Source organism: Callospermophilus lateralis, chromosome 6 (assembly GCF_048772815.1).
Source record: "Callospermophilus lateralis isolate mCalLat2 chromosome 6, mCalLat2.hap1, whole genome shotgun sequence".
In the NCBI taxonomy this organism is placed as follows: Eukaryota; Metazoa; Chordata; class Mammalia; order Rodentia; family Sciuridae; genus Callospermophilus; species Callospermophilus lateralis.
Window position 1 is genome coordinate 152,378,007 of NC_135310.1, and position 70,253 is coordinate 152,448,259.

Consider the following 70,253-nt stretch of genomic DNA (forward strand, 5'->3'; position numbering starts at 1 on the left):
CTGTAAAGTGGAGGCCCCTCGGCCCTGGGTGCGATGGTGTATAGAGCTCCCCCACACACCCATGTTAGAAGGGGACCTCTCCTCTGGAGGGGGGAGTCCCCTCGAACCTAGGTGCACCCAGGTTAGAGGGGGATGTCCTCCCGGGAGGGGGTAGTCCACTGGGCCCTGGATTGGGTGGGGAGCCCACCTCCGGCACCCAGGTTAGAGGGGGACCCTCGCCCCCCCCCTATGAAGGAGTCCCCTTGACCCTGGGTGTGGTGGGGATCTCACCTCCCGGCACCCAGGTTAGTGGGGGACTTCCCCCCTGGATGGGGGAGGTCCCCTCGACCCTGGGGGCGATGGTATACTGACTCCCCAAGACACTCAGGTTAGGGGGTTCTCCCCGCTGGAGGGGTGAGGCCCCTCTTCCATAAGTGTGGTGGGGAGCTTCCCCCGACACCCAGTGTAGAGCGGTCCCCCCCCTGGAGGGGGGTCCCTGTACCCTGGGTGCGGTGGTATACAGAGCTCCCCCAAACTGAGATTGAGGTGTCTTTCCTCCTGCAGGCGGGGGAGTCCCTGGACCCTGGGTGTGATGGTATAGGGAACCATCCAGCGTTCTCCCCTTCCTGCAAGCTGGACGAGGGGTCTCGCCCCTACAAGGGGGAGGCTACTCAACCCTGGGTTCGATGGTATAAGGAGCTCCCCACGACACCCAGGATCGGGGGATCTGCCCTCCTGGAGGTGTGGAGGCCCCTCGAGCCCGGCTGCAGTGGGCAGCTTCCCCTGACACCCAGGTTAGAAGGGTCTCCCCCCATGCAGGGGTGTAGTCCCCTTGATCCCTGGTGCTATGGGGAGCTCTCCCTGACACCCAGGTTAGAAGGGTCTCCTCGACCCTGCATGCGGTTTGTGCTCCCCCCAGGTCAGAGGGGCCCCCCAGAGTTTAGGAGTCCCCTAGACACCGAGTGCTGTGAGGAGTTCCCCTTTGCACCCAGGTTAGAGGGGTCTCCACCCCTCAAGGCGTGGGTTCCTCTCTATCCCAGGTGCTTTGGGGAGCTCCCCCCTGACAACCAGGGTCAATGTATCTCACCCCCTGCAGGCAGGGAGCCCCCTCGACCCTGGGTGCTATGGTATAAGGAGCTCCCCCTGACGCCCAGGGTTGAGGGGTCTCCCCCCTTGCTGGCGGGGAGGACCCTAGACCCTGGGTGCCATGGTATATGGAGTTCCCCTCTACACCCAGGTTAGAGGGGTCTGCCCCCTGGAGGGGCAAAGTCTCCTCTACCCTTGGTGCTGTGGGGAGCTCCCCTGGCACACAGGTTTGAGCTGTCTTCACCCCTTAAAGAGGGGAGTCCTTCGAAGCTGCGTGTGGTTGAAGCTCCCCCTGGCACCCAGGTTCAATGGGTCTCTCCCCCTAGGGGTTGAGTCCCTGCTTGGCCTGGTGCAGGGAATCCCAACTCCCGCTGACACCCAGGCTTTTGTGGTCTTGCTCCCTGTAGCGGGGGAGTCCCCTTGGGCCCGGTATGGGGGATTTGAGCTTCCCCAGACACCCACATTCTAGCTGTCTCCCCACCCTGTATGGGGGAATTCCCTTCTGAGCCAGATGCAGGGGATCCCAGCATTTTCCGACACCCAGTTTCAAGGGGTTTCCCCTCCCCTTAGGGCGGGTCCCCTCTGGGCCGGGTGCGGTGCATCCCAGCTTCCCCCAACACCCACGTTCTAGGGGTCCCCCCCATAGAAGGGAAGTTTCCTCTGGGCCGGGTGCAGGGGATCCCATCTCCCCCCGGAACCCAGGTTCGAGGGGTCTGCCCCCTGCACTGGTGAGTCCCCCCTAAGCTGGGTGCCAGGGGTGTTCTCCCCGACACCCAGGTCAGAGGGGTCTCCCCTCTGGTGGGAGGAGGCCCCTCTAAACTGGGTGATGCATCCAGGCTCCCCCAGACACCCAGGGTAGAGGGGTATACCTCGACAGGGGGAGGCTCCTCTATTATGGGTGTGGTTTGAGCTCCCCCTGACATCCAGGGTAGAGGGGTCTCCGTTCTGTGGGGGGTAGGCCCCTCTACTGTGCATGCTGTAGAGTTTCCCCTGAATCCCAGGGTGTGACTAGCTCCCTCTACCCTGGGTGCGATGTGTAAGTGCCCCCCTTGACACCCAGGGGAGGGGGTCTCCCCGCTGTAGGGGGGAGTCCCCCTCCCCGCTGGGTGCTATGGGAGCTCCCCTTGACACCCAGGGAAGAGGGGTCTTTCCCCCTGTAGTGGAGGAGTCCCCTTCTTTCTGGGGTACCATGGGAGCTCCCCTCAACACTTAGGGGAAGGATTCTCCATCCTTTATGTGGTGAGTCCCCCTAAACCCTGAGGGCAAATGGAGCTCCCCTCTACACCCAGGGGAGAGGGGTGTCCCCCACCATGTAGGGGGGAGTATTCCTCACGTCTGAGGGTGATGGGAGCTGGAGGTCTGTGTGCCCCTCGCCACCCAGGGGAGAGTGGGCTCCCCCATCTAGTGTGGAGGCCCCTCACCTTTGGGTGCAGTGGGTCTGAGCACCCCTTGGCACTTAGGGGAGAGGGGACTCCACCCTCTAGGGGGGAGGCCCCTCACCCCTGGGGGGAATGGTCTCAGTTCTTGTCACCCAGGGGGGCATTGGGGGGGACTTCCCCTCCAGGGGAATTGCCCCCTTCCACCCCACCCCTGGGAGTGATGGGTCCCAGCCCACCCAGGGGGAGGGGCCTCCTTCTTGATGGGGAGGCTCCTCTTCTGTGGGGGCAACAGGCCCCGACCCACCTTGCCACTTAGAGGGTGGGGGCTCCCCCTCATCTGTAGCATGTGGTCCCCCTCTCAGGTTGACAGACCTCGAGAGAGAGGGGGCCTGCACCCTGTCTCCTTGAGTGGTGAAGTCAACTTCTTGGGGGTGGCTCTTCTATATATGGTTTTGCCTCAAATTTTGAAGGATGTGGGGCCCACTCATGGGGTGACCCTCCTCAAGTATGGGTCATGCGTTCCCAACTTTCTAGAGATACATTTCTTCTCTTAAGGTGTGTCCATTCTTTAGGGCATGGGTTACCCCTTCTTAAAAGATTGGGTCACCTTCTCAAGTGGTGCCCCTTTACTTCTGGTTGGGGTTCTCAATCAATAGGGATGGTGTCACTTTTCCAAATATGTGGCTTCCCTACGGGATAGGGACACTGTTCCTCCATGAAGATTGGGGTGTGCCCCTCATTTAGAAATGCTTACCCTCTCTGGAGGAGGTTGCTCCTCTCGTGCAGAATTGGGGTTCAATCTTCTGGTAACAATTGGAACCTTGTGTCATGAAGTGCCAACCCTCTAAGGGATCGGGTGTTCCTTCACCAGGGAGTGGGTCCCCCTAAGAGATGGACCCCTCCTCTATGGACTGATTTCTCATATAGAGGGGTGCCCCTTTCTAAGAAAAGAGGTACCCCTCAACTAGAAATTAGGTTCTCATCTCAAAGGGTGCCCCTCCTGTAAAAAAGGGGGGCTTCCCCTCTCAGGGGGGTGGCCCCTCCTCTAGGTGGATGTGCCCTCCCAAATCTAAAAATAAAACTCACTTGTGTTTCTTCTGTGCCTTCCACATGTAGCCTGGAGGTAATTTTACACAATATTTTTTTTGGTTCATCTGGAATTTGACTGTGACCTGTGGCATGAGGTCAGGTGTGGAATTTTTTACATGTAGCATCATGTTGGTGACCCCAGAATTTCAGGTTTTGGAGGATTTTAGATTTTCAGATTAGAGATGCTCAACATGCAACATTATTTACAAATTGGAATGTTCAGGTGTGTTTTAGTTTGTGTTTGTGTGTGTGTGAGGAGGGTGGAGAGAGAGAGAGAGAGAGAGAGAGAGAGAGAGAGAGAGAGATTGTGTCATGTGGGAGGTCATAGGATGTGTAAGGGTGAAAAGAGACAGTCAGACACTAATGATTCTCCTCTCATTATACCCTAAGACTTTGGAATTTATATTCACCCCTCCTCTATTTCTTCTTGGCCACAAATCCACACCCCCTGAGAGGCCACACTCATGAATTGTATTTGGAAATGTAGGGTTGGATGGACCTAATGCCTGGACCCTGTAAGTGAGAGTCAGTGACCCCCTCTTTTACCTGCTGCTTGCCCCCGCCCCCTCCCAGATCACAGTTGTGACACCAATTTCCAAAGCTCTTCAGAAAGGCCACACCCTCCTGTGGCCCAAAGCTTGGTCCTTGTCCCCATGCTAATCCAATAACGAGGACAAGGTTTTGAGAACAAGAAAAAAGACAATTTATTGCTTCGCTAGCAAAGGAGAAACACAGGGGCCGCCAGTCTCAAAGGCTGTGACTCTGCCCATCAGCAGGAACAGGGAGGGGTTGAAAGAGGTGATTCAGAGAAAATGAGATTAGGGAGGAGAGACCAGGAAGGAGAAGATGAGGGAGGAGAAGAAGTTTGGGAAAAAGAAAAAAAAAATGTAAGTTTCAAAGTGACAAGGGATCTAGTTAAAGCATCAGGCGAACCCCTGTTACACTCCCACCCAGAATCTTGGCTCAAGAAACCCTGCAGGACTGCCACACAGTATGATCCCCCTGTAGGTAGAACCTTCTTCCCTTGAGTGAGGAGAAAAGGCTCTCCTGAGTACTCCGTAACTTCAGCTGCATGGTGGGAGGGAGCCAGGCATCTGGGTGTAGAACTGAAGGAGATTCGGGTATTGTCATTCAACCAGAAATAGGAATGGGTGCAGGTTCACACCAGGACACAGATGACTTTACAAGAGTGAAAGAAGCCAGTCACAAGAGGCCACGACTGTATGATTCTGCTCCCATGAAATGGCCAGAATAGGGAAATCCACAGGATAGAGTGTAGCCTGGAGGTTGCTTATGGGGCTTGGCTGAGCCTCAGTGCCAGAGTGCTTGCATGGCAAGTGTGAGGCCCTGGTTCGATCGTCAGCACCACATAAAAATAAATAAAATAAAGGTATGGTGTCCACCTACAACTAAAAAAAAATATTTTATAAACAAGACTTAAGTGGGGGCTGAAAGAAGGGTCGCACATGGGAATGTCTACTGAGGGAACACGGGCTTTCTTTCCAGGGTGATAAAAAAGTTCCAAAATTGTGACGGTGTAACAGGGCCCACTTGATGCTTTGAGAATAGCCCTTGCTGCTCTGCCACTGCAACTTACTTTTAAATAGACTTTTTTTCTTTCTCTTCCTCTCTCCCTGCTCCTCTCCAATCTCTCCCCTTTCTAACCTCAGGGAAACAGGGTTACCTTTCTTCTCCATCCTAGGCCAACTCTTCTGTCCTTGAGCACACACCCACCACAGGAATGAAGTAACCCAGAAGAGCTCAGAAATGACTATCTCCCAACTGAATTGCAGCTCCAACAGAGAACATGTGGAATGTAGCCTTTGAGTCACCTTTTTAAAAGCCCCCTGTTCCTGTCGATGGGCAGAATCACAGCCTTTGGGACAGGAGTCCCGAGTTTCTCCTTTGCTAGCCAAGCAATAAACCTTCTTTTTTTCTTTTTCTCAAAACTGTGACCTTGTTATTGGGTGGGCATCTGGGACCAGGACTGAGCTTTCAGCAGCAGCTGAAAAGTTCTGGAAGTTCCCCCAAAGGCTCATGTGTTGAAGATTTGGTCCCCAGTGCAGAGTGTTCAGAGGTGGGGCTTTTGGGAAGTGACAGGAATCCAGAGCTCTGACCTCATCGTGGGTTAATACATAGAGGGATTCATATTTGATGGAGGAATCAGGATGCCGTGGAAAATGTAGGCAGGGAGGCAGAGTTGGAGGAAGACCATCACTGAGAGCAGGTTCTTGGGATTTATACCTGGTCCCCTCTTCCCTTTCTCTCTGTTCCTGGTTGCTGTAAATGGAGTAGCTTTCCTCCACCACACCCTCTGCCATGATGCTCTGCCCCACCTCAGACCTAGAGCAATGGAGCCAGCTCACCAGGGATGGAGCCAAAGTAAACCTTTCCTCCTGGAGTTGCTCATGAAGGTATCACAGCAACAAAAACCTGGCTGTGACAGCACAGGCTGTGGTGTCACATGGTGGGGTAGTGTGTTTGGAGGAGGTGAAGCCAGAGCTGATCCACCCCAGTTAATTATATGACTTGGAAAAATTTGATGAGCCTCAGTTTCCTCACCTGCACAGATGACATAGTGATAGGGACTGTGTCATCCTGTACTGTGAGGATGAGGCGAGGAAGCATGCATCAAACACTTAGCACAGCGTGGCACAGGAGAGTCATGTTAAACAAGAGATTCTGGGATCTCTGGGTGAAGTTTTGGTTCACAAAAGCATCCATGTGGGCATCCCAAGTGGGTTTTTTAAAAATTACTATTCACTTTTAGGCAATGTTCACTTTTAAAAACTTGTTTCTTGCAAGGATATGGGGGAAAGGCACACTCATACATTGCTGATGGAACTGCAAATAGGTGCAGCCAGTCTGGAAAGCAGTATGGAAAAAGTCTTGGAAAACTGGGAATGGAACCACCATTTGACCCAGCTATCCCACTCCTTGATCTATACCCAAAGGACAGCATACTACAGGGACACAGCCACATCAATGTTTATAGCAGCACAATTCACAATAGCTAAACTGTGGATGAAAGGAAAGCAAGGATCGAGAGACGGGTAAGCGAGAAATGAAAGACGGAGACAGGCAGAGATACACACGAGAGTTTGTCAGAGCGGACACATTAAAGGCCATCTCTCTAGAGCAGAGAGAGGCAACACAGGCTTGAGTTCCAGGACTTTTATGAGGGAGACTCAGGAATCAGAGACAGGCAGGTCCTAATGTGGGCGGTTAGGGGTTGGGTTGGTATGAGGGGGTGGTGAGCCTTTCTCAGAAAGGCCCTTGGGCGGGAAAGCAAAACTTTTTTCTTAAAATGGTGGCTGTCACTTAACATGGCCATCCAGATGCTAAGCAAAAACCTTATTTTCCCCCTTTTTTGCTTTTATTGGGCCACTTAAGGAACAGGGACTTAGGTCAATCTTCTATGACTGCTTCCTTCTGGGAAAGGGCAGCGTTTGAACCCCTCATTAGGGGTTTGGGATGTCATTGAATCAATGATGGAGGTATTGAGTGGTGGTGGAACGCTCTCCCAGGTGGCCCCGTTTTGGTGAGGGATTGGTATTCCTCCAGCAGAGAAGAGCTTTTGTTTCTGATGTTCAAGGTCCTATTGGAGTTGTTTTAACTGGTCCTTTACTACACCAGATTGATTGACATAAAAATAGCATTCCTCCTGTAGGCACAGGCAAAGTCCACCTTTTTCAGCCATAAGAAGATCAAGGCCCCTTCGATTCTGCAGAACCACAGCAGCTAAAGAATCAAGCTGGGATTGTATAGTTAGCATGGTTTGAGCAAGTTGCTGTGAGTCTCCTAGAAATTGGAATGATAATTCCTGGTAGCAGTATCCCTGGGAGTGGAGTGCAGAATGAGGGAGGAGGGCAAAAGTGAAAAAGGGAAGGGTGGTACTCATGTTTCTGCGTGTCCTCGTGGCCTTCAGAGGCTGAAGGAAGATTGAGGGTTCTGGCCTGGGAGAAATGCAGCTTGAGAGGGCCTGTGGGTCTCATTGTATAAAAGGACAGAGAAGACTTTTTTTTTTTTCCTTTTATTTGCATTTATTTTTTGTTGAATTTATTCCCGTGCCATAAGTTTTTGTTTCTTTAGCTTCTTCTGGGATATCTTTTTCTTCTGTGCAACCTCCTCTTCTGGTTTAGGAACAATTTGTTCCTTTTCAGTGAGGATCATCTCAATGTGGCAGGGGGAACTCATGTATGGGTTAATCCGACCATGAGCTCTGTAAGTACGACGACGCATCTTGGGTGCTTTGTTCACCTGGATATGTTCAATGACCAGAGAATCTACGTCTAAACCCTTAAGTTCAGCATTACTCTCTGCATTTTTAAGCATGTGCAGCAAAAATTAAGCACTCTTTTTGGGCCACCGGCCCTGTGTCCAGCCCCACTGTTTGGCCTGGGCACACCTCCCAACGCCACCATTGTGGCACACATTGCTTCTTTAATGTGACATCTTTCAGGTACTTGGTGACTTTTCGGATATGCATACCCTTGATGGCTTGGGCAGTTTCACGGGTGTTCTTAAAGTGAACACGAAGATTTGAGCCTCTTGATTTGCATGATTTTGTGGGGTTTTCGGGGTCAAGAGAGTAGCGGACCATTTTCACAGATCACCTCAGGCCGCTTACAGGAAGAGCGACAGAGAAGACTTTTAAAATAGGAGTTATGAACCCACTATAGGATGCCCTCAAGGTGGGCCACCAAGGGAGTGGTAAGAATAACCTGATAGGGCCCAGTTCATTTTGCAGTGAATTGAGAGGAGGAGGGGGCCTGTTCAGGGGTCTAAAAATACCAGGTCACCAAGAGACAGAGTGGAGAAGGGGAAGAGGCAGAACTAGGCTTTACCAGAACAGCATCACTGTATTGCCAAAGAAGGTTCCTAGTGTATGCTAGAGGGGGCCAGAAAAGATGAGGAGCAATCAGGGTGGTGAGCTGGGCAGGGAGATAAGCCATCCATATAGAACCTCAAAAGGGGAGATGTTGCGTGGCTTCTCTGGGTAGACCCATAATCTAAGAAAAGCCAAAGGAAGGAATTTAGTCCAGTCTAAATGTAATTCAAGGGATAGCAGACATTGAGGGAGGCTCCCTTTGCATGAAGGCTCTGATGAGGGCACCAGGCTCAGCTGCTGATTGGATGTATCACTGGGGAGGGAAGCTGCTTCCACAACCAAGGTTAGAGCGACTAGAGCGAACCCTGCCCACGAAATCCCTCCTGAAGGAAGGAGGAGCCAACTGTGAACCATGTGCATGTTGTCTGGAGCAAGGGGCCTTCTGTATATGGGAGGGATGTGGAAGAAGCTCCTCCAGAGTTTCAGACCATGAGTGGGTAAGAGGAGGAGGGGTGGAAGGGTCCTGAGGAGCGGGGAGGAGAGGAGCAGGGTTTAAAGACGAGCTCGTGTGGGAAGTAAGACTGGGATCTTCCACCAGGGAAACCTGTAGAGATAAAGGTAACAGGGGACAAGGAATGTAAGCCCTTGTAGGTGAGGAGCTCCTTTAGGTGATGAGGAGCCAGGATGGTGAGTGGGGCCCCAAAGGTGAGTTTCTTTAACTCATTATTAATGAGAGGCCGCAGCCAACGTTGGCAGGCAAGGACCCATCCCCAAACAGTAGGGTCAAGACCCTTTGATAGATAAGACACAGGGCAAAGGTTGGCCCCGGCATGTGTCCAAGACCCCCTAGAGCAAATCCCTGCTTTCCAGCCACTGAAAGGTGAAATGGGCATGTGAGATGAGGGAGATGAAGAGAAAGTTTTCAAGTCATTCTTCTGTGTTGTAGCCAAGGGTAAAGTTAATTTGACACTTTTTTTTTTAATAGTCTTAGGCCTCTTATCAAGCCTGTTGAGTCTGTCCTTTGTATTTCAATGTTACCTTCAGTGTGCCTTTGGCCAGAGAGATTGTGCCCAGGGATTTGCAATGTACTATGCCAATAGGAAAAGGGAGGAGGGTTCAGGGTCCCTTGTTTGTCTAGAAGTAGGGTCTCTGGAGGAATCCAGAGCTTTAGTGTCAAGCAGAAGCTGGGCTAGGGAACAAGAGGAGCCAAAGGAAGGCTTAGAGCAGAGAAAGGAGAAAGCCTGCACATAAGAGATTTCCTTCCATTTTCCCGAGTGCTTGCAAAAGTTATGAAGATTCCATAAAATATTGGGATCAAATGTGCCATTAGGGGGCCAATGTCCAAATCACAGAAGGGCCATGACTGAGTGGAAAGTTGAATTAGTCAGGATCCAAACGGAGTGGGGCTGAGTGGGCAAGGGGGCAGCCGAGAGGTGAGTCAGATGGGAGTCTGAACGGGGAGCTCCCTACGGTGAGTTGGAGTGCTGGAGTGGCTAGAGGGAGGTGTCCCCTGGCGCTAGGCCAAACCGGAGTGAGACAGGGGACAGCAGCGAAAGGGGCTGATGACCACACAATTCACTGGCCCCGGAGCCTTTCTGGGACTGAGAAAAGGGTGTCATCACCGGCTTCTTCCCTAGTCTGGCTTTGCTGGTAGAGAGTCTTGGTGGCCTGGCCAGGGCTTTTGTGAGCTCAGCTGAGGAGCTGAGAACCAAGACCCGGGAGAGAACTTGCCAGGGGAAGGGAGGGGAACATTGAGAATCCTGGTGCTGGGCCAGGGTCCAAGTTAATCTTTGCCGCTAGAGAGGAGACTTGTCCCTGCTTGTCTCTAGGACGAGGAGGGGAGGGGAGGGCAAAGTCACTCACCCAAATGAGGCTGGTGAGTGGATGAGGAAGAAGAGCGCTGGGGGAATGGAAGAAGGTGTGTGGTCAGTGTCCTGGGCCCTCAGGCCAGGGTCCCAAAGCAGCTCAAATCCCCGGAGGGGAGAGCGCAGCTGACGGGAGAATGTGATCCAGGCTGCTCCACAGAAAGAGGGGGACAGCAGCAGCAAGGGGGGACAGCAGGTGTTGTGACTGGGCCAGAAAAGGGGGGGGTGGTCTCTGAGATATGAATGGGCTCCTGGTGTGAGGTGATCGAAGGACTTGAAGCATCCCAGACAGTAGGGTCCACCTCAGAAGGGGGTAATGGGAAGGCCCTGGCAGATGGTATAGGGGTTGGTCCTAAGGTCAGGGTGAGGGTCAGCAGAGTGGCAGGTGAGTCTGGATGGAAGCATAAATGAGGGGAGAAAGAAAGCGTAGCCCCCAGCTTTGTGAGGATGACCCTTCCCAGAAGGGGAACAGGGCACCACGAAATGACCAAAAAGGAGTGGGTAAAAATTAGAGAGCCAAAAGTGCAAACAAGGCTAGGTGTCTGTAATGGTTGGTAAGGTTCACCCTCTACCCCGACAATAGAGGTCATAGAAATAATAGGCCCCCAGAACCCCTTGAGGACTGAATACGTAGCCTCAGTGTCTAGGAGGAAGGAGACAGACCGACCCGAAATGCACAGAGTTACCCTGGGCTCCCGTGGAGGGATGGTAGTGGTCAGGTGATGCAGGCCTGGGCCTCATCAGTCCCCTGCAGCCAGTCCTAAGGGTTGGAAAAGGGAACAAGAAGGGCTGTAGGGCCAGGGGGCCACTATGGGCTTGGGGACAGTCAACAGCCCAGTGTCCTTCCTGATGGCAATTAGGACAAGGGCCCGGAGGCTTACGAGGCTTGGGACATGTATAAACCCAGTGACCCATGACCACATTTAAAACAGGGTTAGGGCAGTCCTAATGGACTCTTCAGTGGGCCAGTGGAACCAGGCTCAGATGCTGAGGCCGAACGGTGACTTGAGATACACATGATATTACTCCTTCCAGGCCTTCTCAGTATACACCTTAAAGGCCACTCCCAGAACCCCAGCTTGGGGAGTGAGCGACCCCCCTCTCCAGGTGCCTTAGTTTGCGTTAATATCAGGGAAACTCTGGGAGAAAAGTAGGTCATTAGTAGTTGTCTCCCATTTTGAGCCTCAGAGTTCAGATTAGTATATTGTAATAAAGCCCTGGTCAGGCATCTAAAAATGCTAAAGGGTTTTCATTCTTATCTTGGAAGATTTCATGGAGCTTTTCATAATTGATTCCTTTATGGGCTGCCTTTCTAAGTCCTGCCATGAGTCGAGTCATAAATTGGTTTCTACTCCTCCAGGTGAATTCCAATTGGAATCCTGATCAGCGCCTCAGTGCCAATCCACTGGGCAAGAGAGGTCTGATGTACCTCATCAGCATAACTTCTAGCTTGCTCCCAAACTCGCCTGTACTCCTCGGGCAGGAGGGTGTTAGACAAGATCCCATGGACACTGTGGAAGGTCAAATCATATGATTGGGTCAGATATTGAAATTCTTTGATATATGTGGTGGGACTTGAAGTATAGGACCCAAGCCGATTTTCTGTTGTGAAAGATCTGACAAAGAGAAAGGACAGGAATCCAGATTACGCCATCTACCCAGCCACCTGGAGCAGAGGACACAGAGATGCAGGCTGAGCAGCAGCAGACCATGAACGTGTGGCAGGAGGAGAGAAGGGCGGAGGGGCTGAGGGGACAGTTGCTGCAGAAGCTTCATTAGGAAGAAAATTGTGGTATGGTGGGGGCTCATCCTCTGGGTAGGGGAGGTGAGAGCTAAGAGGACTTGTGTGGGAGAGCAAGAGTTGCAGAGAGAGGCCAAAGCCTGAATTTATGATATCTCTTTCCATTTTCCTGAACACTCACAATAGTTGAAAAGATCCCTGATAATATTGGGATCTAGAGTGCCATTAAGTGGCCATTTAGAGTTGTTATCCAAAGGGTATTGAGGCCAGGTCTGATGACTGCATAGTGGATATGTTTGGGGGAGGGTTAAGTCTGGGGTGAGAGAGAGCTCAAAACTCAGGACTCAAAGAGAAGACCACCTATAGACTCATTTGACAATAAAGATCAGCCAAGACAGGGGTCTTACCTGAAATGTCCAGTGGTGGGTGCAGAGAGGGCGTTTGGCAGAATGAAGGGCCTGGTCCCACAATTGAATCAGGATCTGGGTCTGGGGACACTCAGTGCCCCTCAAAGGGGGGAGCAGGCACACTGGGAAACCCGATCCTGGGTCTCAGCATTAAAATGAAGGGAAAGCGAGGAATGAGAGATGAGTAAGCAGGAGATGAAAGATGGATACCAGGCAGAGATACACATGAGAGTTACCTGTCAGAGCTGACAAATAAAGGCCATCTCTCTATAGGAGAGAGCGGCAACACACAGGCTTGGGTTGCAGAACTTTTATGGGGCAGGTTCAGAAATCAGAGCTGGGCTGGTCCTAATGTGGGTGGTTAAGGATTGGGTTGGTATAAGGGAGTGGTGAGCCTTTCTCAGAAAGGTTCTTGGGCTGAAAAGCAAGACTTTTTCCTTTAAATGGTGGCTGTCACTTACGATGGCCATCCAGATGCTAAGCAAGGACCTTATAGTGGAACCAACTTAGATGCTCTTTGGTACATAAAGAAACTGTGGTATATAAATACAATGGAATATTACTCAATATTAAAAGAGAATAAAATCATGGCATTTGCTGGTAAAGGAATGGAGTTGGAGAATATAATTGTAAGTGAAGTAAGCCAGTCCCCCCCAAAAACACAATTGCCAAATGTTTTCTCTGGTTTAAGGATGCTGATTCATAATGTGGTGGTGGTGGGGAGGGCATGGGAGGATTAGATGAACTCTAGTTAAGGCAAAGGGGAGGGAGGAGATGGGAGGGGGCAGGGGGTAAAAAAGATGGTGGAATGAGATGGGCATCATTACCCTCAGTACCTTATGAAGACACGATGATGTGACTCTAGTTTGTGTACAACCAGAGATATGAAAATTGAGCTCTATATGTGAATATGAATTGTAATGCCTTCTGCTTTCATACATAACAAATTAAAAAGTTTTTTTTAAAAAAAACTTGTTTATTTGCTTAGACATTTTCTTTACTTAAAAATTCTATTTAGTAAATTGTAGCAAATGCCTTGAAAAGGCTTTTGGATAATGCAAGGTCACATTTACAAACTTAAATACTTTCAAGTATTTTAAGCTGCATTAAAAAAAAATGGAAGGAACAAGATTTCCTTTTGAAATATGCTAATAGTCTAACTTCCTGTTACTCAGTGCCAGTCCCCAGAACCAGCTTCGTCCAGACACTTGTCAGAAATGAAAAGCCTTGGGCCCCACCCAGAACCTCTGAAGGAGCATTTGCATTTTCATCAGATTCCCAGCAATCATCATGCATGACAAAACAGCAGACTCACCAGCTAGGGGAACTTTCCAGCATAATTTATTTGCTTTTATAAATACTTTAAGTGAAATTTATGTTCTCTTTAAAATGTTCCTGAATACATTTCACCTTATCCTCATGTTCAACTCACTTACTCAAACATTTTTTATCACTGGAGATTGAACCCAGGGGTGCTTCATCACTGAGCCATATCCCCTGACCTTTTTTTTTAAAAAAAAAAAATTATTTTGAGACAGGGCCAGGCTAAATTGCTGAGGTTGACCTTAAACTTGTGATCCTCCTGCCTCAGCCTCTAGAGCTGCTGGGATTATAATCCAAAGCTTGTTCCTTGAGGTCAATCCAATAACAAAGACAAAGTCTTGAGAAAAAGGTTTATTGCTTTGTTAGCAAAGGAGAAACCCAGGGACTCCTGTGATTCTGTCCATCAGCAGGAACAGGGGGGTTTATAGAGGTGATTCAGAGAAATGAGGTTAGGGAGGAGAGATCAGGAAGGAGAAGATCGGGGAAAAGATCGGGGAGGAAAAGAAGATCAGGGAGAAATTTAGGGAAAAGAAGATTGAGAAAAAGGAAAAAATATGTAAGTTTCAAAGCCACAAGGAATATAGTCAAAGCATCAAGTGAACCTCTGTAAATAGGATTACAGGTGTACCCAAACGTTCATTGTGAATTGGTATTAGGAGATTGTTTTCTTACTCTAATGGGACAAATTTTGTCAAGAATGCAAAACACCACAAAACATTAAATATGAGTAAAATCTTTCTTATTCCCATTATACTAAATACTGTGATTTTGAACTATTTTAAGGATTTTAATTACTATTCAATTATAATTATTTTAGGGTTTTGAGATATTTGTCTATCAAAAAACAATTTTCTTATCCTTCATAATTATAGATCACTGATTGATCCTATGAAATACTTAGAGAACGAATCCCAACCCTTTACAAGCTCTTTGAGAAAATAAATCAAGAAACATTTCCCAGTTCTTACAATGTTTAGTACAAGGGTTTGAACATAGGTGCTCTTGACCACTGTGTCACATCCCCTGCTATAAGGCGGGGCTTAGCATCTGGATGGCCATCTTAAGTGACAGCTGCCATTTTAAGGAAAAAGTTTCACTTTCCCACCCAAAGGCCCCTCTGAGAAAGGCTCACCACTCCCTCCTACCAACCCCACCCCTAACCGCCCACATTAGGACCTGCCAGGCTCTGATTCCTGAGCCTGTCCCATGAAAGTTCCAGAACTCAAGCCTGTGTTGCCTCTCTCTCCTTTATTTGTCAGCTCTGAAAAATAAACTCCCATGGGTATCTCTGCCTGGTCTCCATCTTTCATTTCTCACTTACCCTTCACCCACCCCTTTTTACTTTTTATTTGAGACAGGATCTCACTAAGTCTTTGGGGCCTTGCCAAGTTGCTCAGGCTGGCCTCAATCTTGTGACCCTCATACCTCAGCCCCTGAGTGGCTGGTGTTACAGGTGTGCCCCACCACGCCCCACTCCAAATTCATTTTATGAGGCCATTATAATCCTGCTAAAGACATGAAAACTACAGACTCATGTTCCCCATGTGTTTAGATGTAAAAATCCTTAACAAAATATCAGCAAACTGAATCCATGAATATATAAAAGAAGAGTCACCATGTGGAATTTTTCCCACATAATTTTAGAGGTTATCTTCTCAGGTAATTTTTGGAATCACCCTACCCTTAGTTAAGATAATGTTCTCAGGTTGGATTCTGGATATATCTTATGGCTTCGTCTAGTCAAAATTTCTTCGTAAAATCATTGTTTCAATAGAAATTTTCACTGTCATTATTTGTGAGATGAGGAGCTGAAATCTATACACAGTGCCTAAAGGATTTTGTTAGTCAGCTTCCCATCGCTGTAACAAAATACCTGGGGTAATCAATGTATAAGGAGGAAAGGTTTGTTTTGGTTCACAGACTCAGAGGTTTCAGTGGACGGCTGTTTAACCCCATTGCCTTTGGGCTTCTGGTGGAGGTTGTACATCATGGTGGGGAGCACCTGGCAGAAGTAGATGCCCACCTCACGATAGTTAGGAAACAAGGAGGAAGGGGTAGGACCAATGTCCCAATAGTCCCTCCAAGGACATGCTCCCTATAATACAACTTCCTCCGACTAGGCTCCTCCTCCTTAAGGCTCCACCTGCTCCTATCAGTGCCAAGCCTTCAACACATGGGCCTTTGGGGCACAGATCACAGGATAGTAGAATCTCTGTTGGTGTAAGAGAATCAGGGACTCCTAGTGATTCACCAAGGAACATGACTTTGTGTCTGAAGATATGGTTATGATGGAATATTTCAATAGGAGGAGGAATGGAATGTATAAACTGAACTTCTGTCTCTTCCAATAGAGGAGGGTGGGCAGTAAACCAAGAGAAGAGATACCACCCGGAGTATGAGGCCAGGGCCAGAGAAGGAGGCTCTTCCCGTAAGGCAGTGTGTGTGTGCCCTTGAGTATAAAGCCCTCCACCACCTCTGCACTTCTTCACTCTAAGCCGATGCTTCATAAGCTTGGTTTCTCTTCCCTTTTTGAAGAATAATTACCTTGTCATATAGTAATTATATTACTATCTGACATGGTAATATTTGACTTTTATTTAGTCATTAATTAAGGAACTGAGATCCCCACTATTTGTAAGTGTCACATCTGGCCAGCTTTCAACGATGTGATAAGGGTGGGTCATAAATAATTTGTTGGCTGGACTAATTGTGGTTATCTTCCCGCTCTCTGATAACTCTCACTTCCTTCCATGAAACTTTTCAAAATTCCTGTGAGGCAAAGATAGTCATGTCACCAAGTGGAATGGCTGAAGACTTTTGTCACTGGCAGTCATTTGTGTTAAAATGAACATTGTGCTATGTCTTTATGGTCAGCCACAGGGTTCACTGAGAACCGTTAGAGCCTTTTGAGAACTGAAAGAAAATGAAAGTGATTCCTGGCTTTGTGCAGTTAGCAATGTAGTCTGAGATTATAAAACACAATGCACATAAGTTAACATGTGACCCCAAATAAGTACCATTATTATTGAGCAACTACAATGGAACTTACATTCTGCATACACACACACACACACACACACACACACACACACAATTTAATTCACACAAAAAACCTGGGAGAGGGTAGTTTTTAAGTCCTTCTTTAACCTATGAGACAAAGAGTCAGAGAAATTAGCTCCCTCAAGGTTACCCAGCTAGAAAGTAGTGGAACCGGGTTTTCCATCCACACAGTAAAGAGGTCCCCAGGGTAAAAAAAGCAGCTATTTTTTCCAGGACAGAGAGGACTTATATTTTACTTTTTGGGGGCTTTGGACAAGGTATTTCATTTGCATGAACTTCACTTTCCTTATCTGCAAAATAGCTCCGGTGGATGTGCTGTTTTGAGGGTGGATGAGCAGGTGCAGGAAAAGTCCTTAAGCGCATTCCAAGCTACAGCAGAGGTTCAGTAAGCTCAACAAGTGAATAAAAACGAACTGGAGTCACTGGTAACCCTGGAGAGGATTCAGGTCCCTCAAATCCCAGGATCTGCGCTGACTATAGACCTCGCTATTGTTGTTTTAAATAAAAATCAGCAAAACCCCCCTGAAATCTAAAGGGTATCCAAAAATGGCCCAAACCACCCACTCCACGGTGATGGAACCCTGGGCCTCAGGTTCGCACAGGGCCGGCCCGGTTTCCTGTATTTCCGTCCAGCCTCCCAAGGGTCTCTCCCTCTTTGGCATGTGAGAGGCCAGCACTTGGTGCACGCTGGACTTGAAATTGGAGAAATGAGAAGTCAAACCTCTCAAGGATTGGCCTTTACCCTTGGATAAGGCGGTAATGCGCCAGGTCCCCTCTCCAAGGGGATCCTCGGTAATAGCCTAGATGGTGCACAGGTGCACAATTTGGCGGTAGCAATGAGCAGGACTGTACGCCGTGCGGATTGGGAGATGCCCACGGCCCTTTCGCCTCTCCACCCGGCTCCTGGCTCTCTCGGGGCGCGGCCAAGGAGCGCGGGGGCGTGGCCACCGGGCGCGGGGCGGGGCGAACCAGCGCGGCCGGGGGCGCGGGGCGGGCGCGCTGAAGAGCCGGCTTGCGCGCGGGCCCGCGGGAGCCCGGGCCGCGGCACAGCAGCCCCGGCGGCCGTGCCACGCACGCGCCCCGCACCGCCCTTGCCCCTCGCAGGCGGTGGCACTGTCGCTACCTCCGCCGCAGGAAGGAGCCGGCCGCCCTGCCGCGCCGGCACCATGCCCCGCATAGACGCGGACCTCAAGCTCGACTTCAAGGATGTCCTGCTCCGACCTAAGCGGAGCAGCCTCAAGAGCCGATCGGAGGTGGGGTCCGTTTGAAACCTGACCCGGGGCTGAGAATTTGTTTTCTGGGTGCCGCGGGGGAGGTAGTGGAAGGGGTGGCTGCTTCTCTGTGTCGGCGGCTGGGTGCTGCCCACCTTTCCCCCGGGAAAGAGGAGGGCCAGTCGGCGCCCTGCCAGGACTTGGGCTATCTGTAAGGACAGGGAGAAAGGGGCCCGGTTCGGGCCTAAAATTCTAAATCAGTCCGGTTGGATGGGCAAGGGGAAGTTTACACTGAAACTGGACCACAGAGGAGCAAAGATCAAGTGGCCAATAGACCTAGAATGGAGGTAGGGAGGCGCACTCCCGGAGAAAAGGAAACGGTGGAGCCCGGTGGAAAGCCAGAGCAAAACAACCGCAGATCCTTGCGATTTTTGGCAGCGTCTCCGCGTGCCGGGAACCGCTGCTGCTGCTTGGTGGACTTTAACAGAGCTGAAAAGCCGGGAGCCCCCGGAAGCAAGTTCACGGTTGACTTTCCGAGTTAGGGTGGCCTTGCCGAGAGCGGAGCTTGGGGACCCGTTCTTGGTGGCGCCGCGCGGTACTGGACAGCCCCTAGTCCTAGCCCAGCCCCAGCGAGAAGCAGAAAGCGCTGGGCTGAGGGTGGTAGGGCGAACTGGAAGCCTGGAGCCTTTTGCTTGTTTTGCCTTAATGAGATCAAAGCTTACATGAGCAGGTGGAGTCGGACCTGGAAATAGCCAGGGACTGGGGAAAAGGGAGGTCAGACCCTGAAGGACAAAGTAGTTTGAGGGGAAGGCAGAGTCCACAGGAGTAGTTATGGGCCAGGGACCTTGACTTTGCCTGGTCTTCTGGGAGCTGAGAAACGGGAAACCACAGGGTCTGGAAGGCTGGGTCCGAAAGGGTAAAGTGGAGGACGCTGAGCCAGCAGGCCCAGTTTCCTTTCACCAGCTCCGCCAACAAGACCATAAATAAATCCCCTCGGAGAAGAAGAACTCCACTCCAGTGCCCAGGCCTGACTGCAGTGTCGGGTGCTGCCAGCTGAGGGCCTGTTGGGATCTGGACAGCCTCTCGCAGTTCACTTTCCCCAAGTGGAAGCATTGGCCCGCTGGAGCCAGGACAGGACAGGAAGAGGTGGGGGAGAACTGACCTGGGCCCTTATCACCCCAGATTAGATGCCCCTGTGCCTGTCCTTCATCTTGTTCTTTTCAGAGGCACGAAAGAACTGGGCAAACTCTTGGAACAAAAATAAAGTTTGGAAAACAGCCCTGGGCTCCAGAAGTAGGAGCTGTAGGCAGTACCTGAGGCCAGACAAGATAAAAGTGGGCATTCTGGGCGGAGTAATGATTTAGCAACCTCTGTAAGTATTCCAAGTTAATTTAGAAGAGAAACTATTTCTAAGAAAAAATACCTTCAAAACAGGGATATATGTGTTCTCTGAACCAGAAAAACACTTTATGAAGGTAAAACATTTCCAAATTTATATAACGGAATGAATTCTTCCAGAGAACAATACGATATGGCATGCAACCCTTGGTTTTGTAATTTGGACTGATTGCTGCTATTAATATACAGTGGCACCTGCAGTGAGAAGTCGGTGCCCTTCAGGACTGTTTTCCACGTTTCCAACTTTGTAGGAATTTGCCAGCTACCTGCCCGGAAGCTGCAGTTAACTGGTGTTGCCTTTCTGATTGGTTCTTCTAATGGTTTAGCTTCCTGGGGCAGGAGTTTGCTGCCTGGCTGGCCATTCCCCATGGTCTGACTTTACTTGCCTGAGTGGTGTTGAGGGATTTAATTAGGCCTTTCTAATTCCCTCTTAGTGATTCTCAATTTGCTTGTTGGTGCCTGAAGTTTCACGTGCCAGATACAAACTTTAATTGCACAGTCAGAAGCTTACAATGTATGCACCCTGGTGGAAGTAATACTGTATACAAATTCGAAACTAAATAGCAGATGAAGGATTTTGAGCAGAGAGCAGGTTTGAGGGGATCCCAGAGAGAAAACCTACCTGGTAACAGTATCTGGCTGGGAAAAGAGTATTTTGGCAGTTACCGAGTTTGATCACTGGGGCAGGGAATGAGCAGGAAGCAGAGAGGGAACCATAGAAGTTCAGTACTCCTGCCCAAGACTCACAATGATTTGGGGTCAGCTCTCAGAAGCAACAGGACAGGTAGCCTTCATGTAGGTGCTACAGCTAGACAGTCATCTGCCAACCGTCCAACTTTGTTTCAGAGGAAGGAAGTGCCACAGTTTATGTGGAGACATTTTGGATAATCTTTTCAAAGGGGATGACTTTGTTAAGTCAAGATTTTGCCCTTTCCTGGTACACTGGGGAGTTCACATCCTGTGGCTCCAGAGTATTTTCTTCCTTGGGACCCATTCCTGGCTTCGACATCAACCCTGATCTTCAAGTTCAGTAAGAAAAAAATTTAACGATCAAATGCAACTCTAACTTTGAAAGTGTGGCGTTGAAGAGAGTTGGTACAGAAAATCATCCCTTTACCTTAAAGGTGGAGAAGATGCCACTGACATTCATTCTGCTTAAAACTCAGTGGTTAAGTGTCACCAGCAGTCCAGTGAGAAGCTGTTACCTTCTGTCACTGGTTGGCCCAGGACAATGCGAGCAAGGCCGAGTGGAGAGGCACTGGGTTGGGAGAGGGTTTTGGTCTAAGCTCTGTCCCTGTTACCTTTGTATTGGTTTCCTGGGGCTTTTGCACCAAAATACCACAAACTGGGTGGCTCAATACAAAAAAAATTTATTGTCCCCTGGTTCGGGAGGCTCAGAGGGAGAGTGAGTTCCATCCTCTCCTCACCTTCTTATGTGTTTGACTGGCAGCTTTGGGCATTTCTTGCCATGCAAATGCATCATGCCAACCTCTGCCCTCACCTCATCTCTACAATAAGTGTTGTGTGCCCAGGTTCAAATTTCCCTGTTTGTAAGAACATCAATCATACTACACTAGGGACCTCGCTAAGTTACCTCATTCAAATTTGACCAGTTGTAAAGACCCTTTCTCTGAGTCAGGTCACATATACAGGTACTGGAGATTAGGACATCAGCCTCTTTTTTGGGGAGACACAATTCAGCCTGCAACATCCTCCATATAATTAGAAGGCTCCACGACTTGCTGTTAGTCACAAATGCCTCCGAATCACCTAGGGAGACACTCCAACATATACACACTGTCTCCAACACAAAGGTTTTGATTTATGACGTTTAGGGTGGCCTGGACATGTTCTCAGAAATCATCCTAAAAGGATTCTGCTGTGCACATGGTTGCTGCTGATGCCCTTTCTATTTGTGGAACCTGTGCTGGCTGGTGATGTGGCAGCTGTGGGAGGGTCTCTGAGGCCTGAGGGCTCACATCCAGAGGACTGGGCTGGGATCACCAAGCACTGTCTTGCAAAAGGCTGGGGCCGAACCACAGGATCACTCTTAGCCCTGAACTGTACCCTACTCTAGAAGACTAGAAGTGAAGGGAAACATGCGTTATTTCGTGTCTGTCCAGCCACTAGGCCTACAAAGATGAAAGGCAAGCTCCCTGTGCCCAGGTGAGACAGATAATGAACAGTCTAGATAATGAAAGAACAGCTTATCTCACTATCATCCCTAGATTTCGGAGAAGTGTCTTCCGCCCTGGTCCCTACTTGTCCTCTGATGACACTCCTCACTGGGCAGGGCCTGTGGGCTCTGGGGTTTCTTCTAGGGCTAGGCTCCAAGTTCTCAGACTCCTGGGTATCCCTCCCCAGATGGTATGAGCTCGTCCTAAGGCCTGCATGGCCACCCCTCCCAGGTGTGCTTTCCCAAGGGCCAACCGCTGCAGGGGTGTGTCCCTCCCACCCAGAGTGGCTGAGTGACAGTGTGCGCATGTGCACAAAACTTCACCTGCAGAGGTGTCTACACGTGCACATTAAGACTTGAGAAGGGACAGGGTTGTGGGCTGGATGCCCACTCTACTGTGACCTTCCTGGCCCACAGATGTCACTGATTGTGTCAGGGTAAGAGGATTGAGCATATTGTATGCAGCAAATTGTTAGCTTGACCCATGACATTGGATTATTTGGAATGTGATTTGTGGCTCTCTATTTGAACTTTTGAGCCACCAAAAACCAACTCAATAAAGTTGTGTTTAGAAGAGCAGTAGAAACATGTTTCTCAGGTGAAAGGGGGGGGGGGATCTGTTATTTTCTGTTCCCTTTCAGATGGGGTTTACAGAGAGGGAATTTACAGGTGCTATATTTGGTACATTGGCCAGCTGTGGCAGATTAAATGCCAAGTTTTGTTCCTGGGAGGCTGGAATATTTAAAGTATTTATCTCTTAGCGAACAACTGGTCTGTTTTGGGTGTGTGTGTGTCTGGGTGTATAAGGCTGGGGAAGATAACTTCATTACTCATTTTCAGAATGAAATATTGTAAAGAGTCTGCCTTCAGGGGGTCCTAGAGATTGAACCCAGGGTCTGTGCATGCCACGCACTTCTGACCACTGAGTCACACCCCTAGCCCCAAGAACCTGCCTTACCGAGGAGACCAGAAGTGAAGGGAAACATTCATTGTCGAGGCCAGGGAACCTTTTCTGTGAAGTGCTGGTGGTTTTGTTTTGTTTTTGTACCGCTGACAGGTCTTGGTGTGCCAAGAAAAAGCCATTGTGGCCTCAGCTGCATACAGAGTATAACAGCTCTCCCCCATGCCTCTTGGAGGAGTAGAAGAAGAATTTGAGGCCAAGGAATTCTGATTGTTTTAAGCCCCTGAGCCAAAGTGTTACAGGGCCATTAGCAGCACAGAAGGTTGCAGCTAATAGACTCGCTCAGTCATTTTGCAGGATGTCAATAAAACTGGCTTCACCGGTGTAGAACCAAGAGTCATCATGAAGGAAGTAGATAAAGGGACCCAACGCCGCATATGTTCCTGCAATTACAGAGTCTCATTTCCCCTTGTTGACTGTAGTTTAAAGCCAGTGTAATTATATTGATGACGTCATTCACCCAGGAAGCCTCCTGGACATGGAGCCCTGGGTGGAGAAGCAGGAGGAATGCAAAAACGGAAGCGTCTGAGATGTCCCGCAGGGTTTTCTGACTTGATTCCGCTTGCTGCTTGCGTGAAATGAAACTTAAATCAGATGAAAAAGAATAAAAGGCTCTAGATAAACACTGGTAGGAAAGGATTATTGGTGGGGTTCTCAGGAAGCTGGAGTCACATAGGTCTGAATTATTTTAGAAGCATAAGATTCATACTTGGGTCTCTCCTGCCAGTTTGCTCGGGCAAGCACCCACCTCCATTGTGACCTGAATCTCTCAGGGTCCAGCCATGGAAGCCAGAAATGTGGGCTATTTCAAGCAGGGAATTTAGTGCAGGTTCCTAATACAGCCGAGATGCCACATGGGATATTCAGGCACACCAGAGATGGCAGTGCTAAGAAGCTGCTCCTCCCCTAGGGTGAGAGTTGGCAGGAAAGATTGGCTCACTCTGAGAAAGTTGGAACCAGGAGCACCGGGGCCTGAAGGACGCCCAGCCATTCTGGAGAAGTTGCTCTAAAGGGATCTGGAAGAACCACCGGTGTCCCCCGTCTCCAACCACCATCCTTTGGTTTTTCTGCAGGGTCCTCCACTGGCCACACTTGGTCAGAAACAAACTCAGAATGGAACCCATAGTGTGTGACCTTTCTGTGATGAGAGCAGGCCCAGGACCTGCTTTGGGTCATAGATGTCATTGACTCCGGTAGCTTTGTATGAGTCCCTTGATTTGCACACTGCTGCTGCTAGCCCACCCTGCTAGCCAGCTATCCTGGGTTCCTGACAGCTGATAGTCCTAAAAGCCCACAAGTCAGAGTGACAGTGGATTTGGAGGCCTCCCTCCAGCTGTTTGCAAGTCAAAGGAACAAGTGTTTATATGCGTGGACATAGGGTGGCAGTGAATGTCCCTCCAGCTCACTCAAAGATGCTCCTAATTACGAAACAGCTGCGGAGGTTGCGAGGCTAAGGGATTAATGGTTGGGAGTTCACTGCAGGGTAGATTTTGAGTGTGGTTCCAGGTGAAAAGTCAGCATTGCAGGGATCATCAAGGGAGGGAGGAAGGTCATCATTGGCAGGGGAGAGCGGAATGGATTTTCTCAGAAGCAGCATGGTCCCTCCGGTGCTTGAAGGTTGGGAAAGGATATCATGTATCCTGATGAGCCAGGTGGAGAGTAGAGGGCAGCAGTCGGGGAGGAGAGGCTAACAGAGGAGCGAAAGCTTCTGATTTGGAGCTTGGGCTTCGTGGAAGAATTCCCAGTGCCTTGTACTGGTGCTTGAGGGGGACCAGGCACCGTTGGAACTTTTGCAGTTGGATGCAACATGTTACTTGGATTCTTCAGGGATTCTCCCTTCTCCAGAACATCTGGAGTCAGAGCCCAAAGAGAACCCAGGGGCTGAGGGTCCGATGCTTCTTTTGTGTTCTTCTCACTGTCTCTGAGCACAGAAATGCTGCACCTGTCCTGAAGAGCACTCACTCGTCGCCCTCTTGGCCCGCAGGTGGATCTTGAGCGAACCTTTACATTTCGAAACTCAAAGCAGACCTACAAAGGGGTCCCCATCATCGTGGCCAACATGGACACCGTGGGGACATTCGAGATGGCCGTCGTTATGTCACAGGTGAGATGGCAGGTCCCCCTGCCTCTGCGGCTCACAGCAGGGTGAGGTTGGCAGGGGCCTACCCTGGACTTGCATTCTTCGGGCTTTGGAGTCTATTTGTTGCTCCATCCACTTCGGTGAGAATGCCTGGGGTGGACTTAGAAATTAGAGATCCACACGTAAGTTAGAACATGATAAGTGTCTTAGAAGAGGGACATTGCTTTCTAAAGTCAGGACCGGGGGACATGGTCTGCAGTCTGTGCTACATAATGATTAAGCACCACTGGATATAATGTATCTTGATTATTCTTAATTCACAACTCCACAGTCTAGGTTTATGGATGAGAAAACCTAGGCAGAGAGAGAGAGGGAGGGAGGAGGGGTAGCTTGCTTTGGGGCCTTTAGCCAGGTAGAAAGAGGCAGGACTTAATCCAAACTGACTCTAGAATCCAAGGGATTTCACTCAAATGACAGCCCTCAGGAGAATCTCAAGGTTCCAACAACTCATCTAATTGCCAATACGGAGAATTGGTAGTTTCTTGGCCTTGGGAAAAATAAAGGGAATGCTGTTTGTAGGCAAGACTGGGTCTTGCATGGCTGTGTCTGACGTGCGGAGCCTCTTAGGGCCTCGGTGTGAGACGTTTGCCCATGTGTATGGGGTGGTGTGTCTGTTTCTGTCCATCAAGCCTGCCAAGTGCAAGGGTAAATCCAATTAGTCGACAGAGCTTCTCACGGTGGGCAGCAAGTCTAGCAGCAGGAGGCGCCGGGACTCATGATTAGGCAGTGATTAGAGTGAAAGGATTCTCAAACAAATTATGAGCTCAAAAAACAGAGCAGGGGGTTGTCCATCTGACTGTATGATCTGTTGTATCCTCTGTCACTTCTCAGTCCCCAGGGAGCTTTGGGCCAGAGGCTAATAAATTAATTGCTACAAGGATGTGGCATTTTTTTCTCTCCATCTTTCCCTTGTTCTGCTGTCGTTAGTCACTGCTATTAATGAACAACGTATTAGTGTATGCTATGGTTTGGATAAGCGGCCCCCAAAGACTTGCTTTACTAGATGATGTTGGAGCCTTTACAGGGGGTGGAGGGCCCTAGGTGGAGGTCAGTATGCCCTTGGGGGCCTGCCTTAGAAGGGGGGATTGTGGGATCCAGTCTCTTCCTCATTCCCTTTTGCTCTCTGGCTTGTGATGAGGTAAGTGGTTTTGCTCCTACCATAAGGTGCTGCCTCACCACAGTTCCAAACAGTGGAGCCCATTGTTCGTGGACTGGAACCTCCGGCACTGTGAACCCAAATAAACATTTTCTCCTTATAAGTTAACTGTCTCAAGTGTCTTCTCATAGCCACAGAAAGCTAAATAACATAGTGGGAAAATGAAGAGAATCAGGGAATAATAAATTGCTTGGTTAATTCACGTATCAAATTATTATTAGTCCATTAAAAACTTGCTGTGTCCTCCCCACTTTCACCTTGCAAATTTCCCCATGAGTGAGATCACGAAGCTAATAATACTGTTCAAACTTACTCAGAGAAGGAAATGAAATAATGCCTGCCAAGCACTGGCACGTGATAATGAAGGCTGGGTCGAGAGGCAGAGATTCAGGGTTTCACAGTTTGTGTAATTCCCTCCCTTAAACATGTCAACTGTCGGATGGGTTTAGCTTTTAACAAGAAGGAGTTAGCAAAGAGTGAACACAAGGAAAAGCTGTTACTGGAGTCCCACATCAGAGGGCCTACTCTGAGGACCCCTCAAAATCAGGTCTGGCCACTCACCCCCAAAAACAAACATAAAAAGTAATGGTGAAAAGCAGGAAAGGAACTTTTCATCTATATGGCCGTATTGAGAAAGCAAAATAGGTCCAATGTCAGCCTGTCTAGGGGTGTTGACAGAGGCCTGAGGTTTGAGTGAGGAAGGGATCCGGGCAAGAGGGCTGGGTCATGAGGCAGTCTGGGAGAGCCCGAGGTCCGGTTGGTCATTCTTGGTTCTGGTTTTGGGAGGCCCTTATTGCTTGATGGGGGGCAGTCTCCACTCTGCAGGATGTTCATCCATCAGACCCGCAGTCCTGGAAAGAGGCAGCTTGGTTCTCATGAGACCGTTGCTCCTGCTTGGGGTGGGGGTGGGGGGAGACTCATCTGGCTGATTTCCTGCAGAGCCTGCTGTTCCAGGAAGATGCAGGGAAATGGCTGGAGACTCCTAGGAGCTGCTCCAGGGGAGAGGGCTCCTGTGGCTGCTCATCCTAATGTCATTGTCACCATCTTGTTTCCTAGCACGCCATGTTTACAGCGGTTCATAAGCATTACACCCTGGAAGAGTGGAAGGTTTTTGCCTCAAAGCACCCGGAATGTCTTCAGGTAAGACTCTGCTAGGGTTTGTCTCCAAGTACCTCCGGGAAGAGAGAGTTGTCAGAAGCCTGTGAATCAGCAGACAGATGCACTGGGGTGGTGGTTCCCTGGTCCTGTGTCACTCCAAGGGCTTGCTGAGGAAACCTGCTCTGTGGCACCTTATGTAAATACTAGGGTTTACCTGCTCTCCCTGGAGAGGTGAAGTGTTTTCTCACCAGCTCCCAGGGAGACCTGTGCTTCCTGCCAGGTGTTTCAGGGTAGACCCAGCCCGAGTAAAACCCTCTATTGCAGCAAGTCGTTTTGGAGTTCAGGAAGCAGTATGCCTGCTGGAATAGCTGTCATCAGATAAGAAGTGCCATTGAGGTCAGGGAAAAGCTGGAACTCTCGTACGGTGCTGGCAGGAATGCGAGATGCTTTGGAAAACAGTCTGGCAGATTCTCAAAAGGTGAAACCTAAGAGTTGCTACAGGACCTGGCAGTTATTTCTAGGTGTGGATCTAGCACACGTGAAAACACACACACACACACACACACACACACACACAGAAACTTGTCGATGTGTTTTCATAGGAGCATTATTTCTAGTAGCTTCAAAGCAGAAAGAGCCCAAATATCCATCAGTAGCTGGAGGGGTAAACAAATTAGGACGTAGCCACGTGATAGCAGATGGAATCATTCAGCCACAAGAAGGAATAATGGGCTGGTTCATGTGGCTGCGTGGTGAAGCTTGAATGTTTTGCTAAGTCAAAAAGCCAGACGCAAAGTGATTCTGTTAGCATGAATTGTCCAGAATGGGCAAATCTGTAAACATAAAATGGATTAGAGGAAGCAGGAGGCAGAAGAGGGGTGATGGTTAAGAAGTATGGGAGTTTCTTTTTGGGAATCATGAAAATGTTTTAAAATTGGTTGCCATGAGGCTGGGGTTGCAGCTCAGTGGTGAGTACTTGCCTGGCATGTGTGAGGCCCTGGGTTCGATCCTCAGCACCACATAAAAATAAATAAAATAATTGTATCCATCTATAACTAAAAAAAAAAATAAATAAAGTAAAAAATAATTGGTTGTGGTGAGCACACAACTCTGAGTTTGCCAAAAGTCATGGAATTGTGCAGTCCAGGTATGTCCCATCTCAGAAAAGTGTTCAGAAAAAAAAAAAAAAGGATAATTTTAAAACAACAATAGAAATCCCTACCTAGGGTAGCACTCCTGTCCTTCCTGAACCTACAGGTGATTTGACCCAGATTCAGCAGGGAGGTCTCCCAGGGTGACAGTTCTCCCTCCCCACAGTTGGCTCACTTGTGATTCAAAGAAGATTTGGGACATTAACTGCCTGGTAGGGGGGGGTCTCTCTTTCTGCTGCCGCTCCCACCCTCCTTTAGTTAGGTGTGGTTTTGGAGAGGAAATCATTTTGGTCAACAGCAAGTCCTTCATTTTTTGCTGAATTGTAGTCAAATGAGTTAGACCATTGTCCCTGGCTGTGTGGGGGGGACTGGTTCTAGGACCACTCCGCAGACACCAAACTTCTCGAATGCTCAAGTGCTTCCATATATTTGCATATAAACTAGGCACATCCTGGTGCACACTTGAGATGAGACCCCATGTGTTCGGGCTGCACCGTCAACCCATCTCTAGATGGCGTGCCTGATACAGCGTTCATGCTCTGTAGACAGTTGTTACCTGTATTTTTCCAGAGACTGGAGCCCTAGGCCAGAGGCTTGGCTCCAGAGGTCCCAGCAAACCGAGCACGGTCACTTTCCCCAAAAAGCAAAACCAGAAAAGTAATAGGGAGAGCAGGCAAAGCACTCCCCTCAACTGGGCCACCTTGGGAAGGCACAGCGGGACCCAGCATCTCAGCCTGGGCTCGGGTGCTGCCTGCATTAGGGAGGCGTGAGGTCTGCGAGGGGGCGGTGGTCTCCATCCAGGTGTCAGGTTGATCAGTCTCTGCTTCTGCAAGGTGGCTCCCGGGAAGGCCTTGTGGCTTGAGGGGCGATTTCCACTTGTCCTTCAGGGTGTTTGTCCATCACACTGTGATCCTGAAGGGGGCGGTTTAGATCCCCATGAGGTGATTGTCCCTGCCTTCAGGGGAACAGTCCTATGGGGTGAGCTCCTGGAAGTCGTAGGACAATGAGAAGTTCTAGGTGTCACTCCAGGAGTGGGATGCTGCAGAAGCTGACAGTCAGATGTCCCTGAAACTCAGTCTGGGAGGGGGATGAGAGAGGCCAGGTCAATGTGAGGCTAGGAAACCTCCTAGTGCTGGTTTTTAGGTGAGCCCTGCCGCAGTGATTAACATGTCTGTGCCCAGAGCTGGGCAGGGGCCTGACCGCGGGTCGAAGCTAATAAAGAGGACAGGTCACAAAATGGAGGCAGAGTCGCCAAGCTTTGTCCTGTTTCCGTTTCCCATAGGACATCTGCAGGCCCAGGTGAAGTCACTGCGTTTAGCCGAGGCAGCGTCTCTAAATCCCTCTTCCAGGTTGAGTGTCCCTACTTGGTTCTTGCTGGAAACTTCCTCCTTCTTACCTGTCGAGTTTCTGTACCACGATGTTTGTACGGGTGGCTCCACTGTTTATAGTTCCACACAAGAATCTTGAGAAAATGCAGTGAAAGCCAAGGACAATATCTCCTGCAGATTTAAGAATCTGTTTACTGAAAAGTTTTAGTGGCTGAGGCCCAGGTTTGAGGATATGTGCAATGCCAAGGTAGAAAAGATGATGATCGAAGTTGAGCTCATCTAGGGGCACAGCTCTCCTCTGTCTCCTGAGCAGACCCGCTGAGATTCGATCACATTGAACCTGCCAGGGATGCCTTTTTGTCCCCGGAGAAGCCACCTGGGAAGAGGCAGGGGGGTCTGCTGGGAATGCTCCTGCTTACGCCAACATTCTTGCTTCATCTTGGTACAGCACATGGCTGTGAGTTCGGGCAGTGGACAGAATGATCTGGAAAAGATGAGCAGCATCCTGGAAGCCGTGCCACAGGTGAAGTTCATCTGCCTGGATGTGGCCAACGGCTATTCTGAACACTTTGTGGAGTTTGTGAAACTGGTCCGGGCCAGGTTTCCCGAGCACACCATCATGGTAAGCACAATAGGATATTTCAAGGTGAGGAGGCAGAGGGATTCAGTGTGGGGGGACCTGCATTCTTGTCATAGCCTCTTATTAAAAGGCTAGTTTGGAATCTTTAGGAAAAGGAGAAGTAGCCGGGGGTGGTGGTGCACACCTATAATCCCAGCAACTCCAGAGGCTGAGCAGGAGGATCACAAGTTCAAGGCCAGCCTCAGTGACTTAGTGAGGCCCTGTCTCCAAATAAATACAAAGGGCTGAGGATGTGGGCAGTAGTAATACTGCCACCCCTCTGCACACCTCTGCCCCCAAGCCCCCCAAAAGGAAAGGTAGCCACCTTGGAAGATCTGGAAACTCACTTTCCACTATAAAAATAAAACCCCACTTGCTTATTTTTGCTAAATATCATTCAGTATTTCTTACCAGATGAGATCTTTGAAAAAGGGTCTTGCCACCTTCAGCAAAGAGCATGTTTTAAAGTAGGAAACACATAAAGGGTTTCAGTTCAGCAGGGTTGTGTCCTCTGCACTGCACCCTGACTCTGCCGAGAGCATCGGACTCCACAACGGGAACCTCGTGCAACAACCGTGGTCGGCCGATGGGCGTGTTGTTTCATCCTGTGGGACCCATTTCCTGGCTGTCCCGATCACTAGCACCTTCACTAGTTACAATGCGTATTTGTGACTTCTGGGAACGGTGGATTTGCAGAAAAAAGGTAGTTGAAATCTCCGGAGTTGGGCCTTTGGAAAAGTTTGTATCATAGTTATTCTTTCTTGGTCTCAATTTCCACAGTGATCACAGGTCGTCTGCTGGGTGTCTCACCTGCCCTCAGCTTTGTTGGGTTCGGAGCCTGATTTCTCCGCACATTTCACCAGGGCAAGGAAGTTGGGGGGGCCCAAATTATTGGTTAATGGAGTTTAGTCTTCTGTGAGGGGACCTCTGAGGATCCTTAAGTCTTTTTATGCTCTTCCAGCCCACCAGGAGAAAGAGGTAAGAACCGAGCTGAGGCTGGCCAGCTGGGCCAGGGAGGCGTGGGCAGGAAGTGGCAAAACTCCTCTTACCCTGCGTGACAGCTCAGCTCACCTTAAAAATAGTGAAGTGGGTCCAATTCTGTGAAATCATGAGGAGTCTGCTTCTGAGACGGAGCTCCTCAGCAGTCCTCTAGGTAAGGGGCCTGTAGAGTCTTTTGTTGTAAGATTTGGTCTTGGACCTGAGTTCCTAGGGCCTCCCCTGGGTGTCTCTTCATCGCATCCTTGATGGTAGCCACGACCAATATCCTAAACCAGTAAGTCTGAGCTTCCTTGTCCAAAGTTTCCATGGGTCTGAGCAGCTCCAGCAGAGGCCTTGGGAAGGAGAGCGTGGGAGCTGCCAGTTGGTACAGGATTTGTGGGTAACCTCCTTGTGACTGGCACCTGAGGTGGGTAGGTCAGAACCGAGTTGAATGGTAGGGCGCCTGGTGGGACAGTTGCTTGGTGTGTGTGCGGGAGGGTTCCCTGAAGTGTTCTCTACTGTGTCAAATATAAGGAGTAAGAAAAAGGTGTGTGTTTGTGGTTTTTTTTTTTTTTTTTTCCTTTATAAGTACCTGCTGGTTTCAGGAGCTTTACGTCAATCTCCTATCGTCTTTGTTAGATCTCTGCAAAGATAGAAAGGGTCATCCCACATGTACTACACATTAGGAATCTTAAACTCTGATTTGTACTTGGTTTTTGGAATTTTCATAAAACACGTCAACATAAGTCTCAAGGCCATGCCAGCTGCCCGTTGAGGTGTGCTGGACACGCCCCTGTCCTCCTTAACCTTCCCCAGGACAGTTCCCTGCCTCCTGGTCCCCGGGTCACACAGGTTGACCTCTGGGCTGGCAGTGGAAGGCAATGCAGTTTCCCTGTGCTGGGGCCAGCGTTGCTCCTGCCCAGGTCTAGAGGTCCCACTGGGTTTCTCTGTCTACACCGCCCTGTGGTAGCTTTTTCCTGGGACATTTTAAAGAAGGAACTGGAAGTTGACTTCCATAACAGCAGGAGCCCCAGCCTTGCCTGGACCTGGTGGCCTATAAACGGCATTCGTTATTGAACCTCAGTTCTCTAACCCCTGCCAGGCTGGCCGCAGACCCCAGGTCTCTGTGGAGGAGGCCTCCTGTTCATTCCTTCCTGAGAGGAGGAGAGGAGGCTGCTATTGACAGACTTGTCTGAGGCTCTGGGTCCACTCTGCTCCCTGGCCTCTCCTGGCTTAGTTGCTCTGGAGACGCAGGGATTGATTAGGACACAGGAAGCCACTCTCTCCATCTCCTGACATCAGGGCCCCAGGTTAGTTTTGAAGCACTAATCAGAAATTACACAGGTGATCTAGTAGCTCCACTTTATGTCTTTTATAAATTGAAATAGGAGGTTCAGAAGAGCATACAAAACATGGAGGTTTAATAAATAATCATAAAATCAGCACACGTCAGCTCACCTGTACGCCGGAGCCCTTCACTTCCCGCCTCAAGTGAAACACCCATCCCGACTGTGGTTCTCTCCTCCTCCTTTGTGGTTTGCCACTTACTTCTGCAGTCCTAAATGACACTTTGATTTTGCCTGGTTTTGAAACTTAAGTGTTCATCTCTATAGCTTTTGAATCTGCTTTTCCTTGATGGTGCATTTGAGATTTCCCAGGATGTTTTCTCAGCTGCATAGTACTCCATGGTTTCTGGGGCTGAGCTTAATACTCTTGCCCAGCTGCCTCCCTTGCTCTTTTCCTGTCTCTATCCTTTGTAGCTGGTTTCAACACCATTAAAATTACTTATTGGCTCCCCTTAGTCCATTTGGGTCGCTGTGCCCTTATGACCTGGTTGCCTCTCAAAGGTGCCACTTCCCGATATGGGGACTAGGTGTCAAGAGATGAAGTTGAGGAGGACACAGACCTTCAGAGGCAGCACTTCTGCAGTCAGGGTAGGCACAGGAGCTGAGTGGCCTCGGGGCATTGTATGTGTCCAGATCTCTCTGTCCTCTCCTGGGAGGGTGCTGGTGGCTGGAGGATGCTGGGGTCCCCCAGGGGATGCTGTTTGTAGGCAGAGCGGCATTTCCCAGCAGGGCTTGTTGACAGAGACTCTCCCCAGGGCATGTGCTCTGAGGATCACCTTTGGCCGGGAGAGGCTGGGGGTTGTGTTGAGAAGGGTGGGGAAGTGAGTCTCGCTTCTCCGCATGGTGGCTCCCCAGATCTACCTGCTGCTGCTCCAAGGAGCTGGCCTTGCTGAGAAGGGAGGTAGGTGACCGCTGCATAGCCCAGAGGGCCTGTGGGCCACTCTTCAGGGACAGAGACCAGGAGCAACGGGACCAGCAGGAAGGAGCGTGGCCAGGCCCGGCAGGGAAAGGGTACTGTGGCCAGCGCAGGGTCTGGGGTTGCTAAGGGGGTGGTGCAGGGTGGATGCAGAGTTCCCACAGCCCTCGGGTGGCCTCCTTCCTGAGGGCCTCTCCATCCAGCACCTGTTGGCTGGCCCTGGAGGCGTTCTGCCTGCCCTTGTTGGTTTCCTCAGCAATGGACAGGAGCGTTGGCAGAGGTGGTGTTGGTTGCTGAGCCATTCTTCACCTCCGCTGACCCCTGAAATCTTTGATTCATTCAGAGGCCCCCAGCACTCTTGCCCCTGGCTCTTGTGGTTTTGCACACGTGATTTCCCTGCGGCTTTTGGAGGCGCTGTGAGGACAGAGGGCGCATTCACATTCCCCAGGGTTTTGGAGCTGAAAGGTGCTGGGCGGGGTCCTGAGCGTTAATACAAGGCCCAGTAGAAGGCGAGCTCAGGAGCACTCTGGCCGGAGCTGGCCACGCCTCTGGGTCTTGACCTGGGATGGTCTCACTGCCCGTATTCTTCTTGCCGTGCCCCTCAGGTGAGCCTTGCCAGAGGTGGGGACTTGTCAGCAGCATCTTTGACAGAAAAGAGTCCCTGTGTCGGGGCTGGCTGTTGGGAGACTGCAGCAGTGTTAAGCATGGGCCTGGTGGCTTTCAGACAGGACAAAGAACCCTGTCTTCTTGGTACGTTCTAGCTACTGTGGGAAGAGGCAGTAACTGGATAAGGTACGTCTTTTATGTTTTCATTATTTGGGTTTGGGTTTTCTTGGTGGTGCTGCTGGGGATTGAACATGGGGCCTCACTTATGCTAAGCTGGTGCTTCACCCCTGAGCCCCAGCCCAGCCCAGCATTTCTATTTTAATACCAGCTCTTAGAGTGGGCACGATGCCACTCACTTCTATTGATGTGAAGCCTAGTCTCACAGAAGCCAGGGGTTCTGTGAAAGGTGGGCCTGGCTCTCAGGGCCTGGTGACCTGCCTCAGGGCCTGTGATCTTGCAGTTATGCCAGGTCACAGCCCAACATGGAGGTACCGCTGTGGGCTCTGGGGAGGGGTTAAGTGCAGACGACTTGTTGTGGCCTGGGAGGCCTAAGCCACTCCCGTGAGACCAGAGGCTGGCCCAGCCTCGGCATTTCTACGCAGGAGCCTGGCTCAATCAGCTGCCTTCTCTCTCCACCTATCATCATGAGTCGGGGCTCAAGCCACATGCCCCACACCTCTACCCAGAGAGGGGGACACTTCCTTGCATGGACCCAGTGGCTCTGCCAGTCAATGTGTTACAGCTGACAGCACTGTGCTCCCTGGGTTTTCGGGGAAGGGAGTTGTGGGTTTTTTTTTTTTAATGTATATATTTTTTAGTTTATTTTATTCATCTTTATGGGGTGCTGAGGATGGAACCCAGGGCCTCACACATGCAAGACAAGTGCTCCACCACTGAGCCCCAGGCCTAGCCCAGGGGTTTTCTGTTTTCATTCTCTTTCTGGAACCCACTGAAAGCTACCAAGGGCCTCAGAGGTCCAGGGGGTGTGCGTCTCTAGGAACCACATAATCTGCTCAGCTCTGTTTTCTGAAGGGCGGCGGTCACCTGGACTGCACAGGCAGCGAGAAGGGCGCTATGCACGGGGTGAGAGAGGGCCTGAGGCGGTCCTCACCCCCCCCACCTTGGGGGTGCCCTACTGCTACCTGTAGGCCCAATCCCCCTCCTAACCCCTCCCTTTTCTCATTCCGTGGAAAGGTCTTCCCTTGGCCCAAGGCCAGCCAGTGCCCAGGGTAGACAATGATGAATTTGGGTGTCGGAAACTTCTGGAGATGAACAACGGTTGCGTTACAGTGTGAATGGATTTACTGCTGACCATATATTGAAAATAGTGAACTTGATCACAGATATCACTCACTCAAACCTCAACAATTGGGAGAAGAGTAACAACAGAGATCACTGTTACAGGGAGGGATGGACAATTACGGGGCATTGCTGGGTGCTGTGCTGAGAACTGGACGGGTTTCTTTGTGAACCTTGTAATAACTGCATGTGGGGATGCCTGGCCCCATTTTATAGCAGGACCAACCGAGACTCAGAGTTGAAGGGACTTGCTCCAAACTACTCAGGAGAAGGGAGATCTGGTGTCGGACTCGGGGGTCTTTGGGATTGTGTTTGCCATGGGTAGGGGTCTAAAGGGAAGCTGGAAAAATGGGAGCGAGCAGTTTTGAGTTTTGTTTTTGCACAGAGGATTTTGGTCTCTTTGGGTCACTCGAACGAGATACAAATGGTACCTTGTAGATATCGTAAGTCTATTCCGCACAGTTCCGGAGGCCGATTTGTGCCTGGCGTGAGCCTGGTTGACAGGCGTGGTCTCGTCACTGTGTCTTCGTGTAGTGGAGGGGTGAGGACTCCTGGGCTCTCTTGTTTTGATTTTACCTGCATGGCTCCATCCCGGGGGGTCTTCCCCATAACCTGATGACCCCCGAGGCCTTGCCTTCTAGCACCCTCACTTGTGGGGAGGGTTCCACACGTGAAGTCTGGAGAGAGACAAACACTCAGACAAGTCTTGTCACCTCGTGTCTTTCCCCTGGTCCTCGCACATCTCTGACGCAGTGGAGCGGCTGCTCCAGCCAGAGTGGGAGGGAGCCCGGGCACTGCCTGGCCTCCCTGGTCAAGGGGGACCTGAGCAGAGCCCCTGTGCCTGCTGCAAGGAGCCCCATAGTGGATCTTCCATCCTGGCTGCCAGGAGAGGAGCGGCCTGACGTGCAGCTGCGGGCAGACACCGGCACCCTGTGTGCTGATGGCCTGTATCCGCCGTGCCAGGAGATGTCCCTGCCAAGATAAGGCCAGCTCCTCACTTAATCTCCCCGGCCAGCCCCTCCCCGCTCCGCTGCCTCACACCATGCCCAGACCAGAGGCCAGGGACGTCACCAGAGCCCAACTGCTGTGTCACCGTTCTCATTTCTGCTCTGGTCTTGTCCTCTGTTCCCTGGTTTTGCTCTTCTTGGTTTCAAATTTGAGCAGACGGCTTTGCCCGTCTGTTCGTAGAACCTCCTGGTCCCCTCCTGGTCCCCAGTGTTCGACTGTTATGTGGTGGCTCACACTAGAGGCACTTCATGGTCACTGTGGGTTTTTCCACTTGGCCTCAGTGACTGTGTCCTGACCACAGAGCCACGTGGTGGCTGAGCAGAGTGGAAGCTCCTGGTTTCAGAACCAGGGCCGGCCTTCCTCACCTGTGTAAACTCACTGCCCTGACCTGGTGGGACCGGCCCGTCCATTGTGAGCTGAGTTATTTTGCCTGAAGAAGGAAATAAAATGGTCTGTAGGTGGTACCCGAGGGGGGAAAAACAAATCCACGTTGAAAACGCAATGGCGGCCGTTGGAATTGCTTCTTGCAGGTGTTGTTCTAGTGAGTCACCCAGCGAGGAAGAACAGGAGCCGCAGTCTTCTCAGGCTCCTGATCACAGAGTTCAGGCTTTTCCTTCTGCTACAGAGAACAGTTCAACCGCACCCCAACTCCCCGTTAAAAAAAATATGCGCTTCTAGTATAAAATCCAGACAAGTTTAGAAGGAGAGAATTCATAGAATTGAGAAAGTCTCTTCACCCAGGTAGTTGGTCAGCACCTTGGTGTTTTGTTTTGTTTTTCTCATATACACGTACATCTAAAAAATATAAACAGAATTGAGATCTTGCTTTCCCCTACACTATTGAAGCATTCCTCATGCCATTAAACTGTTCTTAAAAGCATCCCATGGGGCAGGGGTATGACTCAGTGGGATAGCGCCTGCCTAGCATGAACAAGAGGCCCTGGATTGGATCTCCAGCTCTGTGCCCCCAAATAAAGAAGTCTCAACCACCACGTGAGTGGGCCATTAACTGTTGAACCACTCCTATTTTGGGGACTGCATTTGCAGTTTTGCCCTGTTTCACATGATAGTGTTCACAGTTCAACCTCTGTCCTCATTGATGATTTTCTTGTGTGTCTTCCCGATTCTTCTCTATGGACAAATTGCTTTTGCGGTAAACTTGGACCAAAACAGATATTCCTCCAGCAGATCTCCTGATGCGGTGGCTTTAGCATTCATGCTCACAGCTGCTGAGGACCTACGTGAAAAGTAGGCGTTTTTACTTTGATGATTAGCGGAGTTGAACATTTTCCCAGGTTTTGTTAGCCACTTTAAAAAAAATCCTATTAGTTTATTCTTGTCCTTTGGTACTTGTGAGGTGTCAGCCTTTTTCCTCTCTGTCCTCGTTGTGTTGGGGACGGTGCCCCTTCGACGGGATAGTGTATTTTTCTCGGTTGGTGTTGGTTGCTGGAGCTGTTGCATGTGTGCATTTCACTTCTACATGGGCAGCTTTTTGTTTTTCCTTTGACGTTTTGCAGATACTCAAGGGTTCTTTGCAGCTGTCCTTCAACTCTGACCCCCTCTAGTCCTCCTGTCACCCTCCGTTGTCAGCTGCTGTTTGTAGTTAAGTAGCTTTGTGCGCACCTCACCACCTTCTTCTAGCAACCTTTTCTAGGAAGTGCTAGTCACTTTGTCTAGGTTAAAAAAGAAAATTTCTCCCCCGGAGAATCAATTCAGTGAAGAGACCCTTCAGTGTCCACGTGAGTAGATGGGACAGGGATGCACTTTGTAAAATAGGCCTTTGCACAGTCGTGAAAACTCAGCTGGGCATCTTGCCCAGGATCCTGTGTGCCAGCTGAAGGATCCACAGGGCAAGGAGTTGTAATATAAAGGGCTATTTTTGTGCTCCCGGACTCCTGCAGCGAAAGAACTAGAACTATTTCCAAACCAGATGCATCCTCCTGGTTGATAGATTCTGCTACTTCCTGGCTTGTGTGTTTATTCTTAGGGCCAAAGCTTCGTGCTCAGTAAGCAGAGCACATGCCAGTGCTATATGATCCATAAGGGCTGATCTGTCCTTCCATATCCAGAGGGGAACCCCAACCCTAGGGCAAGGACACTCAGGGAATTTCTCAACTATGAGAAGATGGGGAATTTTCCAGTCCTGGCTCTCTGGAGTTCATGGAGATTCTTCAGAGATTTGGCAAACTCTGAAGCATCGTGTCTCCCCTGAATCTCCCCACCTGGAACCCAGGACCTCATCCATGCAAGTCAAACTACTGAGCTTCAGTCCCAACTCTTTTTTTTAAAGTTTATTTTGAGACAGGGTCTCACTAAGCTCAGGTTGGTCTCCGACTTGCGATCCTCCTGCCTCAGCCTCCAGAGTTGCTGGGATCATAGGCGTACACCTCTACACACGGCTTCTCTGAAGTATTTTAGGCACCACAATAAGAATTTCAGTCCGTTTGAATGTGTTTCGAGGCTTATTTTATGTGTTTGGAAGTTTTTGCTTTGTTTACTGCTGACGTGTTTAGAATATTCCTGACCCAGACACCCTCCAATCTCTTCTGGTTCTGAATAATCTAGTTCAGGCCCTTCTCATGCATCAGTGATCCCTGGCTGCTTCTTCAGGAGTGGTTTCCAGGTAATGAATACTGGAAACCCTTTTGGTAGAGAAGGAAACCAAAGGAAGACCTCGGCTCACCAATTTCAGTCTTAAACAGACTCAGGAACCGGGGCCAGTGTTTTCTTTTTCCCTTTGTCCCCCAGTGGCCTGGTGATCACGGGCCACGAACATCCGGTGCTCGGGTGCGGGGCTCCTCATTCACCCTCCCCCGGGAGTCCTCACTGTTGTGAGCTGTGTTCCTTCTGTCCCAGGCAGGGAACGTGGTGACAGGAGAGATGGTGGAGGAGCTCATTCTCTCGGGAGCAGATATCATCAAAGTGGGAGTTGGGCCAGGTAAGACCTTGAAGCCCCTGAGGGTGTCTGTGGGGAGGAACGGGCCTGGGGCTTGGGGGCCCTGGGAATGACCAGATGGGCACCCAGGAACAACTCACCCATGGGTTCACAGCCTGTCTCTTCTGGAAGCGTCATTGAGCTTCCAGACAGAGCTCCTGAGAAGAGAGGTCACGGAGTTCATTGTGACGCCCCCCGACGGCGTTGAGAGGAGCCGAGGTGAAGTTGGAATATGGGGTCCTGGCTTCAGGGCATCCATGTGGAAGAGAAGATTGCAGAGTTCATTAGCAAGCTGAGTGCTCTGAAGAGGAAGGGAGGACGGAGAGGACAGTTAATGGACAGGGATGGCTCATGAGTAGGAATGTTTGAAGAGCCCCAAACATTGCAGATCGGCGTGTGGCTGTGAATCCACATTGGAACGTCACCTGTGACCAGGCACTTATCACTGTTGGTTCCTCCCCTGGCAGCCGGCAGGCAAGATTTCGCCCATTTCCTCTTCAGGCCTTCTCTGCTAGGACCACCCCGTTGGCATCTTGAACGGAGGAGAGAGGGGGAGGCCTTGGGTCCTTATGCTGGAGAGCGCCATGGTTTCTTGGGTCCACTGGTGTCTGCCCTCCCGAGTGCCGTGCTGGAGGCTGAATTCACTGCTGTGTTGGTGACGTCTTCCCTGTGTGTCTGTATTAATCAGATGCCAACAGTCAAGAGCAGGAAAGAAGACGTACATTTTCATATTGGGACTAAAAAAACAGCAAAGATGTTTAAAAGCACCTCCCACCCAAAAGACGCCATGATAAATGGAAGTGGACCATGAGCCAGTGAGAGGAGTCTGTGGAGGGTACGGCTGGAGGCCAGGACCCCGGTGGGTGGTGACTTGGCCTGGTGCAGAGGGGAGTGTTCGAGGGACCAGGACATGGAGGAAAAGAGGAGCAACAGCCCTGGGGACACATAAAACACCCGGCCTTTGACCTCACAGGGGGTTTCAGTTGGACTATTCCCGTGTCTCAGAGTGCGGTTGCCATCACGGGGGGCAGTCAACGCTCTGAGCAGGGGGAATGGTATCTCTGGTCTGCCACTACGCTGGCCCCAGAGCACCCCAGATGGACATTCAGGAGCAGCTGCGTGGGTGGCGGAGCAGTGGAGACGGGGACGTGGGTGACACACTCGTTCCTGGCCTGTGCATCCTCTCAGTGGCTATTTATAGTGCCCTTATTACGGACCAGGCTCTCTTCTCAGCGTGGGATAGACAGCAGTGTGACTATCCACCGAGTTTACCACCCGGCAGGGAAAAACAGAGCCTCAACGCGCTCGCACAAATAATTATTTAAATGCTGCTGCTGGGAAGAAATCCTGCGGTGAACGAGTTCCCTGGGGCACTGACATTTAAGATGAAGCCTGAGGATGAGAAAGCCTTGCCTGGAGAGGGGGTGGTGCAGGGGGGGGTGTTCAGGCAGAGAATAGCGTGCACAGAGAATCCCTAAGGTGGGGGAGAAACTTGCCCCCTCCGTCGGAGGGACTGAGTCTGGGGTAAGCAGCAGCTAGAGATGAGGTGAGCCAGGGGGGTCGCAGGTGGGGCTTGATCTAGCTGATCTGGGTGCAGCGTGAAGGGGTGCTCACTTGTTGGGAGGGGCATAGGGAAAGGACACCTGTTCCCCAGACCTGACAGAGAACACAGCCTGGACGGGGCTCGATGGTAGGAGAGGTGGGGGAGGAAGGTGGGCAGCGGAGCTGATGTAGGCGCCAGACGGAAGCTGACTCAGGGTGGAGGCTGGTTGGGGACTCAGGGCAGTGCAGCTCAGGTGGGAGGTGGACGGCGAGATGGCAAGGGGACTCATGGAGGCAGAGCTGAGGAGGAGTGAGGGGTACCACTGTTCTGGCCCCCCTTCCTCAGGGGCCCCCTGCAGGCCAGACCAGGCCAAGCCGTTTTCACCCTGTGCCATCTGACCCAGGTCCCAACCTGCGTGTGCTTTTGTTTCTGTCACAGGCGCGCAGGGACTTCTGAGGCTTGGGGAGGTTAGGAGGTTGACAGAGGTTTGGGGTTCAGGGTTGCAGAGGCTGTGGGAGGACTCTGGGAAGTCCTTTGAGACAGGAAGGGGTAGGAGGGGGAGTGGGCTGGGGGAGGTCAGTGCTCAGCCACACAGAGAGCGAGGGGAGGGCGACATCCTGGACATCGGTGGTGACAGTGACAAGGGCCACAGGGCATGCATGGGCAGGTGGGGTGGCCCATGGCCACCTCTGTTGCACTGGTCAGGCAGCCCCTCCCTCCTAAGCACGCACCCCCTGCAGAGGGCAGTCCACCCGTTGCTGGGGCAGGTGGTGGGAAGGTGAGGGGCGCATTTGGTTCATGTGCTCTCGTGTGTGATAACCTCTCCTTGGGGTCCCCCCCTTCCTCCGCAGGTTCCGTGTGCACCACCCGCACCAAGACCGGGGTGGGCTACCCGCAGCTGAGCGCAGTGATTGAGTGTGCGGACTCCGCCCATGGCCTCCAGGGGCACATCATCTCGGTGAGTCTCTGGCCAGGCTGGGGTTGGGGCTGAAGCATGTTGGGACTGCAGGGAGGACCCTGGCCCTGACCCTGAGGGAGCTGGCTGCCCTATGGGCCCTGTTTTAGGGGCCCTGTGGTTACATCAGTGACGTTCAGCAGAGGCAGACCCGGCTGCCCGCGTATTCTGCAGTGGCCACCAGCCTGCAGTCACTAAGGGGGGGTGGGGGGAGGACGCAGGGGCATGTGGTCCTTTGCTAGGGATGTTTTTTTTAAACAAAGTGTCACCGATTCAAACAATGACATTTCGTGTCTCCCAGTTCTAGAGGCTAGAAGTTCCCCAGATCAAGGTGTGGCCTGAGCACCCAAAGCTCCGTCCTCATCCCAGATGCCCATTTAGTAACGAGGATGCAGTTTTGAGGAAAAGGAAAAAGAAGATTTGTTGCTTTGCCAGCAAAGGAGAACCGCAGGGGACTCCTTTGCTTCTGCTCATCAGGGAGAACAGAGGGGTTGGGGACTGAACCCAGGGACCTTCAACCACTGAGCCACCTCCTCGGCCCTATTTCGTATTTTATTTAGAGACAGGGTCTCACTGAGTTGCTTAGGGTCTTGCTTTTGCTGAGGCTGGCTCTGAACTCGTGATCTAAAGCTGCTAGGATTCCAGGCGTGCACCTCTCCAGTGCTTCGTATCACGTGTTCCCTGGTTGTGATTCACTTGTTAATTTGATCTCCTGGTGCCACCCCTGAAGTCTGCCTTCCTGGATTCCTGTGGTGGCAGGTGCTCCAAGACGGATAACTCTACCTAGGTTGGGAATAAGGTCACCCTATTCTGCCCCCAGGTTGGGGGGGCGGAGTATGTTCATTTTAAAATGGGCCTGAGTGCAGAGCAGCAGGGCTGTATTCAAGGTGCCACTGTTAACTGTCACTCGGTGTCCTTGGCTTCTGGCAGCCCAGCTCCGGTGTCCATGTGGCCTTTTCCCTGGGTGCCTCTGTCCATTCCTCCTTTTTATCAGGAGACTGATCCTTTTGGTCTAGGGACCACCCTGCTCCAAGATGACCTTGACTTCACTAAATGCCTCTTCAGTGACCCGGTTTCCAAATAAGGTCACATTCTAGGGGTTAGGATGGCAACGTGACTCTTGAGGGGGATGCGGTTTGACTCCCAACAGGCTACAGCATGCATGGTGTGGGCTTCCTCGAGTGCGTGGTAGGAAGTGCCTAGGGCAGGTTTCAGATGAAGGGGAGCGGAGGGCACTGAAGATTGTAGGGACTGACTGAAAGACCTCAAAGACACTCTATCAGAGGAGGGAGCTGGAAGTGGGCAGGAGAGGGGCAGGCAGGAGATGAACTTCGGGGCCGCTGTGAATGCTGTGGCCTGTTAAGGATTGGGACTTCTCCCAAGAGCACTGGGGAGCTACTGAAGAGGTCTGAGCAGGAGAGTGCCCAGTGGATCCATGTGTCTTGCAGAAACATCCAACGGGTTGCCTGGGAAGGATGGGAAAGGAGCAAGCCGAGAAGAAGGGAGCCCAGCGGGGACGGGGTGCTTCAGGCAGGATTTGATGTGCCTTCCACTAGGGTAGTAGTGGGGCTTGGGAGCCCTCCACAGAACCAAGGGATGTTCAGGGGAGAATTAAATAAACCTTGGCAATGGAGCAGCCGCTTGGCAGCTGGTAGAGGAGGGGCCAGCTGCTCCTCAGGATAAGTACTGGCTGCAAGGGAAGAGGTTCCGTGTGCACCACCCGCACCAAGGTTGGTCTAGGGTTCACTTTGGAATGTAGGTTTCAAAGTGCTCAAGGGGCGTCAGGGAGGAGATCCATTAAGGGTTGGGTTCATGGTTGGAGACCCGATCTCAGCTAATAGCTCCTACATCGCGGGAGTGGAAGCATGTGGGAGTGAGAGGTGAAGCCCAGGGTTGCCCTCAGGAGCCTGGGCAGGGACCCAGGAGCAGACCCAGACCAGGAGGTTGGACCACAGAGGCCCGGGGAGGGTGCCTCCGCAGGAGGGAGTGGGCCCCAGCACCAGATGCTGCCAGTGGCCCCCCTGTAGACAGGCGAGAACAGACTTCAGTGGCACATGTGGGAAGGAGGGAGCTGGGGACAGGCATGCAGTATTCCATCAGAAGCTTCTGGAGGGATGGTGCCCCTAAAGGTGACTAAGGAATAAATGCTGATTTACAGCCTGCCTTTGACTCTTGGGTACCTCGTCCACCTTCACATGTGACGACCATTCAGCCCACTGCAGGTAGTTTTGTGAGATGAGATGCTCAGAGCAGGCCAGGGTGTCAGGTCTGGTGGCTTTCACTCTGCGAGTGTTTGGCGTGTACTCAGGTGTGCGTAATCGTCTCTTGCTGTCTGTGGGGATTGGTCTCATCCCTGTGGAAGCCACAGCCCATGGATGCCCAAGTCCCTGTGTAAAATTGTGTAGTATTTGCATATGACCTACACACACCCTATCATAGGCTATCAACCACCTCTGGATGACTATAGTACCTGGTACAGGTAAATACAATATGAATAGTTGTATTATTTAGTGTGTGTAATTCATATATAATGTATTCATATATGAATGTATATATATGTATTATATAAGAATGTGCCTTAATTTATACAAAAAAAAAAAAAAAAGGATCTAATGCCAAAAAAAAAAAAAAGTCTGCACATTCAGTACAGATGCAGTTTTTAAAAAATATTTTTTATCTGTGTTTGGTTGAATCCAACGGTATGGAACTCACAGGTATGGAAGGCAGGCTGTATATTTTATGTGCCCGTGCATACACATACGTATCTTATAGATTGGAAGTGTGGTCTGTTTTTAGTGTTTCTATTACAGTGCTGACTTATGTCGAGTAAATTAAACCTTCAGACCTTTCACTTCTGCTGTTGCAAGGCCAACCTCCCACATTAAATCATGGATAAGTGATTTTTAAAATTTTATTATTTAAAGTAGAATGCATTTTTGACATATAGTACACAAACAGAGTACAACTTCTTCTTATTCCTCTGGCTATACATGGTTCAGAGTTACTCCAGGAGTGTAATCATGCATGTACATAGGGTGATAATGTCTGTGTCTTTCTACCGTCCTTCCCATCCCCACAACCCACCGCTCCCCTCACTCCCCTCTACATAAACCAAAGTGCCTTCATTCTTCCCTATCTACTCACCCCACTATGGATCAGCATCCACATATCAGAGAAAACATTCAGCTTTTGTTTTTGGGGGGATTGGCTTATTTCACTTTGCATGATATTCTCTAGTCCCATCAATTTACATGCAAATGCCATAATTTCATTCTTCTTTAAGGCTAACTAATACTCCATTGTGTATATGTACCACAGTTTCTTTGTCCATTCATCTGTTGAAGGGCACCTAGGTTGGTTCCATAGTTTAACTATTGTGAATTGAGCTGCTATAAACATTGATGTGGCTGTGTCACTATAGTATGCTGATTTTAGGTCCTTTGGCTGTAGACCGAGGAGTGGGATGGCTGGATCAAACGGTGGATCCATTCCAAGTTTTCTGAGGTCTCTCCATACTGCTTTCCATAGTGGTTGCCCCAATTTGCAGTCCCATGATAGGTGATTTTTAAAAACTGAGAAATTATGTGGTCATCTCTGTGGAAGACTACCTCATTGATTTTGTCTTAGCCTCAGTGCTTGCTGAGGTCTGAGGTCTGGCTTTTCATCATGGTCTCAAGGTGGTATTACTCTGTCAGAAACCCTCTGTGCTTGGGTCTCAGTTGAGACTTATCACAGCTCATGAACCCTGCTGGCCCCGCCTCATACGACGTGACTCTCAGCTAAGATGCACGCTAGGCTCCAGGCCCTGGCTCTCGGTGTAGTGTGGGTTGCCTGGGCTCCTTCTACTTCCTCATCCAGTTTCTCCATCTCTCCACCCATTCATCCAGTGAGTATTTATTGAGCCCTTACTGGGTGCTAGAAACTAGAATAAATGACCAGCATTTTATTGGCGAATACAGAGTTCTAAGGCTGTCCACTCATCTTTTTCCCCAGTGAAGATATAATACTCATTTATTGAACACCTGGTGTGGAAAAGACTGATGTAGATCCCGAGTCTACATTTGCTGAGTCAGGGCGCTTGTCATGGAAGCCACCAAGCACTCCCATGCAGTGTACCCATCAGATCTTTGGAGCCTGTCACTGTGACCAGTGTCCTTCCAGCTGCTAGTGGGTCTCAGATGCTTGCTTCAGTGTCACCTGGGGCTGGTTGCATGAAGACCACCAGAGAACTTTTATAAGGATGTCACCAGACCCCATCCTAGAGAATCAGGCTTTTTAGTCTTGAACCCCAGAGCCTCGTGTGTTGTGAGTTGCAAGTCCCCATTATGTGATCATGCTCACCTCCAAGAGCCTTAATCAGAACCTGGGCCCCATGTCATATATTCCTCGAATGACCACCATTTCCAAGAGTGGAAGTCCAGTGGATGAAGTCTGACACGGAGCTTCTTCCGAGACACCACACTTGATGTCTTTCCGGAAACTTCAGGCTTGCTCAGTTCATAGGACTGCTTGAGCAGGTTGGGGTGGGGAGCCCTGGAGGCTCTGTGGGTACCCAGCCGACTCCCGTGGAAATCACCTAAGCTTCTCTGCACAGCATGACCCAGTGGGTAACTGGCTTCAGTTCTGAGTGTGGTGCCAGACCAGCAGCGTTGGCATCAACTAACGGCTCCTCAGATTTCTTGGGCCCCGCTCTAGGCCTGACCTACTGAGTCAGGCAGTGAGGCCCGAGCACCTGTGTGAACAAGCCCTCTGGGTCATTCTGATGTGTCCTGAGGTTTGGCTTACTTAGGGGAAACTCGGCCTTGCTGGCCGGATTCTAGGGCCAGCTTTCCTGTGCTGATGTCAGTAGGGGGCGCTGATGGCCCAGGCCTGTGGGCTCCTGCAGTGGGAAGGTGACCCTTAGGAGCCTACCTGAGTGCTTCCAAGGTATTCATTTTTCCAGAATTGGTGGGAGAGTTCCTCGATGGGGTTAGGAGTGCAGTCTGTAGCCAGAAGACCAGATGCAGTTCACAGGCTGCTATAGGAGTGGACCCTGCACTGGCTCCCAGTTGCCACCAGCTGCACACACCCAGGCTCACAGCAGCTGCTGCTCCCACCTGCCTGGTATCACGCAGCCTTGCAGGAGAGCTTCTCCCATTTGCCAAGAGTCTGGAACCTGCAGCGAACCCAGCAGATGTTTGGATCCTGTCACTGTGTCCAGTGTCCTTCCAGCTGTCTCCTTGCACACATTCATTACTGAATGAGCACATCTGTGCTGTTGCAGTTCCCAGGAAGCCCCACCAGAGGGGGCCAACAGGTGGGGCTGGAGCTGGGTTTCTATTTATTATGGCCCCTATAGGCTTCAGGGGGCAGAGTGTGGGACACCCCCACGCAGGCAAAGATTAAGGAATGAACAGTTCATTTCTTCATGTCACACTGTGATTTAGAAAGACCTACTCAACGTCATTAAATCTTTTTTTTAAGGCCTTGAAAAGTCCCCCCAACATGCTCAATCTAGGAAAAGCTAGAAATGTAAATAAACGTCAAAAAAAAAAAAAAAAAAAAAAGGATCAGAACCCACCCACCCCCCAGAAAATATCAGAAATGCTGTCATAAGACAGCTGCTGGTTCTAATCTTAGAAAATGCTGGCTTCAGTTTCTGGGGATTGAACCCAGAGGTGCTGAACTACTGAGCCACATTCCCAGCCCATCCTTCCTTCCTTTCTTTTTTCTTTTTTTTTTTTTTTTTTAAATATTTTGTGACAGAGTCTCACTAAGTTGCTTTAGAGCCTTGCTCAGATGCTGAGTCTGGTCTTGAATTTGCAATCTTCCTGCCTCAGCCTCCCCAGCTGCTAGGATTATAGACATGCTCCACCACACCCAGCTTGCTCCCCCTTTTAAAAAACTCTCCAGCAGTTGCAACTCTGTGAAGGTAAATGTGTGTCTTAGATTTCAGAGGGGGCCCTGCTGCCCCATCCCCTGGGAACATGAAAGGATGCTTTGCTTGGCAGAGGGGCACAGACTGCTTTGTCTTAAGGCTTCATGTCAAGTTGGATTGCATGTGGTTAACTGCAGACTGGCTCATTTGGGGGCATCTTATGGATGCATACACATAATGGGGGCAGGTGACGCCATCACCGGTTTCCTCTCTGCGGCACAGTATGCAGCCGAGTTGACTGTGGCCTTCTTGGCTCATCCTGGGAAGAGGGGCTGGTTTTTTATGCTCCCAGTAATGCGGGACATGTGCATCAGGCCTCATCACTGACCACAGCTGGGGGTTTTCAGGAGCCCCAAGAGATACCCTGTTTCCAAGTCAGAATTTCTGAGACCTATTCTAATGGGAGCATGAGTTTATTTTGTTCATTTGAGGTTATGGTTTGAAACCCGGTGGTGCACAGCTGGTTTTGAGAAAGCACTAGAAAGTGAACTGACAGATACGTGGCGGGCAGGTTGGGGTTGTACCTGTGGGGCTGGAAGCAGTGACAGGTGTCTGGAACCACAGCCCTGCCTCACAGGGAGGGCTGGGGCCGGACACCTTGAGTGCAGAGACTGTCTCTGAACTGGTGGTGCCTCTTTGCCCTGTGGCCCTCTGGGGTCAGGGAAGCTACACAGGGAAGAGCTGAGGGAAGAGTTGGTGGCGTCCTCACACCTCCCTCCCATCAGGTCAGGACTGCGGGACAGTGACACATGGAGTCACACTCCAGCTCTCAGAGCGGCAGGCGTAATGAGCCATAGCAGAGCCAGAGTCCCCGAGACCTGTGTCCGCAGATCCAGATGCTCCTTGCAAAGTGGTCCAACCCAGTTCTCCGTTGATCCTGGTGCCACACTCCTGCAGATTGTCACCCAGGGCAGCACCAAGTGGCCTGTGCTCTGTGTTCTTGGGAACAGGTGGCCCCTCAGGGGCCTTGGTGTTTCTCCTAGCCCACCCTGACTTTGGACTGTGTCACTGGTGTGCTGTTTCTCCCCTCCTGCCTGAGCTTCCTGGCTGTCCCTGCCTGGCTGGCTGCCACTTCCTGGTACTGCTGTCCCCCTTCTCCTCCCCAGACTCACCCAGGCCACACTGGGAGGACAGGCAGCAGCCTGGGCCTTTGGGGTCTTCTTTGTAAGGAAACACAGTCAGCTCTGCTGCATGCTGGGGACTTTGAGCCCAAGGTAACCGTGTCCCTCTGGGACTAACCAGCCCCACACCTGTGCTCTGTGCGGGCAGAGTGGGTGTAGAGAGTGGATGTTGAATTTTAAGGTAACTGGGATTGGTACCGGAAGGACATGAGAGGCATGAGGTGGCTGCCGAGATAAAGGAACTAACTCCATGTTCTTTCCATAGCTCTTAAAATAATGCAGTCCTTGAACTAAATAGATCTCGCCTCATCCCAGGCACGGAGAGAACAGTGGCTCCTGACGGACAGTGATCGGGGCTCAAGGGGTGGCTGCGATGCTACCTAAAGGGCTAGCCAGGGGCACCTGAGCCTGGCGGGGGAGTGCATGGGTATTTGGCAGCTGGGGGAATGGGAGATGTGATTTTTTGGGGAGTCAGCTAGGCCAGAAAGCAACAGTTTGAGTTGTTGGTCCAGGGGCCTGGCTGAGCCCGGGGGTATGATCTCCTAATCATCCCGGGGAGGGGCCAGCTCCCACTGATACTCATGTCCTCTCCTTGTTCTTTCCTCTGTGAAGGACGGAGGCTGCACCTGTCCAGGAGACGTCGCCAAAGCCTTTGGTAAGGATGGCCTGGTGGGGAGGAGGGAGGTGCTCCGTGCGGCAGGGGGGAACTGGGATGAAGAGGCCGAGGAGAAGAGGCCGAGGGGAATTCTGTGCCTACCAATGTTTCTGCTCCCTGCATTCCTTTCCCAGTTGGCCTAAGTCCTGGCCCTGGTCTGGTTCTGGTCTGTGGGAGAGGAAGCCAGGTGCTCAGGAAATGCATCTGGCAGTGACATTCTGCAAGCCAGGAGTGAGTGACGCCTTGGGCTCTTGATTGAGAATACTCTGGGAACCTGGGCTCTTTTTCTTTTTTGTGGCGCTGAGGGTGAAACCCATGTCAGGCACGTGCTCTACCACTGACCACACTCCAAGCCCCAGGCGTGTTCTCTTCACTCCACCTGAATTCCCTGGGAAGGGAGAGTCCAAGTGCAGCTTCTCCCTTGAGGCCAAAGCGCCTGCTCCCCACTAGGGGGCAGCAGTGTCCATTGCAATTGAGGGGATGATGCTCCTGGGCTCCGGCTGTGTCCTGGGTTTTTCCTGAGAAATTTCTAAGAGGTTGAGCACCCTGAAAGGCAGTGAAACAGGGCTGCAGAGCCCTGTGCTGATGCTGACTACTTAATCTGTGCCAAATGCATTCAGAAGTCAGAGCTGACTGCACATAGGGGTGGTTCCAAACTCAAGTGGGAGCTGTGGGTACTAGCAGGAGGCAGAAGCAGGGCTTCCACAGGGCCATTCCTTTCTGATGACAGCATCCCACAAATGTGTGTGTGTGTGTGTGTGTAAGTCAGGAAATGTCTTAGGAATTTGTTTTTTGGGCTACCTGGGATTGAACCCAGGATGTTTAACCACTGAGCCACATCTCCAACCTTTTTTAGAGACAGAGTCTGAGTTGTTCAGGGCCTCACTAAGTTACTAAGGCTGGGTTGAACTTGCAGTCCTCCTGCTTCAGCCTCCCAAGCAGCTGGGATTACAGGTGTGCACCAGGGCACCTAGCTCTGTTTTGTTTTTTAAACAGAAACCCTGCTAGCTTGTGACCACAAAGCAGGGTTCATGGTCTTCATAGCAATTTTGTAGCAACCCAAAGAATGTCACAAAAGTAGAATTTAATCCCTTTCTCATCACAGCTCTCAGCTGCAGGAGGACTATCTAGAGCCCGGACCTCCTCCAGCAGCCGGCATATGGCCCCGAGGTGAATGACCAGGGCAGGGCAGACTGGGCCCTTCACTGACTGTGGCCCTCAGGCCTTGTTGTAAGGATCTCCAGCCAAGGACATTCGTAGTACCGATGGGCGTTCCATCTCGGGCTCCCTTGGCATCCCCCCATGTGCTCTCTGCAGAGCCAGAGCTGAACAGACCTTGAAGTGACTATTGGTCACAAAGGTGCTTTGAAGATACCAGCCCCAGCCCTTCGCCTCGCCCTCTGCTCAGTTCCTTCCGAGGTCTTTCCCTCCCCCTTCCTTCCAGGAGCGTGGCTGCCTGTGCAGAGACCGTAGACGTGGAACTCCAGGGCCTCGCTCAGGAACATGCTGGGTGGGAAAAGCTATCAGGGTTTAGAAAGTAACTGGGGCCTGCTTTGAGCAGGGCTTCCAGTGAGTCTGCTGTGTTCCTTCTGTGGACTCCTGGGGCGAAGCCATCACGAGGTCTGGCCATACCCGTTACCCTCTGTCCTGTTAAAATCCTGGCAGGACTGGAGAGCCGGCCTTGGGGTTGGGGCCCTGGGGAGATCCGCACAACCTCCTGCTGGTAGAACATTTGTGTCTTGCTGGCCGAGTGTCAGGCCTAGGGCCAGCCCTGAGAGCAGGCCATTCTGTAATAATGCCAAATGGGACTGAAACCATGCACCCTCCAGGGTCCATCTTAAATGACTTGATGGAAGATGGCAGGGCCACTTTTCAGGCTTTCTTTCTTTTCTCCTGCTGAGGGTTTTGCTTCCTTCCTCTTATTTAATACATCTGTACCCTGCTATTGTCTTGTCCTGTTCTCAATGTGAACCCTCCGTAGGACTTGCTCCCAGGAGAAGTTGTACAGTTTCTTAATGTTTTAGTCCATTTTCTGTTACTATAGCAAGGTACCCAAGGCTGAGTAGTTTATAAGGATAGGAGTTTATTTGGCTCATGGTTCAGGAGGCCTGGATGTCCAAAAATGTGCTTCTTGGTTTACGGGGAGGGTCTTCTTGGTAACAGCAGGGGGCATCACATGATGAGAGCAATTAAGCTGCTAGCTCAGGCCTCTCTTCTTGTAAAGCCATGAATATCATAAAGGGGACCCACCCTCATGACCTCATGTAATCCTAATGCCCTCCCTAATGGTCCCACCTCTGAATACCTCAACAGATGAAATTGGAGATTGCTGCCAACACGTGAACTTTTGGGGGACACAGTCAAGCCCTGGCACTGAACATTTAACGAAGGGTCCTTTGCATAGTCACCCAGGAACAGGATGAGGAATGGAACTATTTTTATATCTTCCATGTGGTTTATTCTAACTTGTATTTTCTTGATAGCTAGTCATTTCGTGTCTCCCCTGTACCACACACTGGGCGAAACAGAGCGAACCTCAATAGCTCTGTCTCCTCTGTGGCTGCCCTGGAAATTTCATGTCATTTGGTGATGCATGTGGCATATTATCAACTCGAAGGCTAATGCTCATCACAATAGAGGGACAGGTCGAGTTTTACGGACTCATGCAGGGGTTTCTCTCCTCCATGCCCAGTCTTCAGTGGAGAGGTACAATCTGTTTTGAGGGCTGGTCCCCATCTCTAAGCACAGAGAACTTCAGGAGGACACCAGATGCCTGTTGGGGACATTGTAGAGGAGTTACCCTATTGAGATTAGATGACATGCTTTCTAACATGGTGCACGATTCTTAATGTTTATTTGCATCTAAGAGAACACCTTCTCTGTTTGGAAGGTGTCAGTCATTAATAACCATCAGTCATGTTCCAGTACATTGGCTACAAACCTTCTGCAGGCTCCGTTTTTCTCTCCCAGTGTCTGTGCCCCTGCAGGGCAACAGGAGCGGGGTGAGGGGAGGTGGGCTGGGGAGGAACTTGGACCTTTCTGGAGTCAGGGCTGGGGCCGGAGCTCAGTGGCAGAGCGCTTGGCGAGCATGTGGCCAGTGCTAGGGGGGCAGCCGGCTCTTTGCAGAGTTCTCCTTCTCTGACTTCCGCGACTGCCCCCCCCCTTCTTCCCCACCTCTGCGTGTAGGAGCTGGAGCCGATTTTGTCATGCTGGGAGGGATGTTTTCTGGCCACACTGAGTGTGCAGGGGAAGTGATCGAGAGGAACGGGCAGAAACTCAAGCTCTTCTACGGGATGAGCTCCGAGACGGCCATGAAGAAACACGCGGGGGGCGTCGCCGAGTACAGGTGGGTCCAGCCCTGGCGCCTCCCGGCCAGGCCTCCTGCCTCACCTCAGCCACAAGCCTGGCCAGCAGTGCTGTGTGGAGGGACTCTGGGCGGGGCCTAGAAAGCACTTCTGGCAGCTTTTTTATAGAGCCCCAACTTGTATCCAGCTGGCATTTGGGGACCAAAAGCAAGTGCAAAACAGAAGCACCTGAGGCCGGGCTGGATTTTTGGGGGTGAGGGTGAGCAGGGAGGGGAGGCTGCCTTGGCTTTCCAATAGCGCCTTCACTGTGCTGCTCGCGGCCATAAGGCTGCAGGAATGGGGCTGAGCAGATCTCTGGCTGCCCGGGAGACAGGTGGAGGCCAGGCTGCACCTGAAGAATGCCGCCTCACTCAGCAGCTGTTGGGCAGGCGAAGGCTCTTTGGCTCTGTCACCAGGCAGCCAGCTTGCTCGTCTGCTGATATTTTTAAACCCAGGACCCCCAAGGCCCCCTGGCCTTTCATCTCGCCTCCTCCTTCCTTAACTGTGCATGAAGACCCCAACTGCCCAATAGACTGCCTCACCCTCCCACCTGACCCAGCCAGAGCCAATGACAAGTGATGGGGCCAGTGGTCTCGAGTCCTGGGGAGGCATCAGCTGTGAACAGGCGGACAGCCTTTCTCCAGGAAGCCCAGGCTTCGTTCCCTGCAGCCCATGGGGTGGGCTGCAGATTCAGATGCGTCCTGTAAGGTTCCGCCCTACTAGAGGTGGAACTGCAGAACTCCTCCAGGTTCTGGGGCCTGTTCTACCAGAGTTCTGTTCTTTGTAGGGTTCTGGAGGGCTGACTTCAATCTCCTCCTCCCAGGCATTTCCCTCTTACGGGGCTGGGGACTCAATCAAGTAGGGGAAGGCAGGTGGGCCTTCCAGGGTGGCCTCTTGGGGCCCTAGCTTCTCATGGTAGCTGGGGGAGGAGGTTGCACAGTCGGGCCTCAGTGTGAACCTGGCCCTGCAGCCAAGAAGCTTACTGCTCAACCAGCAGCTGTGGCCACCAGCCTAGGCCTGTGTGGTGTCTGCCCTTTGCCCAAATGAAGTGCAGCCGTGTGGCTGAGCAGTGGCAGCTGTTTGGGGCCCCAGACACGCCACACGCCATGGATAGGGAAGGCTAGCATCGGCTATGCACAGGCCCAGGAGCCAGGAGGAAAACCTCTGCTTGGAATTTCAGCAGGGAGCACACATCACAGAAACACCAGGAAGCAGAGCGAAATCTCCGACAAGAAAGAAGGTGCTGAAGGAGTTAAATCTTACCCCACAGGAAGCCTGAGCTCTGTAGTTGAACCTGCCTCTGTCCCTTTGCAGTCTGGTGACCACAATCTTGTCACGGAGTCATTCTGACTTTGACGTCGTTTTTGATTATAGCACTGCTGTTAATGGACGCTTTGCCATTCTTTCCCAGTTACTAACCATCCCATCCTCACACTGTCCCCAGGAGGCAGGGCACCTTCATTTGACAGATGAGCAGACCTCAGCATCAACCGTGAATGACTTGTAACATGTGACATTACCAGTTAGTATAGAGGCAGCAACGAGAATCTGAATAATTTCCAGCCAGTTCTGCAAGGTCCGGGAAGTGTCTGAAGACGGGGGCAATCACTGCAGGGACTGATTGCTGAGACCTGGACCACCCTCCGAGATCCTGTGGGCTATCAGACTGGAGCTGTGGCATGGGTGACTCTGGTTTCCCGAGTTTGGTGACCTGACCCAGTCCCTAGGCCAGCCCTTCATCCAGCCGGTGGTTTCAGTAGCTGGGTGTCACCCCAGGAGAGTCTGGCACGTTCGGCCAATAAGCAAGTATCCTTTGGAAATTCTGCCTAACAATTTTCTGATCAAGACATGCTGTTTCTCCGTTTCTCCCATGATAACCACCATGGAAAGTTCTAGAATGCAGGTTTAGAATCTGCCTGGCCTCAGAGGAGGGCCAGAGAAGGAGCTGGACTTCCTTCTCAAGATGCCCCTGCAAGTGGGGTGGACTGTGTCACCATTCTAACTTGTGAAATCAAGCCAAGTTAGGTGGTGACCTCAGGAAGGCAGGGACAGGGGTTCTGGGACAGTTAGGTGTTGCTCACTGTTGGTGCCACTTGCCAGACTTGCTTCTGAATACTCCTCTGAAAAGGTCAGCTATGGGGGCCGAAGCTCTGAAGCCACCTCACTAGGCTGGTTCTTAGCTGGGACCCGCCGTGCCCTGGCAGTAGGTGTGCTGACTTGTAAGAGCACAGGGAGCTGAGCTGGTGCTGGGTGCCCTGGAGACGGGCTGTCAGGCTGGGCTCTGGCATGGGTGGAGCTTTCCATGTGACCTGGGAGGGCCTGCCTTGTCCATTTCCGTCTCCTCTTCCTGGCTGTCCAACCATAGAGTTGGTGCTTGGTAGAGCAAGGCCCTGGGTTGGTGCAGGAGGCTGTTCCAAGAGGTAACCCGTCAGGTCTTTCCCCCATGGGCATGTGGGCACTTGGTCATTTGGAAGCTGGTGCATATGGAGAGGTGGTGTTGGTTTCTGTGAGGCAGAGTGCAGGCTGCTGAGAACATCGTCAAGTGGAACCGTGGAGTCTGCCCCGTGCCAAGTGATGTCAACCAAGACTTCTTCCTGGTGCCCTGGGCGGGGGGGGGGGCCGCATCCCCTGGCAGTGCTGTCCTAGTCTGCTTGGCAGTGATGGAGGAGGAGGGGGAGGGCTGCTGAAAGTGCTGCAGCTGGGAACAGTTCTGCATGGGCTCTTCAGGAAAAAGAAACGTCTCCTTTCTCTTCCAGAGCCTCTGAAGGCAAGACGGTGGAAGTGCCTTACAAAGGGGGTGTGGAAAACACTATTCTGGATATTCTTGGGGGACTGAGGTCAACCTGCACCTACGTGGGGGCCGCCAAACTCAAAGAGCTCAGCAGGAGAGCGACGTTCATCCGGGTGACCCAACAGCACAACACCGTGTTCAGTTAATGCAGAGATGGAGTGCCACCTGCTTCTCCCACCTCTCCCGGCTTCTTGCTGCTCCGAATGGTGGTGTGCTGCGTCCTTCCTCCCTCTCCTGCCTGGAGGCTTTGGGGCTCTCCCTCGTGCCTTGGGGCCCAGAAGCAGGGCACCGCTGGGCCAGCAGTCAGATCCCAACTGCCCAGGGCGCACAGCCTTATTGTTCAATCCAACAACTTGCACATTTTTTTGGAAAAAAAAAAATCATTTTAATACAATGCTGTTGAGACTTGATGGAGTGCTGGGTTTGCATTTGCAGGAGCCACACGGGGGTCCTTGGAGATTTGGGGGCTGCCTACCCAGCCTAGTGAGTGGCACGCTTGGCTATGCCCATACCAGGTACCTTGTGGGGGGGGGTGGGCAGAGCAGAGCTGGAGTCAGAGTAACCAATACCCCTCTCTCCAGCTCTTGGCTGCTGGAGAAGAACATGAGGTCTGGTCCCCTGCTGGTGCTCACGGGCCGTGGCGGCATCTTGATACCTCCTTCATACTGGCCTTCCAAGGGGCATGGCTACCTGTTGGAGCTGCTGCTACACAGCTGGCCTGAACAGAGGTTTCTTCTTCCTTTTCTCCATCCTTTTTCCTTCCCATCTCAGTCCCAACTTGTCAGGCTGGACCTTCTCAAAGAGGTTATAAATTAGTCTGCACATAACCTTTAACATCTGGTCCAGCTTCAAAGAGATTAGCGGGTGGAGTCCTGTTGGAAGAGCAACTGGCCTGGCTCAGTAGCGTCCTCAAAGGCGTTGTTCTAAGATGAGAGACTGAGCCCTTCCCTTGCCGTAGCAATTAATACCCAAGGAGGAAGGACCATGTGGTTCTGCCATAGAGGGTTTGACTGGCTGGTGACAGCAGTCTTGTCTGGACAGAAGGGCCCAGGGCCTCCTGAGGACCGGCAGGTTTATACACACCAGGATGTGACACTTCCTGTGTTAATGAGGCAGGAGCAGAGTTTCTTTGAAAAGGCAACCACCTCCCTGGAGGTCCCTGGAGTAGAGAGGGGCACTCTGTGCTGCTGAATAAGGATGAGCCCCTCAAGAGTCCAAGGCCAGCCACACTGTCACACTGGGAGGAGAGAGGCCCCGTTTGTTTTTAAAGGCACATTTCCAATACCAGAGTAACTCACCCTCTCCCCACCCTGAAGTCCACAGACTGCTCTTTACCTGTGGAAACACGAGGGGCTCAGTTCTGGAGAATGTTTGAGGGTCAAGAGGATGTTTCCTGTTGAGAAAAAGGTGGGGCTTGATGGACCCCACCCCCCCTTCCCACCTGTCTGGGTGACGTGTCAGCCTCCGGCTGTCCCTGTGGGAAGAGTGCTTCACACTCAAGTCCTGAACTTTGTTTCAATGAGACTCTTGCAAGATAAGGGAGAGAAGTGAAGAAAAGAAAATCACAAATCCACTAAAAGTTCCCGCCATAGTACAGGGACTTCCTCTAGGACTGTGTCCCTCTCCAAACTCCTGCTGTTGTGACCCAGTGTCTCCTTTCTCAAGTTTGACTCTCGGAGTACACTGGTTCCCTGGAGCGGGATGGCCCCGATCCATGCAGCTTTACCATCTTGTAGAAAGATGAGTTCTTCATCCTCACAACCAAAGGCAGGGGTTTGCAATCCAGCTTCTAGGGAAGTAAAGACAGTCATTGCAAAGGATCATATTGAAAGAGGCACCATAAAAAGAACCGGCACCTCATCCCCCTTAGCAAGTTCATCTCTGTCCCTGGAGGAGCCCCGCCACCTGAGAGCCCCAGAGACCAGGCATCAGGATGTGGATGGAGGCCTAGTGTGCAGTACTGTGGCCACCTGGGGCACAGCCAGTGAGCCTGGCACTCACCTTGGGCTGGACCATGATTCAAATGGTTTCAGGGACTGTCCCATAGCAGCCCTTGAAGCTGTGCTTTGAACCCCTGGGGATATCACAGCCATCGGACTCCAGACCTGTGAGAACCCTTAGTGGCAAAGAAAAGTGAAGCAGGCAAGGTAGCGGTCAGCCAGCTCCCGCAGGCCCACCCACGACATATGGCACAGCTTCCCGGACAGCGGCCACACTGAAGGGCCGCCCGGCCTGGCCTCCGGCTTCCCCATCACCGCTGGCTCCATGCCAGTTCTTTCCCACTATGACAGTGTCAGGCCCTCGACTCAAGTCCTAAGAGGATAGCTGATGCCCCCAGCCAACCCAGCAGAGGTGACAGAGGAGGGAGGGTCCCATGCCTCCCGGACCACACCAGGACTTCTGGGTTTCTCTCAAGCTCTCTTCTGCAACATGGAACCACAAGGCTGGACACCTGTCACAGCTGTGTCCACAGGTAGGGTGGAGACCCCTCTCCAATCCGCCCCCCCCCCACCAGCAGAAAGTCTCAGGTCCTTGAGAAACCACTTTAGGCCACATCCTCCCCAGACTACCCCATGCAAACTTGAGACAGGCACGGGGCAGCTCCTCGTGCCCAGAGACCCCTTCCCACTGCGCTCCCCAACAATCATTGCGGAGCTGCAGGAAACACAGATGATCTTTCCACCTTTAGTCCACTAACTGGGCTATGGCAAAACCGCAGAGAACATATTGATTATGCCATGCGAGCCCAGGAAGCTGCCAGATGTTTACCAACAAAACCTGTGAACAACAGGATTCAGACACAGGCAGGATCTGAACCAACCAGGACATCATGAGTGGATACCAACCTCTTATCTCAGAACCTCATCTCAAGGACCTCCTTCCCCCAAATGAGTAGGGAAACCAAGTCTCGGGCTACTCAGCAACACCTCCCCAACTCCCCCGGGGGAAGTCATGGGACGCTTGGTGGCAGAAGGAAGAACTACCCACAGAAGGCAAAGACTCATTTGCAATTGGCACTGTTATTTTATTAGTACGAGTATACTGAAACAATAAACTTGTACTGGTATACAGACAATTTATTTAAAACAATTTTGTTCAAATTTTGAATCAAACATTGTTTTATTATAATAATGAAATAATTTCTACCTAGAAAACCTGCAAGCACCATCAAAGAAAGGGACCATAAAATTCAATAAACAGACTCGAGTGTATCCTACAAATAGACACACCACGATTAGAAAATAGAATATGAATTCTTCCATTTTTTTAATATTTGTTTTAAAAAAGCTAGTGCAAGTACAATATTTTACACTGGAATTACAGAGAGTATGCACGCATATGGAAAAAGTTCTCCTGTCACAATAAAAGCTCTTAACTATGTATGCACTTAAAATTTTCTTTTCAGTAAGGTGCAAAACATCATTCCTTCCCTAGTTCTTCTCCATACTGGCTGGCTCTTTCTGGTCATGCCCTCGACCCAAGTTTTGGTGTCTATTTTCCCTTGGCCTGTGGGAGGCATACAATTGGAAGTTTGGTGGGTACTGATCCAATGTTTAAACATCCAATGGTACTAATCTCAGAGATGGCTCTGGGGTCAGCACCCCACTGGCTAGAAATGAGGACTCTGTCTTATCCAAAGGCCACCGCAAACACAGGACTCTATGGAAACCTTTCTGTTGACACTAATTGGGTTTACAGTTGAGCAGTGCAGAGTGGGAGGAAGAATCCTGGCCACGAGAGCAGTATTCACACACCTGGATGCACAGGTATCAAGTTTAAGATTCACTGACTCAATAATTTACTCCACTCCCGAGCCAGAGAATAACTTAGAGAGTAGGGGGTTTGGGTGAGAACCAGAGAAAAACCTATGCACCCACCCTCTCGGTGATCTTTAAAGACAACAGCTCTAAGCCAGTGTCACCTGGACCTGGTGTTCTGGAGGACACTATGTTTGTCATCTTGCTAAGAATTACTGTAAACAATTCTTCCCACGCAGGCCTTCAGATTGGCCACGGTTAAGGAGACAGGTCACCGACCATCCAAACAGCACACAGACAAACTAAAGGGAAAGAAAACGTGGGTTGGTGAAGTCTCCAATTTATCTGCAGTGGAAGACTGGAGTCCTTTCAGATAAGAAAAGTTATGGGAATCTTTAGAGACTGTTATTGTAGAGATACCACCTATTGGCCAAATGCACTTAATTTTTAATACAGCTGAACCGTCTGTAATGCAAGCCGTGGGGACATGAGAAAGGGAAGCTGTGGGTCCCTTCCACCCTGTACATGTGAATGTCAGCTGTGCAGACAGTTGCACTGAATTATCAGGGACGGGCTGGGATTCTGAATTTAAGAACTACAGCTGGGTACATTTAATATCCCCACAGCTGTCTAGCTTGATTTGGGGACAGAAATATGACTTCTGAGAAATCCCTCTACATTTGTTTTTGGCCTCTATTAAAGAAAAATCAAAATGAAACTAAAAGTAATATGAGGCATAAATATTAAAATTCATATTTTACCCTCCATTTAAGAGTGTGTGTGTGTGTGTGTGTGTGTGTGTGTGTGTGTGTGTAAGGGGAAAGAAGGCTAACTTTTTTTTTTTTTTTAAATATATATATATTTTGTCCTCAAAATGAGTCCTGTTTTATTGGTAGCTAGGATCCCTTTTAGAAACACTTCATGTTCAGGAATATATTCTTTGGGTTTATAGGAACAGGAAGTGCTGAACATGTCAAAAACATCATCTCTGAGGAAAAAGTAGTTGCAAGTGGCTTAGAAGAGTTTAGACTAAAAAGGGAGCTCTGAGAAGTACCTTCAGCCAGGAATGAACAGTATTCTCAAATAGCAGTACGCAGAGTTTCTCTCCCTCGGCCGAGGGCTATGTAACAAACACATCACAGGAAGCATAGGTGTCGTTTAAGAGCCTATGACGTAGTAATTCTTTCAGGCCACAACCATACAAATCTGATCATTTAGACATGACAAATTTCTATATACAAAAAAAAAAAAAAGTCCAAACATGTAACTTTCAAACCTTTCTCCGCCTTTTCTTCTCCGTTTTTACAAACAAGTATGAAACTCACTGTTTCAACAGATCACATCTTTCAAACACTGAATGAATCATCTCGACATTCATTTTTCTTTTGTGCAATTTTATTTAAAAACATTACCTGTACTCCTCAAAGTGAGTGCTTAAATTTTTATTTTTCTTCAGCTTCTCAAATTAGGTGTACATTAAAGGAAAAAAAAAATTCCCACAAGGTATAGTGCTACAAGAAAAGATCCTATCAGTAAGGTAACATATTTGAAGCGAGGTCATTTATGTAAAAGAAATCTCAGCTCCGGAGTAGAGGTGTGCAAGTTGTTTGGAGTTTCCTTATGAACAGAAACACAACACTGTCCTTGGAAAAGAGGAAACCAACCCATCACAATACACCATACGCGTGTGCTTTATAAAAAGTATATTCTCTGTATTTTTATTACTTGATGTGTTCTTAAATTCTCTATTTCAGAAATTCTGGGTTAAAAACACAAAATGTAGAAACAACGGCCTCCACTCCACTTTAAAAACAACCAAAAAGTGTAATTCTCTTTCATTCACTGAAGAAACTGGATTGGGCCAGGGAGACCTCCGGCCCTGTTTTCACCTGGATTTATCGAGGGTGACTAGGAAATCGGAAGTGCCAAGGGTTTCAGGAGAGACCGGGCCAGTTCGTTGAGCGGCTCGTGATTCAGGAAACAGTATCCATGACAACCAGCGCGGCTCAAGAAGCCCGGTTTTCTGTCCCCAGAGCTCTGCTTCCTCACCCATGTCTGAAATAGCATAGCGTTAGTGTCTTCAAAAGCATCTCAGATTTTTTTTTTTCTCTATGAAAGAAATAGGTTTCCTTAGTAGTCACAGATGTTAAAAGGGTATGGTCAATTGTTTCCTTAAAAAAACAAAACAAAACAAAAAAACAAAAGTGAATCCAAAGCTACGACAACAAAAAATAAATTTTGGCAACTTATTTCAGTAAGGTTTCAAACTATGTGCAAAGAGTGGATTTTTTATGATTACCAGGAGCTGCTGTTCGTCTTGAACATGCAGCATTCTATTGCAGTCTATGCAGGATCTAAGGAGTGATCACAATGCAGGAAACCCAAACGTTCCTGGAAGTTGCACAGCCCTACTCCAGAGCAGCAAAGTGCCGCTGCTGGACCTCAGTGTTCCACACACACCAGCCCCGTCCCTGAGTAAGAGGTGTGAAAGTTCCGCAGAGTCCTTTAGGGGAGAGGGAGGGGGGGACCCGACACACTCACCGAACAGAAAACACACAGGGTCACAGTTCACTGAATGGGATCAGCCACCATCACTGCCACGGGGGTGGGGGGTGGGGGGGTGGGGGGAAATCATATCATATCCCAGACCAGACCAGGTGAACCGGGGAGAACAAAAACTTGACCGACGTCAAAACCATCCCCAAAGTCCCGATGAAATGCAGTTTGTATTTCTACTCTTTTAAAGGTTTGAGGTAAGTGGTGGCCGTCTCTGTACCCCTCCCTCCCCCTCTGCCCGCCATGTGGCCCAGACAAACTGAAATGATTCCCAAGTTCAACATTCTAAAGGAACAGTCATTTTCATATATTGAGAAATTCCCTATAAAGAGAGGTTCTTGTTTGTTGGTTTCTTATTAATAGTATTATTATTATTTTTTTTTCTTTTCGCCCTGACTAATTTCTTGGTGATTGTGTTCAGTTGTAAACGTAAAAGGCCTGCTGTTATTTAGTTTAAAAAAAATGGAAAACGGGAAAGAAAGAGGAACGAAAGACGGCTGTTGGTAAATATTGCCAAGAGGACAGTACAGAGGCACGCGGCTGATCCTCATACACTGACCGGCACCGAAGAGTTTCTACCCCTGTCATTGTTAGGTTTGCTACACAGAAGCGGGTGACAGGCTGCTCCGGACTCGCCTGTCTGCAAACCAGAGGAGGCTCCTGTCTTCTGCGCGTTCTTCCTACTTGAAGAGGAGAGCGGCCACAGAGAGCAGTGACCAGATTGGCAGGTGGTCCCCTCCACAGCCACTGGCCGGCACGCTCGGATGGCATGCACGGTGCACCAAGGGCCACCACGCTTGCTGCCCACACTCAGAGCCAGGGCTCCAGGTCTCAAGGACACAGACCCCCAGGAGGGGCCTGCCTGTTGGCAGAAATGGCCATGGAAAATGGCCATGGAAACTCCAGCCTGCGTGGCTCCAGGGTGCCTCTTGGACGTGATCTGCCTCCTTCCTCCATTCCATTCACCATTTCACAGGGTGATGGGGGACTGAAGCTCTTCCCCCAGATCTCCTTGGCTGGCTCTCTGTGTGACATGGTGACAGACACGAGGGGCTCCTGCAGGCTCCCCACCCGCCCAAGCACTCAGCAGCCACTGCAGGGGGAAGGCGGGAGGGCGCCCCGTTCTGGTTCCTTCCCTCCAGCCCTTCTCTGGCCAGAATGGGGAAGATCCACCAACCACACAGCGGAAAAAAGCCAGAAGGAAATGCGCTTTAACTAGAAAGCACACAGGTCAGACTCTGTTGGCACAGAAAGTATTGCACACGCTAAGAGAGCAAGAAAATGCGATGGGAACCCAGGGGAGGACCACGGAATCGCGATGGTGCTCCTATTGCTTCGAACCAAATGTGTTTTTTCCCGTTTTAGTGTTGGTTGAGTGGATGCGGTCAGTTCCATTCGCAAAGCGGGCCCGGAAGGTGGGGTGTGTTTTTCTGAGCCCACGTGAGCTGTTGTAAATAGTGGTATGAATGAGAACAAAGTCCGTGGGGCAGCCCCGTGTTCCTCTCACCATTCAAGGTTGAAAAAAAAAGAAAACCCAAACCTAATAATTGCAAGTGCCCTGAGCAGAATATATGGAAGATTAAGCAAGTTCTCTGAACAGAAACGTTTAAGAAAAACAGCCCTAACTAAGCAGGAGGACTGCAGAGAGCCCACCCAGCTTCGCTAGCATGCTGAGAGGGTAATGAAGTTCAAGACAAGTCAAGGAAGGAGTTTATCTATTTCTAAACCTATTTAAATGTTTTTGGTACACCCCAGAAACTGGTTTATAAAAATCATTAGTCCTGCTGAGAGCTAAATGGAAATGGATACTAGACAGCTAACCTGTGGGTTGATGTTAGGATTTTTTTTTTTTTTTATTAAATTTGTGAAATGGAAGAAGTACTACTTTCACTGGAAAAAGAAAAATCTAATAAGTATTTGTTTAGCTACAGCCATCCAAGTAAGAATATTTAAAAACTTCTCCCTACTTATAAAACATTTTTTGTTGTTGTTGTTGTTGTTTTGTAAAGCACGTTAGGATGCACTTGAAACCCACAAATGATGATTCAGATCTCTGGGAATGAAAGGTTTAAACTTTATGAAATACCCTTTCTGGGTTTGTACCAAACATTAAATCTTGATTTGATTTCAAATAGAAAAAAAAGTCATTCTGAAAATAACATTAATAACAATAATAAAGTAATTTTAAAAAAAAACTTGCTCACATATATAAATGTCTTTATGGAAAACTCTCTCAATGAATCTGAAGAAAATTCTCAGAGTTGTCCTGCTAAGACCTGGCTTTTCATGACAGAGGTGGTAAAAAGACCAAAATGAATTTTGAAAGGAACATAACCTTATAAAATGGCCTAGAGTTTAGGCAGGTTAGAAAGTAATTTTGCTACATTTATTTATGCTCGTTCTGTCCCCCAAACCTTTCCCACAAAGTTATTGGATAAAAACTGCAGGAATATCACACAAATTATAAACTCAAGATGTGCAAATCGCAAGGTTCTTTAAAAGTTCATCTTAAAAACACTGGACAAAAATGAGTATTCTTTTCTCCATCCCTTCTCTCAGTTTCTCTGCCAACTCTGCATATGCCTTGAATTCCTTCTCCAACATCAAAGTGGCAAGTGACTCCTGTCAGGTAGTACTTGGTGGTCATTTATGGTCACATACTAGTTCATAATTCACATTCATCCCTTTAAACCACATTGAAACTTTCAGTATCTTGCTCGTGAGCAACTCTGCAGAGTTGAAATGCAGTTACAGTGTTGGGGGGGGGGAAGAAAAGAAAGAAAGCAACTTAGTTTTTTCCTTTTTTTTTCTCTTCCCAAAGAGTTTTAAGTGAGATACAGTACTCATTAAATGACAGACCAAGATGCTTGGTAGTAAAGTGTGAACAGCATTTTAAGTGCTTAGAGATAGTAATATTTGCTCATCTTCCAAATCTCATTCCTCGTATCCCACTGGAATCTGAAAAAAGTGGCACCCGGGTTGTCCATAGTGATGAACTATAAACAGTACTAGAGTTAAAAGACAAAAGATTTTGCAAACTCAACTGGGAGAGCGTCCTTGCTCTCGCTGGAGGGCAGTTTGCAGCCACCTCTTGGGAGCTAAGTCAATGCAATAACCTGATTGGTTGTCCTAACACTGCTCAGAAACCAGCTCCCACCCACCCCGATGGAGCGACCCGAGCAGGGGCTTCCCTGCTCATGGTGACACCCTGGTGACATCACTGCACTTGTAAAGCAGAAATGAAATCCCACGTGTGGCAGTTGCTCTTTTAAAAACAAAATATATATATTTTTATATATATCAGTGCAGTCAGGCCCCATAGGGGGAAATATATATCTATATGATTAAAAGTTGCTTTTATTGTAAAATAGGTTGGAGAGAAAAATGTTCTTTGAAACTGTCAGCTTTCTATCTGCCATCTGATGTCTCCCTAATATACCCTGAAGCTGGGTTCCTGATGATGATTTTGCACACAGGGAACCCCAGGAGGACACTGCTGGGAACCCCCATTCCCATGCTGACAGCGAGAGGCAGAGGGAGGCAGAGAAAAAGAGACGCCCACTCTCCACCGCCGCACCCGTGCACCCCCACAGGCGTGCACCTCCATAGGCACGCACCCTGCACCCTGGCAGGTCCCTTCCCGTGGAACTCTCTTGAAACGAGAGGGAATCCGTGCCCATTGGATGCCTTGGTGCCGCTGGAGAAGGCGGACGCTGGTGAAGCCACATTCGTTTCCACCCAGGATGCCTGGAGCCTGGATTGTCACTGCTCTGACCCCCCCCTCCACCCGCCTGCTCCCCGACAGACACTCTCAGACAAAGCAAATGCACCAGTCTCCCGTGACACACCTGCTGTAACTCTAATGACAAGGTTAGAACAGAAACCTAAAGTAAGAGGATAACATGTAAATACTGTGTTCTTAGCCTACAGTACAGTAATCTGGATACGGGTGGTTAGGGAGAGACATTTTCTTCCCCAATCGGCCTCTACTTGCCCAGGTTAGACCGGCCCTCGATGCAGATCTTAACCTCCTGAGGGATGAGAGAGGGCTTGGGAAGAGTCAAAGGTGGCTCCTCTTCTGGCTTCTCCAGTTTGCGGGTCTCTGGAGCTGACCACCTCCTCTTCCTCGTGGCCATGGGCTTGCTGGGTTCTATTTTGGTGAGGAAGGGTGCTGCAGGCAATCCTATTTTTTCTGGAAACTTCAGTTCACCATTCTCAGAGAGCATCTGGGCACTTCCCTGATTGATTCCATTCTCCTGCTCGGCATACCTGTGTCTACTGCCCGCCAGGCTGTCCGCCTTTGAGTGCTTCAGCAGGACGCTGGCAGGATCCACGGGCTGGCCCTTTTTAACAGAGCCGTTCTTCAGGTTCTTGAGGGTCAGCGAGATGCAGACATCCCCAACAGAGAGTTTGGAACACGGCAAATCAAAGAGCTGGCTGGTTCTCTCTGGGCAGCAGGATGACCAGCCCTGTCCAAACACAAAAAAAGGGTACTCTACCAAAACCTCAACGCTGACCTGCAGAGACAGGGGGAGAGAGAGAGAGGGGAGAGGAAGGGACTCATGAGAATGATTTGCCGTTTTGGTTAACACATGTGCACTCACAGGCTGAATGGAAAAGGAAAAAAGAGACTTAGTTTATAAACTACCTTCTCCCCAGAAACACACCACAAATGAGCCTCCTGACCTTCCTTTCAACCCATAAAGATGCTAACTTACCCCGTATAGATGCTAGGCAGAAGCCAGTGAGAGACATGTCCAGTGTAAAAAGTCCATTTGGCATTCGAAATGTTTTACTATTGGCTCTCCTCAGACAAGGCATTGACCCCCGTGACAGAAAACACCCTATGTGCGCCCCGAGATGAGCTGGGCTCTGTGGGTAACTCAGGAGCGCAAGCTATAGGGTCTTGAACATTACTAGCTCACTGGACACAGGTTACCAACATGTGCAACAGGGCCAAATACAGATTGAGCGACTGCAGGCTCTGTGAAGAAGGAAAGCACCGTGTTTATCACCGTACCCCAGCCCCTTGAAGGGGACTTTGCATGTGGCTGGAACAAAACAAATATTTACTGGGTAAATGTGTGCTCTAGAAATTTTAGAATTGTCAGTAAGGGCTTGAATGACTAGGGAAGGGTTTCCCAGGATCCGAAGGTTGGTCAGGGTTTGGAAGGACACCCAAGGGCACAGTCCATCCTTCAGTTCACGCCCTAGGCACCGAGACCAGACCAGTCTGTGTTGGTTTGAAAAGCAAATAGCAGAAGCCCAGTATCCCATCCACAGCTGCCCCTTCTTTGTGTCAGCCACCATGCTAAGGAGACCGCAGGAAGACAGTTACAGTCCCAAAGGAGATCACAATCAAGTGGGCCCAAGAAACACATGATCAATAACTGCCAATCAGCGTGGTGGGGTGACAGAGCTGTGTGGAGTCACTGAAAGAAGAAAGACACACACCAGTCTAGAAGTGGCGCCTAAGGAAGTTTCACTGGATGAGAAGATGCTGGGCTGAGGCTTACAAAATAGTGAGGGTAGAGACATGGCAGTGAAGAAGAGAGACCCCAGAGTAGGGCTCTGTGTACAAAGGACAGAAGGGGTGTGCAGGGGACAGTGAACCGGCCACAGTCTCACTGTTGTCACTACGTTAGAATGAGACGCACTTCAAATTTTTAACAATTTAATTCTCTTGGGCATTTTATGTTTTCTTATTTTCAAAAGAAGATAAAATTAAATAGTTTAAAAAGCAAATTTTCAATGGTCCTTATAGATGGAGAAGACTAGATGGTTTGAATCGACCCTTCTGCTAAAGACAAAGTTTGAAAAAATAATTGCACACACACACAACAACCACCACCACCACCACACACACAAAAAAAAGCCATTTTTTTTTTTTTACAAAAAATATGGCATTGGACAGAAAATGAGAGTAAACAATTACAGAGTCAGCTCAAGAAATGCTAACAGCCCAGAACCCTGTTTGGGGGCCTGTTTTATACAGTGCAAGACAGAGCAGTTGTGAAAGCAAGTGGGCTTCTGATAATCTCAAAAGCAAGAGTGGCAAGTAAAGGACTTCAGGGTACCTCAAGGGAGAGGGCTCTTGGTGAACCCTACTACTGGGTGGTGGCCATAGAGCATCACAGCTTGGAAGGAATGATGACCCAGAAGCAGACAGGCCTTTCAAGTCCTAAAGCTCAGATCTGATCTGAATCATATCAGTCCCTAAAATTAGATTTATTAAGGTCTTAGATTATTTCTGCAAGTGATTTGACAAATTTTGTAAAAAGTAGGGGATGGGGGGACAGCAAGATCAGATAATATGAAAACCAATAAGGAGAGCAGACAATAAAAAAATCAGACTCATAGGAGCTTCTGAAATAGAGTCATCAGATATAGACTTTAAAAATGACTATGCTTACAATATTTAAGATTAAAGGTGAGCTTGATGGTGGAGAATTAGAATCTATTTTTATAAGATCCATGGAAATTCTAGAATTCAAACAATAACCCCTCTCCTTAAGAATACATTTTAAAATGAAATAGTCACCTGAAGAGAAGATTAGTGAACTGGATTCTAGTAAGAGCTTTAGAAGAAACTATAGAGAATAAAACGGCTGGGGTTGTGGCTCAGAGGGGTAGAGTGCTCACCTAGCACATGCAAGGCCTTGGGTTTGATCCTCAGCACCACATAAATAAATAAATTAAATAAAGGCATTGTGTCCAACTAAAAAATAAATAAAAAAAAAACACCTAGAATAAAACACAGAGACAAAAAGATGGTTAATACTGAAAAGAGAGATTCGAGAAGGTCTAATAACAACTTGAATCCTAGGAGTAGGGGAGAGAAAGAATGGGACAGATGTAATACCTGAGATGATGATTAAGAATTTCCAGAAGCAAATTAGAAACTACAGGTCATGGATTCAAGAAGGATTGACCTCAAAGAAAGAAAAATAAAGAGAGATCCTCACCTAGGTAAGCTGTCATTAAACTAAAGACACATCATCTCCAAAGTCTTCAGAACAAAATAATCGTTACCTCCAAATGAGTGACAATTAAACTCAGTTTATATCTCAACAAAAATAATGTTATCCAGAAGACTACAAAATACCTTTAAAGTACTAAAGAAAAAATTGTCAATTAGAAATTCTACAAGGAGGGAACAAATCCTTCAAAAATTGAAGCAATATAAATACACTTTTTTTTTTTTTTTGGCAAACTAAATTCACTGCCATGAGTCTATACTACAGAAGATACTAAAGAAGACTCTTAGGTAGGAAAAAACCCTGAATCTGGATAAAAGTTTGTAGATTTGGGGAAGACTGAAGAACAATGTAAATGATAGGTGTGTGGGTAAATCAAAATGAATACAAACTTTCTATTGAATTTTATGTACATGCATATACACTGAAACAAATAATTAAAATTTAAAAAACCCTCTTAAAAGTAGTCAATTTCCATATAATGTATATGGACTGTGGCTTTAGAAAAGTAGAACTTAATCTTCTTCATCTTCCTTGATAACTCAGTCAAAGGTAGTTATAGATACATACACTATTTTGGTTTTTTTTTTTTTTCTTTTGTGTGTGTGTGGGGCTCTAGGATGGAACCCCGGACCTTGTGCAAGCTAAGCACAGGCTCTACCACTGAGTTACATCCTCCCAGATAAACTCTTTGACTGACAGGCTATTAGGTCTACAACTGTGTTTCTAGAAGAGACAACTGTGGTGAATTTCCATGGAAGTCCTTCTACTATTAACAGAAGCCCATACACATGTGCATGTTATTTGGGGGAAAATGCATTATTCTGGGCTCTTTTAATCTTGTAAAGATAGATTCTTTCTAATGCCTATTCTTTGCCAAACACTCAGGGGACCAACTTTTTAAAAAAGTATTTTATTTAATGCTCATAAGTTATTAGTGAAGAGATACTGTTATTCCAATTTTATTAATAGTTTCAGAGACATTAAATAACTTGCCTAATGTCATAGCTATTAGGTGATAAGATGGGATGTAATCCCAGTCCTTTGGCCCCCAAACCAACCTTCTTTTTCCTATGCCTCCTGACTTCTATACCCTGCAAACAAAGACATTTCAGAATACCAAAGGGATGACTTAACATTCTCATTACCCCCAACAGCAGTGAATCTGACTTGAAACAAATAGGATTCAATGGTGTGATCTCACAGGCTTATTTCATGGTACCTAAAATTGTGATATGGTGTCTCATAGCTACAATTCAAGTCATCCTATGTGTGTGTCTGACAAGGCTGATGTTCAGTTTCAAAACCACATTCATATTGCACATGTACACAAACTGGTTGATTAGCTCTTATCCAAAATGTCTGGTGGTCCCAAAATTTCAATTATCACATTACAGATACTCATCCTGCATTTGCATATGTACATGTGAAACACAGTTACCAGTTACAGTGTCAAAACTTTCCACTGAGTTCAAAGTGGGAAGATCATGCTGGAGGGGACTCCAAATATCCTCTCCCTAACTTCTTAGAGCCACTAATAACATAAGATG

At 49.7% G+C, this 70,253-nt stretch overlaps 2 protein-coding genes across 7 annotated transcripts in view; one reads left to right on the forward strand and one right to left on the reverse strand.

Moving 5' to 3' along the window:
* Positions 1 to 17,742: 17,742 nt before the first annotated feature.
* Gmpr (guanosine monophosphate reductase) lies at positions 17,743 to 55,822 on the forward strand. 2 transcript variants are annotated; one of them, XM_076859237.1, is made up of 9 exons: positions 17,746 to 18,013; positions 24,491 to 24,610; positions 26,859 to 26,942; positions 29,828 to 30,001; positions 39,008 to 39,089; positions 41,481 to 41,587; positions 49,235 to 49,277; positions 52,464 to 52,623; positions 55,378 to 55,822. In XM_076859237.1, exons 1-9 carry the CDS (start codon positions 17,927 to 17,929, stop codon positions 55,556 to 55,558), a joined length of 1,038 nt encoding a protein of 345 aa, XP_076715352.1. In that variant the 5' UTR covers positions 17,746 to 17,926; the 3' UTR covers positions 55,559 to 55,822. The 2 variants fall into 2 exon arrangements, with proteins under 2 accessions (XP_076715353.1, XP_076715352.1); XM_076859238.1 differs by lacking the exons at positions 39,008 to 39,089; positions 41,481 to 41,587 and having other exon boundaries at positions 17,743 to 18,013.
* Positions 55,823 to 58,430: 2,608 nt separating this feature from the next.
* Positions 58,431 to 70,253, reverse strand: part of Atxn1 (ataxin 1) — a 384,962-nt gene continuing 373,139 nt past the window's right edge. For all 5 annotated transcript variants that reach the window (XM_076859235.1, XM_076859233.1, XM_076859231.1 and 2 more), the window contains one exon: positions 58,431 to 66,243. In XM_076859235.1, the coding sequence (XP_076715350.1) occupies positions 65,713 to 66,243 (531 nt within the window). In that variant the 3' untranslated portion in view covers positions 58,431 to 65,712. The remainder of the gene's footprint in view (positions 66,244 to 70,253) is intronic.

What these genes read in the sequence shown, in the direction of transcription:
- Gmpr (XM_076859237.1), top strand. Translation starts at nt 17,927, where the DNA reads ATGCCCCGCATAGACGCGGACCTCAAGCTCGACTTCAAGGATGTCCTG. An exon ending in CAAAGTGGGAGTTGGGCCAG is followed by an intron (nt 39,090 to 41,480) that starts GTAAGACCTTGA and finishes CTTCCTCCGCAG; the next exon opens with GTTCCGTGTGCACCACCCGC. An exon ending in AGACGTCGCCAAAGCCTTTG is followed by an intron (nt 49,278 to 52,463) that starts GTAAGGATGGCC and finishes CTCTGCGTGTAG; the next exon opens with GAGCTGGAGCCGATTTTGTC.